The sequence below is a fragment of the Heptranchias perlo genome, chromosome 39 (genome assembly GCF_035084215.1).
Source record: "Heptranchias perlo isolate sHepPer1 chromosome 39, sHepPer1.hap1, whole genome shotgun sequence".
NCBI lineage: Eukaryota > Metazoa > Chordata > Chondrichthyes > Hexanchiformes > Hexanchidae > Heptranchias > Heptranchias perlo.
The window spans coordinates 5,653,080-5,724,186 of record NC_090363.1 but is presented as its reverse complement, the minus strand read 5'-3'; the positions used below and the strand labels follow the sequence as shown (position 1 = coordinate 5,724,186).

The window sequence follows — 71,107 nt, the reverse complement described above, 5'->3', positions numbered from 1 at the left end:
ATATCATTGGGACTGACCAGCTGGGAAATCCCTCCGACCTGCTCCCACTTTGCCGGCGTTGCTTTGCCGGAGGTGCGGCAGAAACCTCCCCTTACACAAAGTAATACCAGCAGAACCTAACCCTAACCCTAATGCAGGTCGGAGGGATTTCACGGCCACTACGACGGTGCAAGTAGCTCCACCGCAAAGAAAGACCGGGCGCCTCTGCTTTCTGAGGGTCATGGATGGCCCCCCCCCAATAACCTCCTCGCGTCCCCAAATAACCTCCTCCTGCCCCCCAATAATCTCCTCCTGCCCCCAATAACCTTGTGCCTCCAAAAACCTCCTCGTGCCCCGAATAACCTCTTCCTGCCTCCAATAACCTCCTCGTTCCCCCCTAATAACCTTGTGCCCCCAATAACCTCCTCGCGCCCCTCAATAACCTCCTCGCGCCCCTCAATAACCTCCTCGCGCCCCTCAATAACCTCCTCGCGCCCCTCAATAACCTCCTCGCGCCCCTCAATAACCTCCTTGCGCCCCTCAATAACCTCCTCGCACCCCCTAATAACCTCCTTGCGCCCCCCAATAACCACCTCCTGCCCCCCAATAACCTCCTCCTGCTGCCCAATAACCTCCTCCTGCCCCCCAATAATTTCTTTGTGCCCCCAATAACCTCCTCCTGCTCCCCAATAACCTCCTTGTGCCCCCAATAAGCTCCTCATGCCCCCAATAACCTCCTCGTGCCCCCCAATAACCTCCTTGCGCCCCCCAACAGCATCGTGCCCCCGATAACCTCGTCACGCCCCTCAATAATCTCGTGCCCCCCAATAACCTCGTGCCCCCCAATAATCTCCTCGCGCCCGCAATAACATTCTTGCTCTCCCCAATAACCTCCTCGGCCCCCAATAACCTCCTCGCACCCCTCAATAACCTCCTCGCGCCCCTCAATAACCTCCTCGCGCCCCTCAATAACCTCCTCGCGCCCCTCAATAACCTCCTCGCGCCCCTCAATAACCTCCTCGGCCCCCAATAACCTCCTCGCGCCCCTCAATAACCTCCTCGCGCCCCTCAATAACCTCCTCGCGCCCCTCAATAACCTCCTCGCGCCCCTCAATAACCTCCTCACGTCCCTCAATAACCTCCTCATGCCCCCAATAACATTTTCACTCTCCCCAATAACCTCCTCATGCCCCCCATACCTCGTGCCCCCAATAACCTCCTCCGCCCCCCCCAATAACCTCCTCGCGCCCCCAATAACCTCCTTGCGCCCCTCAATAACCTAATTGCGCCCCTCAATAACCTCTTCGCGCCCCCAATAACCTCCTTGCGCCCCTCAATAACCTAATTGCGCCCCTCAATAACCTCTTCGCGCCCCCAATAACCTCCTTGCGCCCCTCAATAACCTAATTGCGCCCCTCAATAACCTCTTCGCGCCCCCAATAACCTCCTCGTGCCCCTCAATAACCTCCTCGCACCCCCAATAACCTCCTCGCGCCCCTCAATAACCTCATTGCGCCACTCAATAACCTCCTCGCGTGTCCCCCAATTAGCTCCTTGCGCCCACAATAACCTCATCGTATGCCCCCCCCCACCCCTCCGCCCCCCCCCCCCCCCAGTTTGGGGACCTCTGTTCTAATCTAAATGTCTGACACGTTGAAAAGTTGCACCCGCTACAACAGACACTACACCAACATGACCTTTCACCTCACATGCCCGCCATCTGCCATCCCCTGAGGACACTAACTGAGGTCACCAATTAAGCCCCGCTGTTATTCAGCAGGGTTTGCCACCTCGTGCCAAATCCAGAACAGGTGTGGGGCGGGCGAGGTCATGGCGGGGTCGTGTTTCTGCTCATGCTGAAATTAAATTGAGCGTCTCAGTGTGTCCACGTCACAAAGCACGGAGCCGTCTCGGAAAATACATTTCTCCTTTTGTTATCGGGTGGAGTCCAGTTTACATTTTAGAAACCTCCGCTCAGCTTGCTCAAAGTCTAGGCCTGATCAACAACTGGGCAGGTGATGGGCCTAAGACTCAAACCATAACGATTAATATTTAACATAATTATGGATACGCTGAAAGGGTGAGATGAAGTCGGGCGGGAGGAGTCTCTTTTGGACCAGTTGGGCTGAATTTCTGTGCTGTAAAATTCTATGTAACCCTTATGTAATCACTTGGATCCAGTCCACTGCCTTTGCCCAGAAGGGAATCTTTATGAAACCTCACTCTGCGTAAAACAAGCTTCTGAGCTTAGCGGTCTTTCCTGGATAAAACAGGTTTTACTGCACAGGTCTCAATGTTGTCTCTTGATCTTCACACAAAGGGTAGTGGAAATCTGGAACTCTCTTCCCCCAAAAAGCCGTCGAGGCTGGGGGGGGGGATCAATTGTATAAATTTTAAAACTAAGATTGATAGATTTTTGTTAAGCAAGGCTATTAAGGGTTACTGAATCAAGGTGGGTTAAGGTACAGATCGGCCGTGATCTAACCGAATGACGGGCTGAATAGCCTCCTCCTGTTCCTGCTGTGCCTCTCCAACATTTTCTGCTGTTTACAGTATATCAGACTTCCAGTGCGTCTGCTCGCCAAGCAGAACAAACAGATTAATCTCTCGTTTGTTTGACGTGAGTTGATATTAGGATAAGAGGGAGGGCCACTTTAAAATGTTCCATCGGAGCACAGGGGAGGGGAAAAGAAGGATGCTGCTGGGTCACCTGAAGAATGGGGTGGGCGATCCGTGTGAAGTCGCTGCACTGAACGAGTAATTCACGATGCGAAATGCTGTTGAGATCTTTTGACGAGTCGAGGCTCGATCCAAATGAGTGAGCACGGTGTCACTTCACAAACAGGCCACATGGTGGCAGCAGCTCCCTCTGGAAACAGAACAGTGCAATGAAGAAAAAGGCTTGCATTTATATAGCGACTGTCACAACCCCAGGACGTCCCAAAGCGCTTTACAGCCAATGAAGTACTTTTTGAAGTGTAGTCGCTGCCGTGAGGTAGGCAATGCAACAGCCAATTAGTGCACAGCGAGATCCCACAAGCAGCAATGTGATAATGACCAGATAAGCTGGGTTTGTTTTAGTCAGATTGGTTGAGGGATAAATATCGGTCAGGACACCCGGGAGAACGCCCCCCTGCTCTTTGTCGAAATAGTGGCCTTGGGATCTTTTACATCCACCTGAGAGGGCAGATGAGGCCTCGGTTTAACATCTCAACCGAAAGACGGCACCTCCGACAGTGCAGCGCCCCCCGGGTACTGCACCGGGAACGTAAGCCTGGATTATGCACTCAAGTCTCTGGAGTGGGACTTGAACCCATTGGCCTTCTGACTCAGAGGCCACTGGGTTTGAGACAAGTGTGGCTGCAGGATCAGGGCCTTTCGGTCTTTCAGTCCGACTTCTTCACCGTTTTTGTAATAACTCTTCGACTGTGGGGGGCATCACCAATGCTCTGTGATTCAAACCTGGGGACCTGTCTAATTTTTTTTTATATGGCTAAACTTCACTATCAACTGAGCCGGCGTGAGGGGACAACAGCAAAGAATGGATGGGGTATCAGAGGTCAGGTCGCCATCCCTCCCGGATTGCCCTGGAGTCTCCAGGAATTAAAGAGTTAATCTCCTGCCCACTGCTGGGAGCAAAAAAAGGCTGTTCGACAGGAGGTCAGGCGACGAAACCTCCAGGAATACGTCCCGATAGGTTGGCGGCCCCCATCGGAGGATGTTGCTGACGCGACTGCAGCTGGACAGCCAGCACCTTCAGGACAGGAAGATTTCCGTTGGGCGGGGGGGAGGGGGGTAAAGAAGCCATCCCGGAAATATCGGAGCAAAAAAATAAATAAACCTGCTTTCCTATATAAAAAAAAAGCGAGTAGCTTTGGGTCCACGTCTGACCTTTGACCCATTGGGAGACACTTCCCACGGCGGAGGATGAGGCCTGGTGGCTGTTGCTGGGACACAGCCTGCCTCATTGTGCAGGGAGCAGAGTAGACCCTTTCATCAGTTGATCACGAGTCCCTCACTCTCCGCCAGCCGGTGATTTTAAATCAGCCAATTACCTCTTTCGACAGAGCGTGAGGCTCAGCAGGGGGCCCACACTGGAGACTTCAGCGAGTGACTCCAGGCTGGCGCCTCAGTGCAGTGCCGAGGGGGCGCAGAGGTCCCCTCTTTCGGGTGCGACGTTAAAACGAGGGCCCCCCCCCCCCCCCCCACCTCCCCGTCTGTCCCCCCCCCCACCCCCCTCAGGCGGAATGTTAAGGAGCAGGAAAAGGCCATCCGGCCCAGCACGTCCTGACCAATCGACCCCACTTGACCTGCCTTCTCACCGTGTCCAAAAACAATCCCTTTGGCTCTTCGGAAAGGCGTCCAATTCTCACTTGAAACCGATTTGTTCGCCGAGAGACTCCTGTCGGCGTCCGGAGCAGCAGCGTCGACAATCGGAGACCTGAAGACTCATAACATTATGGCAGCCGCTGGATTTGGCCCTGTCCAATGCTCCTCAGAGCCAGCTCCACAGGCAGGGCCTTAGCACAAGGCTCACCTGCCATTACTTGCATTTATATAGCACCTTTCACGACCTCAGGACGTCCCAAAGCACTTTACAGCCAATGAAGTACTTTATGAGGTGTGGTCACTATGGTAATTTAGGAAAGGTGGCAGCCAATTTGCGCACAGCAAGATCCCACAAACGGCAATGAGATAAATGACCAGATAATCTGTTTTTTTTTTAGTGATGTTGGTTGAGGGATAAATATTGGCCCCAGGACACCGGGGCAGAACTCCCCCCTGGCTCTCCTTCGAAAAGTGCCGTGGGATCGTCTACGTCCACCTGAGAGTTGGGGGGGCGGGGGCAGACGTCTCATCAGAAAGCCGGAACCTAAGTGCTCCCTCATTACTGCGCTGGGACTGTCGGCCTAGAGTTTATGATCTCAAGTCTCCAGAGCGGGGCCTTCTGATTCAGAGTCAAGAGTGCTACCACTGAGTCACGGCTGACACGGGACAATAAGCGGGCTGTGGACCTCTGAAGAAGCTGGAGACCAGCGTGGAGAGTGCAGGTGGAGTTACACCTGTAGGTGACAGAGGCGTGAATGAGGGAAGCAGAGTAACGGGCAGGCTAATGGTGGCTGGGGGAGTTGAACGGATAGATCCAATTCTCCTGTATTTGACAGAGGTCTCGCGCTCCCAATATCGCAATATGCCGCCTCACATACGTAAGATCGGGCTGGAAGATAATGCCATTTCTCTCGCTTTGCCTCGCGCAACATGGTGGTTGGTTCTCCCAGAATTCATAGCAGTTGTGAAAGCCCTCTATTAGAATTATAGGGACAGTAAAACATTAGCAATGCGGTGTGAGGAGAGAGAGGGGGGAAAACAATATGAAAGAAACAGGGATTAAGGGAGAGATCGGGCTGTATTGATGCCCCTTGGTCATCCCCTGTAGCCCACGTGACAGATGTAGTCCCCTCCGCCGCCCCTCCCCCTCCTGATTTTACTCTCCATTGAAGTCAACGGAGAGCGATATTGGGTGGGGTGCATTCCACCCGATCCCATGGGATCCCAGCCCGGCGGGTTAGGTTAAAATGCCCCCCCCCACCCCCACCCCCCCCCCGCAACAAAATCTCACCCGGGATGCTGACAAGAGTGTAGCGTGTTGCCCTGCCAGTCGCCAGTCGGTGAGAGTCGATCCCCTGGACTGATGCTGAAGGCAGTGATTGGGCCTGCGCCAATTTACCGCGGGCAATAATTTCTCCGAGCCAGGCCGTCGCAGGCGGCGGGAAGCTTACGGGAAAAGTCACGGGCGTTGGCGGCCACGGCGCTCCGCCGGAGGTGGGGGGGGGAGGGGCAAACGCGCCCGCAATTTTGCCGCCAAGCCGTCCTCGGAAAAATGAGGCCCCGTGTACCCTGGTTACTGAGCTGTCAGTCGGGCAGAATGGCGATTGGAGTCTGTGAACATACTGGGCCGTCTCTCTCCTTCCCTCTGAGTGGACGGCTGGAGGCCTAACTGCAGCCTGGCACTAATCCAGTTTCTCTCACATGACAAGTCAGCCTAGAACCAGGAAATCTGATTTTTTTTTTTTTTTAAATCACCTTGTGACTGCTAACCCTGCCTCACAGAGGGCTCTTCACAGTTGGAATTTAAGCAGTAAAAGTTACTTTGAGGACATATGGCTCAGGGTCCTGAAATCCTCAGCCACTACCTCCCTTTTTTTAACGGGCTCACTTCAAAGATTCGGCTGGGGATCAGGTATAACAGTCCTCCAGGTAACCCCCCACCACCCCTGCCACTGATTATTCTTCAGCGGGGAAGCCTGGTCAGTGTCAGCAACTCAGTCCCGCTGAGAGTTTTCTTACAACCGATGTCAGGCGCCACAGGCGAGCGATCGGGAGAGCAAATCCAGGCTGATTTTCCCCATTTCCAGCTGAAGACGCCAATAGTTCCCCAAACATCACCCAGCATAGAACATTCAACGCAGTTTGGGAATCAAAAACAACAACAATTTGCATTTATATAGCGCCTTTAACGTAGTAAAACGTCCCAAGGCGCTTCACAGGAGCGATTATCGAACAAAATTGATTTTAACAAATCTCAAAAATGAGAGGGGATCTCATTGAAACATGTAAAATTCTGACAGGGCCAGACAGATTAGATGTAGGAAGGCTGTTTCCCCTGGCTGGGGGGTCCAGAATGAGGGGTCACAGTCTCAGGATACGGGGTAGGACATTTAGGACTGAGATGAGGAGAAATTTCTTCACTCAGAGGGTGGTGAACCTGTGGAATTCTCTACCACAGAAGGCTGTGGAGGCCAAGTCACTGAATATATTTAAGAAGGAGCTAGATAGGTTTCTAAACACAAAAAGGCATCAGGAGGTATGGGGAGAGAGCGGGAATATGGTGCTGAGATAGAGGATCAGCCATGATCATATTGAATGGCGGATCAGGCTCGAAGGGCCGAATGGCCTACTCCTATTTTCTATGTTTCTAAAATTTGATACCGAGCCACAGAAAATTTTAGGACAGGCGACCAAAAGCTTGGTCGAAGAAGTAGGTTTTAAGGAGGGTCTTAAAGGAGGGAGGTGGAGGGGGAGACGTTTAGGGAGGGAATTCCAGTGCTTAGTTCTGGTCAGTATGGCTCAGTATCACACCCGGGCAACGCATTTACCCACTGGGATTACCTGAGGGTTAAAAAAAAAGAAAAATTCAGGGGGCAATTTTAACCTAACCCGCCCCCGGGGAAGCTGTCTTCAACAGGGGGTAGAATCAGGGCCGGTGAGGGGAGGGCGGGGGGATGTAAAACCAGCCTCGCACCCAATCCCGTCAGCTTCCCGACTGGGGGGGGGGGTTTAGGTGAAAATTGCCCCCACCATATGTGCGGAGCTCGTGCGAGGAGAGGATTGGGCTCCGCCGCGATGCCCCCCAGGGTTGAATAGCTCACCGGCACCGCATGTCTAGGTTCACACGTGACGACTAGTCCCGGGTTAGGCGGGAAAAGGAAATGGCCCAGCCCGGGCGTCAGTCCGAAGCGACCAGCCCTTCCAAGCTGGCTGAGTTCCATCCAGGCATTGGCTTAATTTGATTGCCCGTGGTAATTGCTGCCAGCGCTGGCTGTATAAATGAGGGGAGGGGGGTTTAATCACTCGCATGGTGCTGTGAGTTAGCTGTGCAGGAGCTGGAAGAGGGAGGCTGCTCCTCGATTTCTCCATGATGCTGAAGCCCGGGCTGGTTTTATCCCTCTTGGTCCTGCTCTTCTCCATCGGTAAGTGAGGAAAACCTTTCCCGGAGACAGATTGTAGCAGAAGTCTCTCCCTCCTTCTCTCTCTGTCCCTCTCTCCAAAAGGCTGCGGGTGCTGGGGGGACAATCGGAGCTTGCCAAGACTGAAATCGATATGATTTTTGTCGGATAACGGTATCAAGGGGTTTGGGAGCGAATGGCGGGTAAATGGGATCGAGGTGCAGGTCAGCCGTGATCTAATTGAATGGCGGGAGCAGGCTCGAGGGGCTGAATGGCCTCCTCCTGTTCCAGTGACATTAGCTGCGAGGATAGATTCACTGCAAACAGCAAGGTTTGTGGCTTCACCTCAGAGCTATTATGGGATGGCCCAGCCCCAGGAAACCACGCTACAAGCAGAACTCCAGACAGACAGATAGCAGACCTCCAGACAGACAGCAGACCTCCAGACAGACAGCAGACCTCCAGACAGTCAGCAGACCACCAGACAGAGCAGACCTTCGGTCAGACAGCAGACCTCTGGTCAGACAACAGACCTCCCGTCAGACAGCAGACCACCAGACAGACAGCAGACCGCCAGGCAGACAGACAGCAGACCTCCCGTCAAACCTCCCGTCAGACAACAGACCTCCCGTCAGACAGACAACAGACCTCCCGTCAGACAGACAACAGACCTCCCGTCAGACAGACAACAGACCTCCCGTCAGACAACGGACCTCCCGTCAGACAGACAACAGACCTCCCGTCAGACAGCAGACCTCCCGTCAGACAGCAGACCTCCCGTCAGACAGACAACAGACCTCCCATCAGACAACAGACCTCCCGTCAGACAGACAGCAGACCTCCCGTCAGACAGCAGACCTCCCATCAGACAGACAGCAGACCTCCCGTCAGACAGACAGCAGACCTCCCGTCAGACAGCAGACCTCCCGTCAGACAGCAGACCTCCCGTCAGACAGCAGACCTTCCGTCAGACAGAAGTTTCACTTCACTGGTGTTTTGTTGCTTGTTTTCTGTCAACAGTGGACTTGTTGTTGACAAGTCTCAGAAGATCCGCCTCATTCTGGAATGTTCCGACATTCACTGGAGAAGTGAAGCTGAAAACCTGACAATGAGGAAGTTACTTTAGGGTCTGATTTCTTTGACTTGTCAGAAAAATATTCCCAGGGTGTACAGAGCCACACGGCGTACGGGGCAGGCAGGACCCGTGTCGTCTATCCCAAAACTGCTGATCTCAGACTGGGCAGTGATAGGGGCCCAATAATGACCCCCCAGGGTGGGGAGGAGAGAGAAAAGATCAGCAGGGCGTTCGGCTACTGATCGCTCTCTTGGAAATTGCATGTGTGTGGATCTTGGGGGGGTACAATGGGGATCAGCAGTGATGCTTTCATCAGTCAAATAGCCTGCCGACACTCACTGTCCTGGCTCACATGTGAAGAATAGCCACAATAGTGAGGGGTGTGTTATTTCACACAGTGATAGTGAGAGGTGTGTTGTTTCACAGTGATAGTGAGGGGTGTGTTATTTCACACAGTGATAGTGAGGAGTGTGTTATTTCACACAGTGATAGTGAGGGGTGTGTTATTTCACACAGTGATAGTGAGGAGTGTGTTATTTCACACAGTGATAGTGAGGGTTGTGTTATTTCACAGTGATAGTGAGGGGTGTGTTATTTCACACAGTGTTAGTGAGGGGTGTGTTATTTCACAGTGATAGCGAGGGGTGTGTTATTTCACTCAGTGATAGTGAGGGGTGTGTTATTTCACAGTGATAGTGAGGGGTGTGTTATTTCACAGTGATAGTGAGGAGTGTGTTATTTCACTCAGTGATGGTGAGGGGTGTGTTATTTCACAGTGATAGTGAGGGGTGTGTTATTTCACACAGTGTTAGTGAGGGGTGTGTTATTTCACACAGTGATAGTGAGGAGTGTGTTATTTCACACAGTGATAGTGAGGAGTGTGTTATTTCACTCAGTGATAGTGAGGGGTGTGTTATTTCACACAGTGATAGTGAGGGGTGTGTTATTTCACTCAGTGATAGTGAGGGGTGTGTTATTTCACAGTGATAGTGAGGGAAGTGTTATTTCACACAGTGTTCGTGAGGGGCGTGTTATTTCACAGTGATAGTGAGGGGTGTGTTATTTCACACAGTGATAGTGAGGAGTGTGTTATTTCACTCAGTGATAGTGAGGGGCGTGTTATTTCACAGTGATAGTGAGGGGTGTGTTATTTCACACAGTGATAGTGAGGGGCGTGTTATTTCACGGTGATAGTGAGGGGTGTGTTATTTCACGGTGATAGTGAGGGGTGTGTTATTTCACACAGTGATAGTAAGGGGCGTGTTATTTCACAGTGATAGTGAGGGGTTTGTTATTTCACACAGTGATAGTGAGGGGTGTGTTATTTCACACAGTGTTAGTGAGGGGTGTGTTATTTCACACAGTGATAGTGAGGGGTGTGTTATTTCACACAGTGTTAGTGAGGGGTGTGTTATTTCACTCAGTGATAATGAGGGGTGTGTTATTTCACACAGTGTTAGTGAGGGGTGTGTTATTTCACACAGTGTTAGTGAGGGGTGTGTTATTTCACACAGTGTTAGTGAGTGGTGTGTTATTTCACACAGTGTTAGTGAGGGGTGTGTTATTTCACACAGTGTTAGTGAGGGGTGTGTTATTTCACACAGTGTTAGTGAGGGGTGTGTTATTTCACACAGTGTTAGTGAGGGGTGTGTTATTTCACACAGTGTTAGTGAGGGGTGTGTTATTTCACACAGTGTTAGTGAGGGGTGTGTTATTTCACACAGTGTTAGTGAGGGGTGTGTTATTTCACAGTGTTAGTGAGGGGTGTGTTATTTCACACCGTGTTAGTGAGGGGTGTGTTATTTCACACAGTGATAGTGAGGAGTGTGTTATTTCACAGTGTTAGTGAGGGGTGTGTTATTTCACACAGTGATAGTGAGGGGTGTGTTATTTCACACAGTGATAGTGAGGGGTGTGTTATTTCACTCAGTGATAGTGAGGGGTGTGTTATTTCACAGTCAAAGAAGCCTTGGCGAGTTGCTGCAGTGCATCCTGTGGACGGTACACACTGCGCTGGTGATGAAGGGAGTGAATGTTTCGGGTAATGGATGGTGTGCCAATCAAGCGGGTTGCTTTGTCCTGGAAGCCTTGGCGAGTTGCTGTAGTGGATCCTGTAGATGAGGAGCATGTTGTTTCACAGTGATAGTGAGGGGTGTGTTATTTCACAGTGATAGTGAGGAGCGTGTTATTTTACAGTGATAGTGAGGGTCGTAGCGGATCAGAAATTTTGGAAAGAACAAACTTGTGGCTTTCACAACCCCAGGATGTCCCAAAGTGCTTTAGAACCAATGAAGTGCTTTTGAAGAGTAGTCACTGTTATAATGTAGGGAACTCAGTGATGCACTGGGAGTGTCAGCCGGGCTTTTGTGCTTAAGTCTCGGGAGTGGGACTCGAACCCATAACCTTCTGACTGAGTTGGCGAGAGTGCTACCCACTGAGCCAAGGCTGACACCTAAAAGCGATGTGCTACAAGTGTGGTATTTCAGGGAGTGTTACGATGAGGTCTCTATCGTTGACCTCATGGGCTGAACGCAGACTGGTAATTAACTCAAGTTTCACAGTAAGGCGGCAGTGATTTCACTGTAACTGGAAACTCTGCTGAGCTGTGTGGCTCGCAGGCCTGGTTATTGTTATTAACATGCTCCCTATCCTGCCTGCATTCAATCAGGACGAGGCCAATCGAGTCCAGCAGTAATCCCTCTGTGTTTCCCTTTTAGGTGGAACCCTGAAATGCTACACATGCATCTTCCCAGCAATGACGACAAGCAGCTGCCTGAAGTTCCCACGGATGTGCCGTCCCACGGAGACCTGCTTAACGAGTAAAGCTGTCGGCAAGAAAGGTCATTTCAAAAATCTAATCGCTAAAACGAAATTAAGGATCACAGGGTCAAGCAGAGTCCCAGAGGGGGAAAGGACAGTGTCTGACCCGCTGTACCGCCCAGTCCCAGAGGGGCAAAGGACAGCGTCTGACCCGCTGTACCGCCCAGTCCCAGAGGGGCAAAGGACAGCGTCTGACCCGCTGTACCGCCCAGTCCCAGAGGGGCAAAGGACAGCGTCTGACCCGCTGTACCGCCCAGTCCCAGAGGGGCAAAGGACAGCGTCTGACCCGCTGTACCGCCCAGTCCCAGAGGGGCAAAGGACAGCGTCTGACCCGCTGTACCGCCCAGTCCCAGAGGGGCAAAGGACAGCGTCTGACCCGCTGTACCGCCCAGTCCCAGAGGGGCAAAGGACAGCGTCTGACCCGCTGTACCGCCCAGTCCCAGAGGGGCAAAGGACAGCGTCTGACCCGCTGTACCGCCCAGTCCCAGAGGGGCAAAGGACAGCGTCTGACCCGCTGTACCGCCCAGTCCCAGAGGGGCAAAGGACAGCGTCTGACCCGCTGTACCGCCCAGTCCCAGAGGGGCAAAGGACAGCGTCTGACCCGCTGTACCGCCCAGTCCCAGAGGGGCAAAGGACAGCGTCTGACCCGCTGTACCGCCCAGTCCCAGAGGGGCAAAGGACAGCGTCTGACCCGCTGTACCGCCCAGTCCCAGAGGGGCAAAGGACAGCGTCTGACCCGCTGTACCGCCCAGTCCCAGAGGGGCAAAGGACAGCGTCTGACCCGCTGTACCGCCCAGTCCCAGAGGGGCAAAGGACAGCGTCTGACCCACTGTACCACCCAGTCCCAGAGGGGGAAAGGACAGCGTCTGACCCACTACACCACCCAGTCCCAGAGGGGGAAAGGACAGTGTTTGACCCACTGTACCACCCAGTCCCAGAGGGGGAAAGGACAGTGTCTGACCCACTGTACCACCCAGTCCTCATCTAGCAATTACATGGACTGTGAAGTGAGATCTTTGTAACTGCTGAGTGTTTCTGTTCAGGGATTGACTGAAGGGGAAGGAACAAAACCAAGCCATCTACCACACCAGGCAGTGCACTCACTCACTGAGGCATCATGAGAGGGGAAGAGGGAAGGGAGGAAAGAGTCACTTGAAAGTTGAGGAACCTACAGGGGTATTACCATCAGCTTTGCAGCAGGAGACAGCCCTGAAGAGTTGTGTTATTTTGAAGGAGCCTCCTGATATAAATAATGCACCACAGAGTCCCTGGGGCTGTTAAGTCAAAAAACAAATGATAACATTTGAAGCTTAAGTGACTTCCCGGACCTTCTCTCATCCTTGTTTTCAAATCCCTCCGTGTCCTTGCCCCTCCCTATCTCTGTAACCCTCCTCCGGCCCTACAACCCTCCGAGATCTCTGCGTTCCTCCAATTCCGGCCTCTTGCCCATCCCCGATTTTCTTCGCTCCACCATTGGGCGGCCGTGCCTTCAGCTGCCTGGGCCCTAAGCTCTGGAATTCCCTCCCCAAATCTCTCTCTCCTCCTTTAAGACGCTCCTTAAAACCTACCTCTTTGACCAAGCTTTTGGTCACCTGTCCTAATATCTCCTTATGTGGCTCGGTGTCAAATTTAATCTTGATAATCACTCCTGTGAAGTGCCTTGGGGATGTTCTACTACATTAAAGGCTCTGTATTAAGGCAAGTTATCCTTATTTTCAAGCTCCTGTTCCCAGGTTTCATGTTGTTTTGTTTTTTAAACAGGAAAGCAACGGATCGTTCTTTATGAAAAGGGCTGCATGGTGAAGTCGCTGTGTGGGATCTGCGGCACCAAAACCGCAATGGGCATCGTGTTCGCCTACAACAACTCCTGCTGCAACACTGATCTCTGCAACGGGGCCCCGGGAGCGAAGGGGTCACTGGCCGCGGGCGTCGGCAGGGTCCTGGTATCGGCCCTGGCCTCGGCACTGGGCCTTTCCCTCTTGTAAAAATACCAAGGCCCTGCGTCAACTCTGTAATACCTTCGGACCCCCAGTTGGGGGGTTGGGGAGAGGAGAGGGGTAGGGTCGCCAACTCTGGTTGGACGTATCATCACATGACCTCCTGCCTCCAGCCCCCGCCATTGGTTGTCCGATACGTCCATCCTCGTGACCCGCCGCCTTCCCCACGGCCAATCGGAAAGCAAACAGACTCTTCATTACCTGATTGACCATTGGTCAAGAAACACCCAAACAGCCCTTTTCCCTCCCCGATCGCCAATATTTTTATAATTAATAAGTGTTCAAAGAATTTTTTTTTTTAAAAAGCACAATTTTGTTTAATACCCCCCCCACCCCCTCTCTAATTTTTCTCTCGGGTCTTTTGCTCGCAGCAGTGTCCTGGAGACTCCAGGGCCAAACCTGGAGACTCCAGGGCCAAACCTGGAGACTCCAGGGCCAAACCTGGAGACTCCAGGGCCAAACCTGGAGACTCCAGGGCCAAACCTGGAGACTCCAGGGCCAAACCTGGAGACTCCAGGGCCAAACCTGGAGACTCCAGGGCCAAACCTGGAGACTCCAGGGCCAAACCTGGAGACTCCAGGGCCAAACCTGGAGACTCCAGGGCCAAACCTGGAGACTCCAGGGCCAAACCTGGAGACTCCAGGGCCAAACCTGGAGACTCCAGGGCCAAACCTGGAGACTCCAGGGCCAAACCTGGAGACTCCAGGGCCAAACCTGGAGACTCCAGGGCCAAACCTGGAGACTCCAGGGCCAAACCTGGAGGATTGGCAACCCCTAGAGGCAGAGGAAAAGGGCAAGTGAGGAACAGCATTGCTGGAAAACAGCCCCAGAGCAGGGCAGAGTTCCAGTCACAGTTCTTGCTAATCTCTTTCCCCCATTGGTAGGTGTAGAGCCCAGATCCTGTACCCCCCCCCCCCCGTCTCACCCGGCGAGAACCTTTCTTTATTGTCCCATTGGGTGCCATTTTACCCCCCTCCTCTATCCCCTCCTCTCAGGGCTGCCTTAGGTCACACCAAGGCCAGACAGCCTACGCTAGCTTGCCCCAGTGTATCTGTTCCCCACCTGTGACCTCTTGGCATCAGCCTAACTTATGAGGGCAGGGATGGAAACTAAGGGGCTCTTGCTCTGAATGGTTAGTGCTACACACCCCCCCTCAGTGGAGTGACGTCCCCCCCCCCAACCAAGAACAACCCGCACCCCAGGTCTGGATTGATATTCAGTGGCCCCAGTAGATGTCCATGTATGGATGGGCTCCGCCCGACTTCAGGACCCCCCCCCACCCACACTCAAAAAGAACTCACTTCTTATTACGTCTCGTGAAGTTTGTGGGCGATGGTGGGCTCAGCACAGCTTGCTCACAAGCCTGCGTTTCCACGGCAACTAACCTCGTTAAAACTGACTAACACCGCGTGTGGCACTCCCAACTCGAAGTTATACTGTTAAATAAAGCCTAGCTGTAAATGGGTGTGTTTTTTTTAATCTTGCGCGCCTTGTATGCAAGGAAGAGACAGCAGGAGAATTACTCCCCTTCCCCGCAGTGACACGACCCCCGCCCCCCGATCCCCCTCTCTTTCCTCCCCCCCCACCCCCCAACCCATTTTTCCTCCCAACGTTTGTGCTGACTGAATTCTCAGGAATGCTAGGTAGCCGCGATATATTCCCCATCATCGCGCGCGTCAAGGCAAAGGACAGGGGGTTGGGGCTGGGGAATGTAACTGTTCTCCACCTTGGATAGCCCAGCAATACCTTCCGACCAGCCCTGGGTAACCAAGTGAAGGCCCCAAAGCCTGCCTGAGAGTTTGATGGTTCCAGGGGGAAGAAAAAAAGAATAAAGAGAGAAAGAATAAAGAGAGAAAGAATAAAGAGAGAGAGAATAAAGAGAGAAAGAATAAAGAGAGAAAGAATAAAGAGAGAGAGAGAGAAAAAGAATAAAGAGAGAGAGAGAGAGAAAGAGAATAAAGAGAGAGAGAGAGAAAGAGAATAAAGAGAGAGAGAGAGAAAGAGAATAAAGAGAGAGAGAGAGAAAGAGAATAAAGAGAGAGAGAGAGAAAGAATAAAGAGAGAGAGAGAGAAAGAATAAAGAGAGAGAGAGAAAGAATAAAGAGAGAGAGAGAAAGAATAAAGAGAGAGAGAGAAAGAATAAAGAGAGAGAGAGAGAAAGAATAAAGAGAGAGAGAGAAAGAATAAAGAGAGAGAGAGAAAGAATAAAGAGAGAAAGAATAAAGAAAGAAAGAAAGAAAGAAAGAAAGAAAAAGAAAGAAAGAAAGAAAGAAAGAAAGAAAGAAAGAAAAAGAAAGAAAGAAAGAAAGAAAGAAAGAAAGAAAGAAAGAAAGAAAGAAAGGAAAGAAAGAAAGAAAGAAAGAAAGAAAGAAAGAAAGAAAGAGAAAGAAAGAATAAAGGAGAAAGAGAGAAAGAATAAAGAAAGCAAGAGAGAAAGAATAAAGAAAGAGAGAACGAAAGAAAGAAAAAAAAGTTAGCAATGGAAAATTGTTCTGTTTCCCCTCGCGCGCCCCCCACACCAGACCTCTGCCCACTGCAACCCCAAACCAGCACCTTGCCAATTAAATCCAAATCCAAGTAGACCAAAATTCTATATTGTCTCATTTCCAAAAGCAACCACACAGGCTTCGGCTAAACATAAATATATATTTTGAGGAAATTCTCCAGGAAAGCATAGAGGAGAGCTAGACAACTGAACATTGGGCAAGTAATACTTTTTTTTTGAAAAAAAAAAGAATTTAATCTATTGGAATGGCCTTTTGGCTTTCTATAGAGAATTTATGTGCCTGCATGCTTCTAATCCAGCAGATCTGAGTTACTCTCTTTTTCTTTAATATAAAGTTGTGCCCCGTTGGTCGCGCTCGTTATTTGAGAGGTTTGGCCACCAAAGCGTAAGCAAGCTCGATCTCTTCGTCCTTCGGGCAGGTGTGAGCGAACTCTTCACAGTCGTACGCGTTTTTCAGGTACCGCCAGATACCCGTGAACTGCTGGGGGATCTCGAAGGCTCGGTACTTCCTGCAGACCACCTGAGAGGAGAGAGAGAGAGAGAGAGAGAGAGGAGAGAAAAAAGATAATTATCAAGAAAACGAAAAATCAGTCATCTATCCCTAAACACAATCGGCCAACGATAGAATCTCAACAGGGCAGAAGGAGGCCATTCAGCCCATCGTGCCTGTGCCGGCTCTTTGAAAGAGCTATCCAATTAGTCCCACTTCCAACCCCCCCCCGCCCTTGCCCTCTCCCCATAGCCCTGCAAAATTTTTCCATTAAGTATTTATTCAATTCCCTTTTTGAAAGTTACTATTGATTCTGCTTCCACCGCCCTTTCAGGCAGCGCATTCCAGATCATAACAACTCGCTGCGTTAAAAAAAATTCTCATCTCCCCCTCTGATTCATTTGCCAGTTATCTTAAATCTGTAGCCCTCCGATTATCGACCCTTCTGCCAGTGGAAACAGTTTCTCCCTATTTACTCTATCGAAACGTCTCATTATTTTTGAACACACCTCTATTAAATCTCCCCTTAACCTTCTCTGCTCTAAAAGAGAACAGCCCCATCCAAAAGAATTAGAAGGGAGAAGAGAAGAATTTTTTTTTACGCAGCGAGTTATGATCGGGAATGCGCTGCCTGAAAGGGCGGTGGAAGCAGATTCAATAGTAACTTTCAAAAGGGAATTGAATAAATACTTGAAGGGGAGAAAATTTGCAGGGCTACGGGGAAAGAGCAGGGGAGTGGGACTAATGGGAGTTACACATGATGGGCTGAAAGGCCTCCTTCTGTGCTGTAAGATTCTATGAGAGGAAAAGCTCACCTACTTCAAATCATAAGATTCCAGGCCGTATTAACAGGAACAGGAGGCGGCCATTCTGCCCCTCGAGCCTGTCCCCGCCATTCAATGAGATCATGGCTGATCTGTATCCCAACTCCATATCCCTGAATACCCATGGGCTAGCAAAAATCTATCGATCTCAGATTTAAAATTATTAATTGAGCTCACATCTACTGTGGGAGGGAGTTCCCCACTTCTACCACCCTTTGCGTGAAAAAGTGTTTCCAAACTTCTCTCCTGAATAGCCTGGCTCTGATTTTAAGGTTAAGTCCCCTTTGTCCTAAATTCCCCCCCCACCAGCGGAAAAAGTTCTCCATCGACCCTAATCAATTCCTTTCAAAAATCCTAAAAGTTTCTATATTCCAGGGAATACAAGCCTGGAATAAAAATAAAACACTTTTTTTTTTTACCTGGACAATGTGGAGTTTTGGTAGCAGATTGCAGTCAGCCAGTGTCAGCTCATTCCCATCGAGGAACTTTCTGCTGGAGACAGTGACGTCCTCGGTGCTGTTCTCATCAATCTCCTCCGGTACTGGTGTGTTGAGATACTCATCCAGCTTCAACAAGGATTTGACTAGTCCTTTCTCCAACACTAGAGAGAGAGAGAAAGAGAGAGAGTCAGAAGGTCGTAGGTTCGAGTCCCCACTCCAGAGACTCGAGCACAAAATCCAAGCGGACACTCCCCCAGTGCAGTACCGAGGGAGTGCTGCGCTGTCGGAGGTGCCGCCCTTCGGATGAGACATTCAGCCCGAGAGGGCAGACGGGGTCTCGGTTTATGTAAAAGATCCCACGGCTGCTATTTCGAAGAAGAGCATGGGACGTTCTCCCCGGTGTCCTGGGCCAATATTTATCCCTCAACCAACATCACTAAAAAAAAGAGATTATCTGGTCATTATCACCTTGCTGTTTGTGGGACCTCAAATCTGGCTGTCGCCATTCCTACGTTACAACAGTGACTACACTTAAATAAATCATTGGCCTAATTTTCGGAGTGGGGGAAGCAGTTAAGAAAAATGCACGGTCACCGATTTTAAAAAGGGAGCCAAAAATTCTGAACAGCCTTCAGAGAGGCTACGAATGTTAAAGGCTGAAGGAGGCTGAAGGAGGCAGGTGGGGGAAGCCAGGAACAAATAATGTGAACGGAAACCTAATGTACAAGCTCAAAACAGAGCTGTACTGAGTGAGAAGGTGGGGAAGGGCCCTGGCTCAGTCCCAGCTCTGGAGTTAGTTCATTTCAGAGGTTGGTGCCACACTTTGGCAGGGGTGGGGGGGGGGGGGGGGTGCAATTTTAACCCAGTCCGCTCGTCGGGGAACGAACTGGTTTGGGTGTGATGCTGGTTTTATACCCCCACCCCGATTTTACTCACCATTGAAATCAACGGAGAGCGATATCGGGGTGGGTGGGGGAGAGAGACAGAGACGGGACGCAAACCCGATGTTCCACCCGATCCCATGGGATTCACATCCGGCGAGTTTGGTTAAAATCACCCCCTTTATCTCAGGGGTGGTCAGGCTGGAAAGGCAAAAGTTTAAAAAGGAAACACCAGACCGTTCACACACTCATTTTGCACATTTGCACGAACACAGCAGGCACATGGGAACAACACTACCTGCACGTTCCCCTCCAAGTCACACACCATCCCGACTTGGAAATATATCGGCCGTTCCTTCATCGTCGCTGGGTCAAAATCCTGGAACTCCCTTCCTAACAGCACTGTGGGAGAACCTTCACCACACGGACTGCAGCGGTTCAAGAAGGCGGCTCACCACCACCTTCTCCAGGGCAATTAGGGATGGGCAATAAATGCCAGCCTCGCCAGCGACGCCCACATCCCATGAACGAATAATTTAAAAAAAACACTTGTGCGAACACATACAGGGTTCCCGGCCTCTTTAAAAAAAAAATTGCGGAGAATTTGGTTCCTCGGGGAGGATAGAATGGAACGCAATCAACACAGACATTGTCTCTCTTTCCCTCCCACCGGTTGTCAGTCTGACCGGCAACAGTTAATCATGCTCAGGAAAAAGTCGCTTGGGCAAAAAAGGTACCAGAATGCTGTCAGAACCAATTGAATCAGCATTTTCAGAAGAGAAGGGAGTTGGGGAAGGATGGAAACAGAACTCCTCCCAAAATCAGAAAAGAGTTTCTACTCCGCTCAGTAATCCATCTCCTCTTTGCGTCCATCCGGTGACAAGTCTGAAGGCCAAATAGCAGTAGAAGAATGGACTTCACCTCAACTCTCACTCAGAGTGAGCTGCACCCAGCTCTCTTTAAAAAAAAAACACACACAAGGAACACAAGGCTGGTTCATTTCTCAAGAATTCAATACGTCACATCGCACATGCGCCAACTATTAATCTCATCTTCTTCACACCCGCCTCCAGGTCATCGTCCCACCCAACTTCACCCAGAATTCAAGTTGACGTGGTTGTTTGAAAAAAAAAAAAAGCCTCTTGAAGCACAGAGTACAAAAACAAGGAAGTTGTTGCTAAACTTTTATAAAATCGCTGGTTAGGCCTCAGCTGGAGTATTGTGTTCAATTCTGGCCACCGCACTTCAGGAAAGACGTCAGGGCCTTCGAGAGGGTGCAGAGGAGATTTGCTCGAATCGTATCAGGGATGACGGACTGCAGTTATGCGGGGAGACTGGAGAGGCTGGGATTGTTCTCCTCGGAGCAGAGAAGGTTAAGGGGAGTTTTGATAAGAGGTGTTCGAAATCATGAAGGGTTTTGAGAGAGTAAATAAGGAGAAATTGATTCCAGTGGCAGGAGGGTCAGTAACCAGAAGACACAGATTTAAGGTGATTGGCAAAAGAATCAGAGAGGAGATGGAGAAATGTTTTTATTTTAAAAATGCAGCGAGCTGTTCGGATCTTGAATGCGCTGCCTGAAAGGGGGTTGGAAGCAGATTCAACAGTGACTTTTAAAAGGGAATTGGATAATTACTTGAAGGGGAAAAATCTGCAGGGCTATGGGGAAAGAGCAGGGAAGTGGGACTAATTGGATAGCTTTTTCAAAGAGCTGGCAAAGGCACGATGGGCCGAATGGCCTCCTTCTGTGCTGTATGAATAAATAAACCCCATCACCACCACCCAGTGTGAATTCCAGGAGGAAGGCCGGCCTCAGGTTCAATTCCTTTATGCTGACTTAACTGACCTTAGCCGGGACACAGTAAGGGATGGTCCTGATGGCTATCTAGTGACCCTTACCAGAAAGATTTCCCCTTATGGATATTGGGCCAGGACAGCTCTGCTACCAGCCCTTCCCTCCCCCACCCATCTGCCCCAATGAGCTACTAGTCTACCAATGGTCACCAGCTAAGCTGATGGATAAAGCACGTTCACTTGAGCAAGCAGTGCGCGTGTGGAGCCTCGTCAAAGCTCAGCGACACCTTCATAGGGGCGGGGCGGGGGGGAGGGGAGAGCTGGTCAGGGGTAACCCACAAAACCAAAAACAACGGCCATGCATCCTTTTGGGACGAATTGAGCAACAGGTACAGTTCTGATCACTACTTCACAATCCCTGTCTGTTGGGGCTGTACCCTTGGATTATTTTGGGGTCAATCTTCACCCAAAAGAAAGAATTTTCATTTATATTAGCACCTTTACAAGCCAATTAAGTACTTTTTGACGTGTAGTCACTGTTGTGACGTAGGAAACGCGGCAGCCAATTTGCGCACAGCAAGATCCCACAAACAGCAACGACCAGATTATCTGTTTTAGTGATCTTGGTTGAGGGATAAATATTGGCCAGGAGACCGGGGAGAACTCCCCTGCTCTTCTTTGAAATACTGCCATGGGATCTTTTACATCAAACAAACAGAGAGGGCAGACGGGGCCTCAGTTTAACGTCTCAACCGAAAGACGGCACCCCTGGCAGTGCAGCTCTCCTTCAGTAATGCTCTGGGAGCGTCGGCCTGAATTTTGTGCTCGAGTCTCCGGAGTGGGACTCGAACCCACAACCTTCTGCTGCCAACGGAGCCACGGCTGACACCCAAAAAAGGTAGGGAGGTTCCCCCTCGCCAATTGGAAGGCCTGATTTACAGACTCAATGACCCGACCCTCCCCTATCCTTGCCGAGCTTCAACACCAACTAAAACAGTTCCACTTACAGTCATTGGAGCTGGGATTGGAATTCTTGATGTAGGCCGAGAACTTGGAGAAGACGTTACTCCCGGCAGTGTTGGATTCTGGGTTCCTCGCAGCAAGTCTTGGGTATCTTTAAATAAAAAAAAACACATTAAAAAACAGATCGGGGGGGGTGGGTGGGGTGGGGAGGAGAAGGAAGAAAATAGATCAGAATGGAACAGCGTCAAAATTGTTTTAGGATGGTTTAACCATTTCAAAACTGCCCTTCCCTATTTGCAGCCAGGAGACCAGAAAAAGCAAAATGATTCAGCGCTCTCCTGTAGAATGCAGACATTCCCCACGCCCGCACAACACAGCCTCGTCCACAGCTCCGTGAGTTGCACAGACTAGGCTTGTATTCCCCTCAAGTATAGAAGATTAAGGGCTGATCTAATTGATCAGTCTGCCAACTGATCAGATAAGGCAGATCGAGAGAGACTATTTCCTCTGGTGTGGGGGGAGTCCAGAACAAGGTGGGGCAGAACCTTAAAATTAGAGCCAGGCCGTTCAGGGGTGATGTCAGGAAGCATTTCTTCACACAAAGGGTGGTGGAAATCTGGAACTCTCTCCCCCAAAAAGCTGCAGAGGCTGGGGGTCAATTGAAAATTTCAAAACTGAGATTGATGAATTTTTCCAGACGTTTTCAGCGTTTCCTATTCCTTGAACTTGTATTAGAGTGAAGGCTGTATAACAATATCCTATAACACCTCCACATAAGGGCAGTAGGAACATGTGATATATTGTACATACATACACACACAGGGAAGGCCCAACTGACAGAGGAACGCTGGCATCTATAGGCCAGTCACCAAAGAGTCAGCGACTTAATGAGAGAAGGGGAGAAAAATCACAACGACACATGGATACGCGTGACTTTACTGTGAAGGGAGGTCCACCAACCCCCTGCCCCAACCCCGCACCACCAGAGCAAGAGATCAAACACAAGTCAGTCAATCAGCGAGCGTGGGTTCAGCCCCCTCGCACCATGCAGCAACACGTACTTGGGAGGGCAGAGGTTTTCCTCCAGAAACTCCTCGATTTTGTTGGTGTCCGTCTTCACTTCAGTCTCGTAGAGCAGAAACGGTGGCTGAGCTCCTGGAGCCAAATCCTCCAGGACTTTGTTCTCGAATTTCCTAAATCCGGGAGGGATGGAGGGAAGGAAAAGAAAATAAATGGATCAAGATAACACCACCGAGCGATCTTGGGTTAAATAGAGACGACGTAATTTCAGCGGACCAGTGCCCTGGTCAGTTCAACCCCCGAGACATGTCTTCTAACCCAGCAGAGGCGGATGGGCTGAATGTCTTCCCTGTTGGAATTCCCTTCCTAAAACTCTTTACCTCTCTCACCTCCTTTAAGACGTTCCTTAAAACACACCTCTTTGGCCAAGTTTTTGCTCATGTGGCTCGGGTGTAAGATTTTGTTCAATAATGCTCCCCTTTTACTATGTTATAAGGCGCTATATAAATGCAAGTTGTTGTTGTTGCTGCTGGCTGCCAGTGTGAAACGAGTTTGGGAGAATTTCAACCTAGATCCTAATACGCAAAAAAATAAACTTCCCAATACATTTCCCTACAACTCAAAAGTACTTAATTGGCTGTGAAGCACTTTGGGATGTCCCCCACGTTGTAAAAAGGTGTCAGCCATGGCTCAGTGGGTAGCAAACGCACTGAGTCAGAACATCGTGGGTTCATGTCCCACTCCAGAGACTTGGGCACAAATTCCAGGCGGACACCCCCAATGCAGTGCTGAGGGAGCGCTGCGCCGTCGGTGCCGTCTTTCGGGTGAGACGTTAACCCGTCTGCCCTCGCGGGCGGGACCCAATAGATCCCAGGGCACCATTTCGAAGGAGAGCAGGGGGAGTTCTCCCCGGTGTCCTGGCGATCTCTCAATCAACATCACTAAAACAGATGATCTGGTCATTATCTCATTGCTGTTTGTGGGACCATGCTGCACGCAAATTGGCTGCTGCATTTCCTACATTACAACAGTGACGACACTTCCTACTTCATTGGCTGTGACGCATTATGGGGTGTCCTGAAAGGCGCTGTGTGAATGCAATTTATTCTTTTCTACATATGAGAGTTCCTTTCTAATAAGCCACCAAATTAGCAGTCCCATTCAAGAGGTCACTGAAATGGCAGGGGTAGGAAATGAAAAAACGTTACACGGGTGCAGGAGGGAGAATTTTTTGGGCATAGTTAGGTGTTGCCAACTCTCCAGGAATTAAAGATTAAATCAGCAAGACATTGCTGCGAGCAACACCAGAGAGAAAAATTATAGGGGCATTGAAAAAAAAGGGTGTGTTTTTGACATCATTTTCTTTGAACATTTTTGTCAAAAGGCTGTTTGACTGACAGTCAAGAATCATCCAATCGAGTAATAAAGAGTCAGTTCGCTTTCTGATTGGCCGCGGGAAGGCCGTGCCTTGTGTCGGGCGACCAATTGGGGGGGAAATGTGGGGGGGTGGGACGGTCAGAGGCAGGAGGGTCATGTGATGAAATCTCCAGGAATACGTCCAACCAGAGTTGGCAACCCTAGGCATCGCAGCGGGAGCTTCACTCTGCATCAAACACCTCTTGGTCTGGTACAGCACAGGTTAGGATCCAACACTCCCAGATCACGGACAGCACAGGCTGGATGCATGCCTGAAATGAAAAGTTTCCCCAATTCCCCTGCACTAACGGTCCTCACCTTCAAAAGCACAAAGTAAACAGCCATTTAAGGAGAGATGAAGTAAGGTGGAAGGAGGCTCGTGTGGAGCATAAACACCGGCACAGACCAGTTTCTACGCTGTAAAATTCGATGTAAAAGGAAGTGTTTTTTTCCACAAATCGACACCAGTCTTCTAGTCCTAATAACCTAGGGTGGTTTAACCTGACTCCCTCTGGTCTGAAGCCACACCTCCAGTCAGACCCCGCTTTGCTCCCCTGGCTGGTTTCCCCTCCACGCTGAGGGACGCTACCTCTAATTTTATCCACCTCCTCAAAAGGGAGCAACTAAGCAATGACTTGAAAAGGGCGGGCCAATTTAGCAGCTCGATATCACAGTGTTCCTAGACGACCCACAGGACAGTAGCTGGCACCGGAATGAATGATGGTTTTGTTACATCAGGAAAGTAGCCTGCATCCACTGACATTCATTAGCTATAATTGCAGGCTGGCTGACCTCCCAGGAGAGAGAGTGGATGAACGGGACCATGTGATGTGGTGCACAGCCACCCAGACTAGGAATGTCTCGGGCTCAGTCTTCAGTCTGTGCCGACCGATTGATCTCACTCAGGGTGCTGACGGAAGCTGGATGGACTCCAATGGACAGTGGACGACGAAAAGACAACTCCTAGGTTCCTACGAACATACGAATTAAGAGGAGTAGGCCATTCGGCCCCTCGAGCCTGCTGTGCCATTTGATAAGATCATGGCTGATCTGATTGTGACCTCAACCCTACTTTCCCTGTCTACCTACTATAACCTTTGACTTCCCTGCTAATCAGGAATCTATCTAGCTCAGCCTTAAAAATATTCGATGACCCTGCCTCCACCGCTCTCTGGGGAAGGGAGTTCCACAGACTCACGACCCTCAGAAAAAAATTTCTCCTCATCTCCGTCTTAAATGGGAGACCCCTTATTTTTGAACTGTGGCCCCTAGTTCTAGTCTCTCCCACCAGGGGAAACATCCCCTCAGCATCTACCCCTTCAAGTCCCCTCGGGATCTTATATGTTTCAATAAGATCACCTCTCATTCTTCTAAACTCCAGTGTATACAGGCCCAACTTGTCCAACCTTTCCTCATAAGTTAACCCCCTCATCCCAGGAATCAGTCGAGTGAACCTTCTCTGAACCTTCTCTAAAGGCAATTATGTCCTTTCTAAAATAAGGAGACCAAAACTGCACACAGTATTGTAGATGTGGTCTCACCAATGCCCTGTACAATTGTAGCAAAACATCTCCACTTGTATATTCCATTCCTCTTGCAATAAATGACAATATTCCATTTTTAATATTTTAAATACTGTTTTTAGAAAAATGATAAGCACAGGCCGAATCAGGGGGCTTTAGGTACTTCAAATTTCTTCTCCTTTCAAAAAGATTTCAGAATCCCTTTCCCTCCCTCAGGGTCACCTCGAATAATCAGGAGGTTACAGAACGCGGTCAGATCAGGTGTCTTTAAATACTTTTATTGTGCTATCATGTGATTCCAGAAGGTCCCGCCACAAGGATATCGCTCCCACCCCTCGCCCCCTGCATTGTACCGTTCGAGCGTCCGCATGCTGCCTTTTCACGCTCGGGCACAAGGCCCCCCCCCCCTCACCCGCCCAGGGCACCACTGACCTCTTCATGTCGACTGTGGTGACGTTGAAGGTGACCCCTTTCAGCCAGAGGACCATGAAAAGCCGCTGCGAGAAGGGGCAGTTGCCGATGCTCTGCCCATCGCTGCCAGCCTGTTCGGAGAAGAAGAGAGGACAACATCACACTGAGGTCAAAGAGCAAGGTTCAATACCTGACCTGCCCAAAATTAAAAAAAAGCTACTAGTTCCCCCCAGTGGGATACAGTTCCACAGACCCCCATTCAGCCTTTGGCACCCCACCCAAATGAACAGTCTCCAAGTGTGAGCCGTGGCAGTACACCGACATGCTATTCGACCACGGAAAGAATCATGGTCATAGCCTGTATCTATTAATAGACACACAACACTTTCCAGCAGGGTCACTGGATAACAACAAAAGCTTGGTCACAGAGGTAGGTTTTAAGGAGCGTCTTAAAAAGGAGGAGAGGGGTAGAGAGGCTTAGGGCCTAGGCAGCTGCAGGCACGGCTGCCAATGGAAATCGGGGATGCACAGGATGCCAGACATAGAGGACTGCGGAGAGCACAGGGCACACCCAACACACACACACCCACAAAATCACAACCTACCATCCGCTCCCAATCACTGTCCACTGACTCCTGCTGGAAAGGTCTCTGCACAAGATCAGGCTTGGCTGTGATGCCGACAACAAACAAAGACAAAAAGAAGGAACTTGCACCTTTCATGATCTCAGGCCGTCCCAAAGCGCTATACAGCCAATGAAGGATGAGGGGCTTTAGTTATGTGGAGAGATTGGAGAAGCTGGGGTTATTCTCCTTAGAACAGAGAACATTAAGGGGAGATTTGATAGAGGAGTTCAAGATCATGAACGGTTTTGATGGAGTAAATAAGGAGAAACTGTTCCCAATGGCAGATGGGTCGGTAACCAGAGGACACAGATTTAAGGTGATTGGCAACATGCGGAAACTTTTTTTTTTAAAAATGCAGCGAGTTGTTATGATCTGGAATGCACTGCCTGAAAGAGTGGTGGAAGCAGATTCAATAATAACTTTCAAAAGGGAACTGGATAAATACATGAAGGGAAAAAATTTACAGGACTGCAGGGAAAAAGCAGGAGAATGGGACTAATTGGATTGCTCTTTCAAAGACCCAGCACAGGCACAATGGTCTCCTCCAGTGCTGTACCTACTATGATACTATGAAGTAGTTTTTGAAGTGTAGTCACTGTTGCAATGCAGCAGCCAATTTGCATACAGCAAGATCTTTTGCATATCCCTCAGTACGGCACTGAAATGTCAGCCTAGATTTTGTGCTCAAGTCTCAGGTGGATGTAAAAGGTCCCATGACACTATTTTGAAGACGAGCAGGGGACTTCCCTCCGGTGTCCTGGCCAATATTTATCCCTCAACCAACATCATTAAAAACAGATTAGCTGGTCATTTACTTCATGGATGTTTGCGGGATCTTGCTGTGCACAAATTGGCTGCCGCATTTCTCTATATTACACTTCAAGAAGCACTTCATTGGCTGTAATGCGCTTTGGGACGTCCTGAAAGGTGCTGTAGAAATGCAAACACTTTCTTTTTGACTCAGAGGCGAGAGAGCTACCACTGAGCCAGGGATGACACACAAAGGATTGCCAGGTCAGGTGAGGTATCAGGAGGCGGTTAGCAGCAGTGAAGCCGCAGTCCAGCGCAGGTCGATGCCTTGGAGAGCGAGTGAGCGAGAGAGAAGCAAGCATCTGCTGAGACCCGAGCCCAAACTCTTCAGTGCCGTACTGAGGGATATGCAAAAGATCTTGTTTGCAAATTAGCTGCTGCGTTTCCAACATTGCAACAGTGGCTACACTTCAAAAAGTACTTCAGAGTATTATAGACGTTCCTTTAGCTGGTAGGATGGGCAGATGAATGGGGCAATGCCCTCTGTTTCGAGTTTCATCACCCACCTGGAAGAGATGAGTGCAGGGGTCAATCCCTTCCACCCAGTGACTAACCATCAATAGAGACAGAGGTGAGGGAGTATGTTGATTAAAATGATCCAGTGACTCATATCGGGTTACACCCCTTGATCTAACAGCTTGACTCAAATCAGTCATCAGCGGGCGGGGTGGTGAAGAGAGAGGCAGGGCTTCTGCAGCTGGTGCAGATTGTGTCACTTTTACAGTCGACAGCAGAAGTGGGATGGGCCTGCCGCCGATTAGCGCAAGAGCCCGCCGAGATCTCTACGTTCCTCCAATTCTTGCACATCCCCCGATTTCCATCGCCCCACCATTGGCGGCCGTGCTTTCAGCTGCCTAAGCCCCAAGTCCTGGAATTCCCTCATTCCCTCCCTCTTCGACCAAGCTTTTGGTCACCTGTCCTAATATCTCCTACATGGCTCGGTGTCAAATTTTTGCTTGATAATGGCTCCCGTGAAGCGTCCTGGCATGTTAAAGGCGCTATATAAATGCAAGTTGTTGTAATGGGCCTAACAGAATCAGACATCTAGATTTTTGTTAAACTACCTTGAAGTCCCTGCTTAAGAAAATTTCAGTGTGCATTCCTGCATTCCCTGCGGGACTCATGGTTCCCTGGCCTCTAATATGCCGCAAACGAGATGTGGAGTAGGAAGCAAGGCGGGAATAGCATATGGGTCTCCATTTCCTCTTAAGTAACCTATGCCGACTCCTGAGAATTAGACTTTGTTCCACCTAGTGGGACCATGGACTGATTTAATTAATCAAACAGAGCTGAAGGAGGCCATTCTGCCCATCGTGCTACTGTTGAATCTGCTTCCACCACCCAGATCATAACTTGCTGCTTACAAAAAAAAAATTCTCATCGGCCCTCTGGTTCTTTTGCCTATTATCTTAAATCTGTGTCCTCTAATTAGTTAGTTCTGAAAACCCCCAAGTCCATTTGTTACATGTAGTTTCTTTTGAGCCTTTTAAAAACATGGATGTCCAATCTTCAAAAGAAGCAATGTACTTTTAAACCAGCATTGGTGTTCAGAAGCACCAATATGATGAGTTAGTCACCAGTCGAGTTAACGACTAAAAGCATATTGGGTAGAAATGGCATGAGTGGGATTCTGCTAATTTTTTTTAAAACCAGGATGGCCACCTATCAGGTGCACAAAGCTTTACAAGGATTCCAGTGCTGAACACTGTGCCTGGGATAAGTCATTCATGAGGTTATTGGATTTTCGTTTCCAAAGGTAAAACAAACACTGATAAAAATCCTGACATCCAAATGTAACAAAGAAATATTTAACTTATTCAGTCACCTTGACACCAGTAATCTTGGGTCTTAGTTTCTGAGTTGTGAGTTATTGTTCTGAGCTGTTGGCCGAACACTTTATTGCCCATCCCTAGTTGGCCTTTAGATCGAACATAAAGGAAAAGAACATATTAATTTGCATTTCTACAGCATCTTTCATGGCTCAGGACGTCCCAAAGTGCTTGACAGCCAATGAAGCACTTTTTGACGTGTTGTCACTATTGTAATGTAGAAATCGCAGCAGCCAATCTGCACACAGCAAAATCCCACAGTGATGTGATAATGACCAGATAATCCGTTTTTCTCGTGATGTTGGTTGAGGGATAAATATTGGCCCAGGACGCCGATGGGATCTCCTCTTTCAAAATAGTGCCGTGGGATCTTTTACGGCCGCCCGAGAGGGCAGATGGGGCCTCGGTTTAAAGTCTCATCTGAAAAACGGCACCTCGGGCAGTGCAGCGCTCCCTCAGTACTGCACTTGAGAATTTGTGCTCAAGTCTCTGGAGCGGGACTTGAACCCGCAACCTACTGACTCAGAGGAGAGTGTGTGCTACCCACTGAGCCACAGCTGATGCGGTAGCCACAATGCACTGGTATTAACTCCAATGGCAAGGGCACCGATCAAGCAAACTGCTCTGCCCTGATTGGTGTGGAGCTTCGAGTGTTGGTGGGGCTGCACCCATCCAGGTGAACAGTGAGTCCTCCATCAGACTCTTGACTCGAGCCTTGTAGATGGCAGAAAGACTCGGAGGGGTCATGAAGTGAGCAGCTCATCACGGGATATGCAGCCTCTGCCCTGCTCTTGTAGTCACTATTATTGTGGTTGGTCCAGTTGAGTGTCTGGTTAATGGTGACTATCCCTCCACATTCCATTCTCCCCTCCTGTGCTTTTATCTTGTTCAAGCTTGTCATTACAACAGTAACTACACTTCAAAAAGTACTTCACTGGCTGTGAAGAGCTTTGGGACGTCCTGAGGTCGTGAAAGGCGCTATATAAATGCAAGTTCTTTCTGCACTGAACATTGTAGCGATTTGTTTACAATTGAATGGCCTGCCGAATCACTACAGAGGGCGTCAAGAGTCAAACTCGTCGTGTTGGACTGGAGTCACATGTGGCCCAGACCAGGTGGGGGAAGGGGCAGGCCCCCTCTTCCCTGAAGGACGTTAGTGAACCAGTTGGTATTCATGATGATCTGCAACTTTCATTCTTCCTGCCCCACCACCCATGGCTGGTCCACACCCGAGCACATCTACTGAACTTCATTTCACAACTTGCCTTTGGGTGGGAATTGAACTCATGACCCCATGGGTGGCCCATCCAGTAACAGAACCACTAGGATACCGTGCGTGCCCATCGGCCAGCAGCTGATGGTCAGCTTTTGCGAGGAACGGGCACCTGGCCATCACCTTCCCATTCTAAATGTGTGGCAGCATCTTCAGCCTCATTTCCAAAAGGGGCAAAACCTATTGCTTGATGGAACCTCACTCATGACACATTAATTCTCGATTCCCATGTGAAACACCCCAGTCAGTTCCCCTGAATCTACTCTGGCTGGCCCACCTCCTTCCACCCATTGAAATCATAGAAGTTTACAGCACAGAAGGCCGCCATTCAGCCCATCGTGCCTGTGCTAGCTCTTTGAAAGAGCTATCCAATTAGTCCCACATTCCCCCACCCTTCATATGCAGCACCCCAAATTGTGGCAGCGGTGGGATTCGAACTCCCCGCCCCCACCGCCGCCAAACCCCGCAGATGACTGCAACCTAAATCCAGGGCCTCAGATTGTCTCACAATCCTCAGCTTATCACCTCCACAAAAACTCTTCACACAGGGAGGAGAGAAAGAAAAGAATAAATCAAGGACCTGTAGCCCAGCACGAGTCCCGGTCCTCAGGGAAGCAAACGGGTAGGAACCTGTTCACCGTTGCTCAGCGCCCCAACTCCCCCACCCACGTCGAGACGCTGTGACACCCGTCAGCAATGGGGTTGGAGTATAAAGATTAAGGAGGTCTTGCTGAAATTATACTGGGCTCTGGTGAGAACACACCTGGAGCACTGTGTACAGTTTTGGTCTCCTTACCTAAGGAAGGATATATTTGCCTTAGAGGTGGTGCATTGAAGGTTCACTTGATTGATTCCTGGGATGAGAGGGTTGTCCTATGAGCAGAGACTGAGTAGAATGGGCCTGGAGTGAGCAGAATGGATCTGGAGTTTAGAAGGATGAGAGGTGATCTCATCGAAACGTATAAAATTCGAAGGGGGCTCGACAGTGTAGATGCTGAGAGGTTGTTTTCCCCTGACTGCAGAGTCTAGAACTAGGGGTCATGGGCTCAAGAGAAGGGGTCGGCCATTTAGGACCAAGATGAGGAAAAATTTCTTCAGAGGGTTGTGAATCTTTGGAATTCTCTACCCCAGAGGGCTGTGGATGCTCAGTCGTTGAATATATTCAAGACTGAGATCGATGGATATTTGGACAATAAGGGAATCAAGGGATATGGGGATAGGGCGGGAAAGTGGAGATGAGGTAGATGATCTTATTGAATGGCGGAGCAGGCTCGAGGGGCTGGATGACCTACTCCTGCTCCTATTTCTTATGTTCTTAGCACTGGGGTTGGTCGTTGCTGCATCGTAAACTTCCTAAACCTCGCTCTCCCTTCACTGGTTTCTCTGCATTCCTTTCGCAAACCAAATATTTACAGGAGTGCAATGACTCAGCAGCAGGACCAGAGTGACAGTCACATGATGGACGCCCTGCCTCAAGCCCAGCCCCCTCCCAGACGCCCTGCCTCAAGCCCAGCCCCCTCCCAGACGCCCTGCCTCAAGCCCAGCCCCCTCCCAGACGCCCTGCCTCAAGCCCAGCCCCCTCCCAGACGCCCTGCCTCAACCCCAGCCCCCTCCCAGACGCCCTGCCTCAAGCCCAGCCCCCTCCCAGACGCCCTGCCTCAAGCCCAGCCCCCTCCCAGACGCCCTGCCTCAAGCCCAGCCCCCTCCCAGACGCCCTGCCTCAAGCCCAGCCCCCTCCCAGACGCCCTGCCTCAAGCCCAGCCCCCTCCCAGACGCCCTGCCTCAAGCCCAGCTCCCTCCCAGACGCCCTGCCTCAAGCCCAGCCCCCTCCCAGACGCCGAGATAATCAATACCAACCTCCGGGGGTCTGCAATACCCTTTTTTGAGATTAGGTTCCTCCCCTCCATTCCAGGATCATCCTGGAATGTAAAGATAACTCCCGACTTCTCTTCTCTCCACTACAACCTGTCTCCTTAAACCCCTCTCCTGTGCCCGTTCCACCCTCACCTCCAACAAGCGCGAGCAGCTCATGGAATACCTTGTCACAAAGATTGAGAGCATTCGTTCGGCTGCCTCTGCCGTTTCCTTCCCTCCCCTTAGCCCACCAAACTTCCCCTAAGGTTCCCCTCCCTCCTCTGCCCTAACCCTGAACTTGCTTCTGCCTCTAGTTTCTCTCCTATCTTCCCCTCATGCTCTCTGAGCTCATCACTCCCATGCGTGCCCAATGGCAACGAGAATTTCGAAAATGATCCAGGAGCAGATCTGGGAACATTGAGCACTCCGGTTTACATCGAGGTTGTAGTCGCATCAACACAGCAACCACTCTCTGGAATCAGCCACCATAAGCCCAACCACCAAACAGTGAAGCTCCAGTATGGCCAACATTGGGATTCCAATTACATCAAAATACTGCAACCAAAGACTTGCATTTCTACAGCGCCTTTCATGACCTCAGGATGTCCCAAAGCGCTTTACAGCCAATTAATACCTTTAAAGTGTACCTCACTGTTGTAATGTAGGGAAACGCAGCAGCCAATTTGCTCACAGCAAGATCCCACAAACAGCAATGAGTTAACGACCAGATAATCCGTTTTTAGGTGTTGATTGAGGGATGAATATTGGGCAGAACTCGCCTGGTTTTTCTTCGAAATAGCGGCTGTGCAATCTTTTACGTCCACCTGAGGGGGCAGACGGGGCCTCGGTTTAATGCCTCATCCGAAAGACCGTCATCCGACAGTGCAGCGCTCCCCTCAGTACTGCACTGGGAGCGTCGGCCTAGGTTGTGTGCTCATGTCTCTGGAGTGGGACCTGAACCCAGGACCTTCTGACTCAGGAGGTGAGCAGGCTACTCACTGAGCCAAGGCCGACGCCAGTAGAAGAGGAGATGACCAGAAGCACGGTGTGGGAAATAATGTTGACAAGGCCCTGGGAGGGTAGTGATAGGAGGAGTGTGCTAAAGAACACAGCCAGGCAACTGGGGAAGGCGGTGGGGGAAGAGAATGGGGAGAGAAGAGACTGCACACTCCCTCCAATAAAGTCACGGACCCATTTACGCAGGTAAACACTTCCTCCCTCCACCCACCCTCCTTCCTCCCTCCCTCAGCCAGATATAGAGGGGCAGTAACTTAAGAGGGGAAGTGGTTAACAGTTAGACACTCAGCTAAAAAGGGAAATGCTATCTCTATTTTCGCGCCTCATGTATTCAGCGAGCATTTTCTCTCCATCAGTAGCTGCCAGGCAACCGTTCAACAGCAGTGGCAACCGTTTCCTGCTCTCTGTGCAGCATTTCACAAGAACGACGCAGAGCCAGCCCCAGCATCAGTCCAGCCTCCTCCTCGGAGTTGCCAACCCTTCAGGATTGTCCTGGAGCCTCCAGGGATTAAAGATTAATCTCCCGGACAACCAAAATCGCAGGGAGGAGATTAATAAAAAAATTTTAAATCGTTTTCTTTCAGCTCTTTCGTTCGTTAGTTGGTCATAAAAAATATTGGAACTAGGGGGGGGGGAAATTAGCTTTTTTGACTGACTGTCAAGGATCATCCAATTGGGGGGAATTAAGAATCTGTTCGCTTTCTAATTGGCTGTGGGAAGGTGGAGCGCTGTAAGGATGGACAGGGTCGAGCGACCAATGGCGGAGGCAGGGCGTTTGGAGGACTTACGATCAAACTCTCTCTCACGCACACTGTGGTTTCACTTCAACTCAAAAAGCTCTGTGACAGACCTCAGACTAAAAAAAAAAGTAGTGAGTGAGAGAGAGGAGGGGGCAACACAAAAAGAAACCTGGACTCTTCACATTCATAAACAAAAAAGAAAGAGTGATTTAAAAGTAGAGTGTATAAAAGGAAGACGATTAGAAATTAATACCGAGGGTCCGAAGGCATGGAATCGTAGGTTACAGCACGGAAAGCCATTCGGCCCATCGAGTCCGTGCTGGCTCTACGCAGGAAGCCTCTTTACAATGGCTATGTTTTCATGCGTGGGAAAGCATCAGAAAGAACAAACGCATTTATATATGGCGCCTTTCATGACCTCAGGACGTCCCAAAGCGCTTTACAACAAACGAAGTACCTTTGAAGTGTAGTCACTGTTGTAATGTAGGAAACGCAGCGGCCAATTTGCACGGAGCAAGATCCCACAAACAGCAAAGTGATAATGACCAGATAATCTGCTCTCTTTTTAAAAAAAAAGATGTTGGTTGAGGGATAAATATTGACCCAGGGCCCCGGGGAGATCTCCCCTCCTCCTCTTTGAAATAGTGGCTGTGGGATCGTTTATGTCCACCCGAAAGGGCAGACGGGGCCTCGGTTTTAACGTCTCATCCGAAAGACGACACCTCCGACAGTGCAGCACTCCCTCAGTGCTGCACTGGGAGTGTCAGCCTAGATCTTGTGCTGAAGTCTCTGGAGTGGGACTTGAACCCATGGCTGTCTCACTGAGCGAGAGCGTTTCATTAAACTGAGGCCTCGCCTGCCCTCTCAGGGTGAGCATAAAAGATCATGGCCAATATTTATCCCTCAACGAAAACGGATTATCTAGTCATTATCACAGGGCTGTTCGTGGGATCTTGCTGTGTGTAATTTGGCTGCCACTTTGCCTACATTACAACAGTGACTACAGTTCAGCCCAAAGCACGTGACGTCCAGCCCACCTTTGCCAACACCACTCACTGCCACTAGGAGGCAGCTCAGCTAGGATTCTCTGAATCGCACAGGACGTTGGCCGAGGGCTTGCTATTCCATCTCATCGTGGAGCATCCTGGCCTCTCAGCTCCTCCCCACAACAACGGGCTCATTAGGAAGACAGCTCGGTGTGCGGCATTACGTGGAGCAACAGGCTCAGTGCAAACACAGCCAGTGGGAAATAGGCACGCATCTGTATCCCATTGCTGCTCCCCACCACCCACTCAATCCTCCAGCCAACTGCCTTTCCCAACTGCAAAGTTACCAGTCATTCACTCCAGTGGTATACAGCTCAAAATGCTGCCGACACAGCCCTGGTAAGGAGAGGCAGAATCTATAACTGTGTAACTGGTATTTTACACTGTTCAAATGGACACAGTTTGTAAATTTCTCAAACCCACCACTACATTTTACCGAAATCTTGGTGACAACACCGTACGTTTGCTTTGGGCAGGGGGGGGGGGGGGTCGCCAACCCTCCAGGGATTGTCCTGGAGTCTCCAGGGATTGTCCTGGAGTCTCCAGGGATTGAAGATTAATCTCCAGGACATTGCTGCGAGCAAAACACCCGGGAGAAAAAAAAAAAATCATAGGAGCATTAAACAAACTTGTATTTTTTTTTTTTATTTGCTCATATAAAAATATCGAAGATGGAGGGAGGGGGAAAAAAAGGCAGTTTGACTGACAATCGGGTAGCGAAGAGTCTATTCACTTTCCGACTGGCCGTGGGAAGGCGGGGCCACACGAATGTGGAAGTGTCGGGGGACCAATGGCGGGAGCGTGGGGGGGCGGGGGGGCAGGAGGTCATAAGGTAACACCTCCAGGAATACATCCGTCCAGAGTTGGCAACTCTAGTTTGCGCACAAACTATCCTTTCTCTTCTGCCAAATGCCCCGCCCCCTCCTATCAGAGCAGCCCTAAGCCTATAAATTTTCTCTCCTGCCTACAGACCCGTACTCCCGCTTAACCTGGACAAGTTCCCGTATTGGCAGCTTGAGCAACTCTCTAACGGAAGGAGACACAAACGTACGCAGAGCTGGGTTAAAATTAAGATTTAAAACCCGTTACAATATTCAAAACACAAAAAAAAAAAAAAGAGAGGTCAAATTAATTTACGCTGGAACAGGTTTAACACAGCACTCTCGGCTCTGGGTCTCCATGGTGACGTCATGGCAACGGGCCTGCTTGGCCTGCAGCCTCGGCCCACAAGCAGGCTCTTTGCAATCCCAAAGATCGCAGGGACGAGGCAAAAATGGTGTGAACGTCAAACAAACGTCACAGGTTCCAGCAGTTTTGTTCCGAAAAATGACTAAATCTTCAGTTGCCAGGCGCGGCTATGTTTAGGCCACTGCCCATCGGAGACACGGAGCTGGGATGGGTACTGGAAGATCTCAGGCACTCGGTTATACCAGCGCAGGGAAGCTCAGCTCGGTGCTGGAATTAAGCAACGATCCAAATTCGGAACTTGAAGCCACCCAAACCAATGCCAGTGTAGAAAATTTACTTCTCAGCTGCAAGTATTGTTGCCAACCCTCCAGGTTTGTCCTGGAGTCTCCAGTGTTTGAAAATTAATCTCCAGGACACTGCTGCGAGCAAAAAAAAAAAAAAAATCCAGGAGAAAAACCACAGGAGCATTAAAACAAAATAATTTTCTTTCGACGCTGTTTTGTTCATTAGTTATAAAAATGTTGGAGACGGGAAAGAAAAGGCTGTTTGATCGAGAGTCAGCCACCTTCTTGAACCGCTGCAGTCCGTGTGGTGAGCGGGATTGTACAATTGAGTGGCTTGCTAGGCCATTTCAGAGGGCGGTTAAGAATCAACCACATTGCTGTGGGCCTGGAGTCACACATAGGCCAGACTGGGTAAGGACGGCAGGTTTCCTTCCCTAAAGGATATTAGTGAGCCAGATGGGTCTTTACGACAATCCAGTAGTTTCATGGTCACCATTACTGATACTAGCTTTTCATTCCAGATTTTGTTTAATTAACTGAATTTAAATTCTCCAGCTGCCGTGGCGGGATTTGAACTCGTGACTCCGGATTATTAGTCCAGGCCTCTGGATTACTAGTCCAGTAACATAAGCACAATGCTACCGTACCTCGCTTTCCAATTGGCTGCGGGGAAGGCGGGGTGCTGTGAGGCTGGATGTGTCGGGCGACCAATGGGGAGAGCGCGGGCGTGGGGGCAGGGCAGTTGGAGGAAGTCATGTGATGCAACCTCCAGGAATACGTCCAGCCAGAGTTGGCAACCCCGAGCTAAAAGTTTTGAGTTTAGAGTACAGGTCTGCAGGCTGAAGCGGCCCATTCTTCAGGTGACCCTAGGGAGGAATCAACTGTTTGATCGTTGCATCACAGTCAAGCCCAACCTGCTCCTTGCTCGTACCAGACATGTAAAAGATAGAAAAAAAAACCTGCATTTGGCACTGGATTGCTCTTACAAAGAGCTGGCATGGGCTCGATAGGCCGAATGGTTACAGCACAGGAGGCGGCCATTCTATGATTTATAAAGCTTACAGCCAATGAAGTGCTTTCCAAGGGTGTTGTAATGTAGGAAACGTGGCAGCCAATTTGCAGCAACGTCCCACAAACAGCAATGAGATAAATGACCAGACAAGCAGTGTGTACCATCCACAGGATGCACTGCAGCAACTCGCCAAGGCTTCTTCGACAGCACCTCCCAAACCCGCGACCTCGACCACCCAGAAGGACAAGGGCAGCAGGTGCATGGGAATAACACCACCTGCACGTTCCCCTCCAAGTCACACACCATCCCGACTTGGAAATATATCGCTGTTCCTTCATCGTCACTGGGTCAAAATCCTGGAACTCCCTACCTAACAGCACTGTGGGAGAACCTTCACCACACGGACTGCAGCGATTCAAGGCGGCTCACCACCACCTTCTCAAGGGCAATTAGGGATGGGTAATAAATGCTGGCCTTGTCAGTGATGCCCATGAATGAGTAAAAGAAAATTGTTTTAGTGATGTTGGTTGTAATGTAAGGATACTATCCACCGGTATGTTCCCCTCCGTTATGGGGTCCCAGTGAAAGACAGATGCTTACACTCACTTTCCATTATGTTAATTTGGGTTTGCCACTTCTTCCCAATCGACATATTGTACAATGCAAATGGGATGGATTTTCCAGTTTGTATATCAATAAGCTGTCAATACCGACATAGAATTTACAGCAAACAGGCCATTCGGCCCAACAGCTCTATGCTCCACACGAGCCTCCTCCCACCCTTCTTCATCTAACCCTACCAGCATAACAATACCTATAACCAGCTTTGATGTCCATGAATCACTGGTGCAGCAACAGTGGGGTCAACTCAATCAAAACTTAGTTCACAAAGAAACATAACATAAGAAATAGGAGCAGGAGTAGGCCGTACGGCCCCTTGAGCCTGCTCCGCCATGCAATAAGATAGTGGCTGATCTTCTACCTCAACTCCACTTTCCAGTCCTATCCCTTGGAGTCCAAAAATCTATCGATCTCACTCTTGAACATACTCAATGGCTGAGCACCCACAGCCCTCTGGGGTAGAGAATTCCAAAGACTCAACCCTTTGAGTGAAGAAAGTTTTCCTCATCCTCAGTCCTAAATGGCCGATCCCTTATCTTGAGACTATGACCCCTAGCTCTAGACTCTCGAGCCAGGGGAAATAACCTCTCAGCAAAACTGTACAGAGTACTCCAGGTGTGGTCTCACCAGAGCCCTATATAATTGCAGCAAGACCTCCAACCCCCTTGCAATAAAGGCTAACATACCATTTGCCTTCCTAATTGCTTGCTGTACCTGCATGTTAACTTTCTGTGATTCGTGTACAAGGACACCAAATCCCTTTGACTACCAACATTTCTTAGCCTCTCACTTTTAAAAAAAATATTGTGCTTTTCTATTCTAAACAGGTCAGCTTTGTGTAATTATTACTTCCTCACCTCACCACTCAACTCAACTCACACATCTTGATTTTTTTTTAAAAAGTCACTTGCTTTCAGTCACTCGTTAATCACAGCTCTGTAAGTTTGCATTGTGTCAATTCTATCCAATTACAAGATGATTAGAGATGAGGCAAGACCATTCGGTCCATCTTAATCCATCCATCCAGGAAACGCCCTTCAGCCCCACCCCATTGCAGCATCCAATTGGTTCTGAAATGATTCTAGGGTTTTCACCTCTATCCTATCTTGGAATCCACTCCATCGTTTGGTCATCAGAACAGGATACAGTACTCAAGGTGCAGCTGACCAAAGCACTGCACAATTTGATCACAACCTCCTCTCACTTATACTCTACCCGGTTACGTAGTTCAACACAGGTTAAACACCCACCCCCTTCACCACCGGCACACCGTGGCTGCAGCGTGTCCTATATACACAAGAGGCATGGCAGCAACTCCAAAATCCACGACCCTCACCACCTAGAAGGACATGGGCAGCAGACGCATGGGAACCACCACCACCGTCTCTAAGTTCCCCTCCAAGTCACACGCTATCCCGACCTGGAAATATAATCGCCCGTTCGTTCATCGTCGCTGGGTCAAAATCCTGGAACTCCCTCCCTAACAGCACTGTGGGAGAACCTTCACCACACGGACTGCAACGGTTCAAGGCAGCGGCTCACCACCACCTTCTCAAGGGGCAACAAGGGAGGGACAATGAATGCCGGCTTTGCCAGCGATGCCCATGTCCGGAGGTTGAATAAAAAAAGATTCTAATGGCTTTGTTGATTGGTACCCTGCATTGGTTGTAGATGTTTAGTGTTGATTCTACCAGGATTCCGAGGTTTCCCAAATTTAATCCTCAGCCATTTCATCACCATTCATGGAGTACGTGTTTCTTATTCTGCCCACATCCTTATTTTGGTCAACTCACTAATTCCAGATTCCTCTGCCCCTCCCATACCATCAGCATATAAAACTACTCTGTATTGCGTTTCCAAATCACTCTCTCTGAAAATGGCCACTTGTTCGCCCGTTTCTAAACTACCTTCTTCCCCTTTCCCGCCCCCTCCCCCCTGCTGTCTAGCGACTCCCTTACAATGGACGTCCGCACCCCACATATCTCCTCCCTAGTCTTAGTAATCGGGGATAAATACCATCCATCCCTGGAGCTTTGTTTGTCTCATGCCCTTTTAGCCTCCCGTCTCACTTGTATCGTAGACGTCAGTTCAATTATCTCGGTTTGGAGAGGGCGTAGTATTCACGTCTTCCCCTCGTGAATACTTTAGGAGGAAGCAATCACTCGGAATATCAGCTTGCTTGTGCTCAGGTGTAGAAGTCTCACTAACATTTTCTCATTGTTGGGAGCTCTGCCTTTTTGACGGTTGCAGACACCGATCCTGCCGTGATTCGATGCCAATGTAAACAGCACCAAAACGGGCACACCTCTTAGAGGCAGCTTTGGTTTTAAACTGTGGCGCCTGGTGACCATCAGTTGGAATAATTTAAGCTTTTCTTTTGCCGGTGGGGGGGGGGGGGCAATAAATAGGAGAAATGGAATGCAAAACATCAGGATAAACCCAATTCCATCACATCAGTATTGCCAACATAATCCAGTGTTTCTCTTAACCTGATGCAAACTTGCTCGTGCTGCTTAAGTGACGAGCTCCTGATTTCAAATGAGTCACCCTGGGGAGCTGCTGAGTGAAGGACAGGTGTTTCCCTGTAGGAAGCAGGAGAGAAGGAAATAAAAACCAAAACAGAGCCGATAATTGTTTTAAAACTGAACAACTGCCATACTCTTAAAAAAAGGGGGCCCCTCTCACTCGCTCTATGCATCTTCCAAGAGAGTTCCTTTGCTTTTTTCTCTCAACGATCAGCAAAAAAGGAAAGGGAACAGCCGTGACTCAGTTGATCACACTCCTGTCTGAGTCAGAAGGTCATGGGTTCAAGTCCCACTCCCGGCACATAGCGCAGGCCGACACTCCCAGTGCCAGTACTGAGGGAGTGCCGCATTGTTGGAGATGCCATCCTTCAGATGAGATGATAAACCAAGCTCTGCCCTCTCAGGTGGACGTAAGACAGCCCATGGCCACTATTTCGAAGAAAAGCAGGGGAGTTCTCCCCGGTGTCCTGGGCCAATATTTATCCCTCAAACCAACACCGAATAAACAGATGGGCTGGTCATTATCACACTGGTGTTTGTGGGAGCTTGCTGTATGCAAATCGGCTGCAGCATCTACCCACATTACAACAGTAACTGTACGTCATTGGCTGTAAAACGCTTTGGGTCGTCCTGTGGTTGTGCAAGGCACTATATAAATGCAAATCTTTCTGTTTCTTTCCACTGAATCCCAGCCCTAGAGACATCGCACAGCTGCAAAGGCACACAGGAGCGCCTGATGAGTTCTGCCAAAAGGCCAATGCGAGGGAGGTATGGTTTCTAAGTACACACCAGGTATATTATATCATAAGGAACGCTGATGTAATCTAACACATCTCATTGTCTGATTTCATCTAACATGCATCACTACATTACTGCTTCACCCTATTGCTAGTCATCTGCCACCAATACAAACTACCAGACATACAGGGGGCTCATTCGCACCTAACTCGCCGGGCGGGATTCCCACGGGATCGGGTGGAGCATTGGTTTTACACCCCGTCTGATATCGCTCTCCGTCAACTTTAACGGAGTGTAAAACCAGCGTCAATCCCATCAGTTTCCCGAGGGGCGGGTTAGGTTAAAATTGCCCCACCCCAAAACCGTCCGTTACGATCAGCTCGGCTCAGTAGATTTCTCACTCGAGCGAGAAGGTCATGGGTCACGGCCGACTCCCAGAGGGGAGATGAGATTTTTTTTAAAAAACGCAGTAAGTCATTACGATCTGGAATGCGCTGCCTGAAAGGGCGGTGGAAGCAGATTCAATAGTAACTTTCAAAAGGGAACTGGACATATACCTGAAAAGGAAAAAATTTGCAGGGCTATGGGGAACGGGCAGGGGAGTGGGACTAATTGGATAGTTCTTTCAAAGAGCCGGCACAGGCACGACGGGCCGAACAGCCTCCTTCTGTGCTGTACAATTCTATGATATCACTTCAAAAGTAATCCATTAAGTTGTAAAGCGCTTTGGGTCGTCCCGAGGATGTGATAAGCCTTTATATAAATGGGATTGCTGTCTATATAAAATCGTTACACAACACTGTATTCACACCTAGCACTATCTGAAGACATCATTTATGGTTCCTTCAGTAATGAAACATGCTCCCTCCCTGGCACTGTCTCAAATACAGCGCACACGTCGTTTATGGGCCACATGCACAAAACTTCCCTGTGACACCGCTCACCAGAATATATATTAGCAGGCTAGATAGGACTAGGGTTGCCAACGTAAGCAAGTAAACAGTATTGGAAAAAATAACGGCACTAAAAACTGACAAATCCCCAGGACCTAATGGCTTTCAACCGAGGGTTTTGAAGGAAGTAGGTGAGGAAATTTCTGATGCTTTAGCTATAATCTTCCAAAGCTCTCTTGATTCAGGAATTGTCCCTTTAGATTGGAAAATTGTAAATGTAACTCCATTATTTAAGAAAGGTGAGAAAGAGAAACCAGGAAATTATAGACCTGTTAGTCTAACATCTTTTATGGGGAAGTTATTGGAATCTATAATTAAAAGGACAATGTGACTGAGCACTTAGAGAAATTTGAGCTGATGAGAGAGAGAGAGAGCCAACATGGATTTGTAAAGGGTAGGTCATGTCTAACAAATCTAATTGAATTTTTTGAGGCAGTAACTAAAGTAGTAGACGGGAATGTCTATGGATGTAGTTTATATGGACTTCCAGAAGGCATTTGATAAGGTTCCACATAAGAGACTGTTAGCCAAAATTAAGGCTCATTAATTTGCCTTCAATTCATTGACCTGGTTAGGTGGTAGAAGACAGAGAGTAGGGATAATGGGTATGTCCTCGAATTGGAAGGACGTGACTAGTGGTGTCCCACAAGGATCTGTGCTAGGGCCTCAACTCTTCATTATATTTATTAATGACTTAGATAGCACAATAGAGAGCCAAATATCCAAATTTGTCGATGACACAAAGATTGGTGGCATAAGTGTAGACGAGAGCATAAAATTACAAAGAGACATTGATAGATTAAGTGAGTGGGCAAAACTGTGGCAGGTGAATTTCAAAGCAAGTGTGAGGTCATGCATTTTGGACCAAAAAAGGATCGATCGGAGTATTTTATAAATGGTGAAAAGCTCGGAACAATGGAGGTCCAAGAGATTTAGGGGTCCATGTACACAGATCATTAAAATGTAGTGGTCAGGTACAAAAAAAAAATCAAAAAGGTAAATGGAATGTTAGCCTTTATAACTGGAGGGCTAGAATATAAAAGGAGGGGCAGTTTTGCAACAGTTATTCAAAGTCCTGGTTAGACCACATCTGGAGTACTGTGCACAGTTCTAAGAACATAAGAAATAGGAGCAGGAGTAGACCATACGGCCCCTCGAGCCTGCTCCGCCATTCAATCAGATCATGGCTGATCTTTGACCTCAACTCCACTTTCCTGCCCGATCCCCATAGAGTCCAAAAATCTATCAATCTCAGCCTTGAATATACTCAACGACTCAGCATTTGGAGTAGAGAATTCCAAAGATTTACAACCCTGGGCACCACACCTTAGAAAAGATATATTGGCCCTGGAAGGAGTGCAGCGCAGATCCACCAGAATGTTACCCAGGCTCCAAGGGTTAGATTATGAGGGTAGATTACATAAACTAGGCTTGTATTCCCTGGAATATAGAAGGTTAAAGATTGAGGTTTTTGGGATTTGATAGGATAGATAGAGAGAATTTTTTTCTGGTGGTGAAGGAGTCTAGGACTAGGGACATAACCTTAAAATCAGAGCCAGGCCATTTAGGAGAGAAGTTAGAAAATACTTCATGTAAAGGGAGGTAGAAGTGTGGAACTCTCTCCCACAAAAAGCAGTAGATTCTAGTTCAATTAATAATATTTATCTGAGATCAATAGACTTTTGCTAGCCATATTAAGGGATATGGAGCCTAGGCAGGTGGATGGAGTTAAGACACAGATCAGCCATGATCACACTGAATGGCAGAATAAGCTCAAGGGGCTGAATGGCCTGCTCCTTTTCATATGTTCTCGCTGTTCAACCTCTTCTTGCCTTTCGCTTTACTGACTTGCGTGGACTTTGTCCAGCCATTTGAGACAGAAGCCCAGAGTAAAGTCACAAATTTACCAATGCTGTTCGTTCCAGCCCGCATCACCGCAGCCCTAGTTCAGGAAAAAGGGAACAGGAGTGGGTCATTCGGCCCCTCGAGCCTGTTCTGCCATTCATTTAGATCACGGCTGTTGACTCCATTGGTTCCGTAAACCATTAAAACCCCTTGCCTAACAAAAATCTCAGCTTTGACATTTTCAATTGACCCCCAGCCTCAATGGCTTTTTTTTTGGGGGGGGGGGGGGGGGGGGGAATTCCAGATTTCCACTTTTTGTGTGACATCACCCCTGAACGGCCCAGCTCTAATTTTAAAGGTTATGCCTTAAGATCAGTCAGCATCTAAAAAAGGGAGGCAGGGTGTCCAGAGATCAGATGGAATGCTCACTCCCAGAGCCATACTGGACTCCTCCTTCAGAACCCAACCAACATATTGTGCCTCTCCAGCATTTCCCGATGTTTTTATTAAAAAGAAATTCCAGCAGTTTCTATTTTTAAAAAAAATGTCTATTAAAGTCTTTTAGGAGTACCGTACGTGGGATGGATATCACATGATTTTAAAACCTTTGAACTGCTTGTAATTTATCCTCCCTGTTTTACCACAGTCCGCAGGAGCCTGACTTGCTTGTAATCTCTCCTCCCATGCTTGTGCCACAGTCTCTCTGAACTGTATTACAAGGCATGGCCCTACAGTAAAACTCCACACTCCCCAAAATCTGACCAAGTGTCCCACATCTCATTTTTAAAGAGAATTTTGTTTAAGCTCATCTCGGTCAGTACAGCAGGAGGGGGGAGGAGTGCAACCACACTTGCAGTACTGCGTACAGATCTGGTCTCCATATTACAAATGGGATACAGAGGCACTGGAGAAGGTGCACAAAAGATTTACAAGGATGAAAGCAGAACTGAGAGGTTATACCTATCAGAAAAGACTGAACAGGCTGGGGCTCTTTTATCCAGAAAAGACTGAGGGGGTGACCTGATAGAGGTTTTTAAAATTATGAACGGGTTTGATTGGAAACATCTCTGTCTACCCTATCATCAGGAGACCAAAACTAGAATTCATAAATATAAGATACTCATTAATAAATTCAATGAGGAATTCAGGAACAACTTCTTTACCCAGAGAGTAGTGAGAATGTGGAACTTGCTACCACATGGAGTCGTTGAGGCAAATAGCATAGGTTCCTTTAAGGGGAAGCTGGATGTGCACATGAGGGAGAAAGGAATGGAAGGATATGCTGATTGGGAGAGATGGAGAAGGCTTGAGTACAGCATAAACATTGGCATGGATCAGTTGGGCCAAATGGCCTGTTCCTGTGCTGTAGATTCAAAGTAATTCTACAGTCAGCACCCCCCAGGGTAGAGGGTAGAAGCCCAACCAGGGTTGTATCTAGCAACCCTTTCTGGAAGGGGTATACACACGTGTGAACAGCACATAAGGAAGGGATCGATTTGCATTATTCCCTGCTCCAAATAGCCTGGTGACAGTCACCCTGGGCTCACATATGTAACATAGTCACTCAGGGTGAACACAGAGGAAGAAAGTCATTGCAACTTATCCAAAACCTACAGTTTCCCTCCACCTCTTCAAATCACAGCATCCTATTGGGTTTCACCTTCCCCCCACTCCACCCAAGAGTCCAGTACTGGATGCTGCCCAGCTCTCATTGAGCCATATCCCAGGACAGAGGAAGGGTATGAGTGAATGAGTAAGAAAGAAACATAGGGGAAAGAGACAGACAAAGAGATAAAGAGCAGGAGGGACAGAGAGAGAGAGAGAGAGAGACACACACAGACAGAAACACCCATTTCCTGGACCCAACTGACTTGTACACTCTCCTCTAATTATAAAAAAAAAACCTCCATTCATGCAAGGCAGTCACATTTTACATACATCCTCACACAAACTGACACAAGAGAGTGAAGAAACTATCCCTGTAACAAGCCCTTTATAACAAGGGGGATAGACTGCACGTCACAGGAAACTTAAAATGAATCACAAGTCACTTCTGCTGCCAAAACGAAAGCACAGATTTTTTTTAAAGGAAAAAGGAAGTGAAGCCAACGTGTAACTTAAAATTTTAAACGAAAGGTTTTGTTGTAACGGAGACAGCCTTCGGAAAGTAAAGCAGGTAGCCTTTTCTTCCCTTGGCGCTCTGTTCATTAACTTTTCATAATGACCAGTCTGTCTGCCACTGGGGGCCTAGAGCCCTGCACCTTGTACACTCCACACTCAGAATTATTAATCTGACACACGTGGTTTTTAAAAATATATATATATATTGGTTGAAGATTTTTAAAAACGGATTGGGGGAAAAACATTGGGGCAAAAAAAAAGTTTTTTTTTTCAACAAAAAAAAGTTTTAAAGTTTAATCAGAAGTAGTTGGGAGGTGAAACAGACGTCTGTGAACCTGATACAGCTCGAAACTGACCAGCAGCAGCAAATGGCCCGGTTGAAACTGACCAAAGAAGGTCTGAAACTGACCAAAAGAGGAGATAAATCGCGCCAAGTAGTTAGAATAACATTTTTTTTGCTCCTCCTTTGCTGGATGGGGAGTCTCGAATGAATCAGCCTTACCTTCACAAAGAGTTCCACTCGTTTTTCGTCAGCCATTGCTCAGAGAGGAATTGCACAAGTTGAGTGCGTGTCTTTTGTTGTTCTTCTCGCCCACACACGTTTACAAAAGTCGAGCGGTTCCTCCCCTGATCGCGGTGCCGTCGCCCCCTCCCGTGGTTTATATACAGCCGATCGTTCACCTTTCTTGGTCGCGCCTGGCACTGGCGGCTCGCTGCTCACACCGTGTAAGTCTCAGTGCTGCGGACCACACCCAGGAAACAGGAGAGCTGAGCTGAACTGAGCTGTGCCGTGTCGTTCTGAGACAGGGGGAAACCCAGAAAACCAATCAGAAAGAGAGAGAGGGGAGCACAGAGTGAGGGAGACAGACATACCGAATGTACTGCAGAGTCAAGCAGAGATATACAGAACAAAATGGATAGTGATGGAGAGAGACGTAACAGAGATTGGCATACAGAGAAAGAGAGGGAGATGGAGAGAGGCAAAAAGAGAGAGAGAGATAGGCACACACAGAGAGAGAGAGAGATAGGCACACAGAGAGAGAGAGAGAGATAGGCACACAGAGTGAGAGAGAGAGAGAGATAGGCGTACACAGAGAGAGAGAGTTAGGCATACAGAGAGAGAGAGAGAGATAGGCATACAGAGAGAGAGAGAGATAGGCATACAGAGAGAGAGAGAGATAGGCATCCAGAGAGAGAGAGATAGGCATCCAGAGAGAGAGAGAGAGAGATAGGCATCCAGAGAGAGAGAGAGAGAGATAGGCATCCAGAGAGAGAGAGAGAGAGATAGGCATCCAGAGAGAGAGAGAGAGAGATAGGCATCCAGAGAGAGAGAGAGAGATAGGCATCCAGAGAGAGAGAGAGAGATAGGCATCCAGAGAGAGAGAGAGAGAGATAGGCATCCAGAGAGAGAGAGAGAGAGAGATAGGCATCCAGAGAGAGAGAGAGAGAGAGATAGGCATCCAGAGAGAGAGAGAGAGAGAGATAGGCATCCAGAGAGAGAGAGAGAGAGAGATAGGCATCCAGAGAGAGAGAGAGAGAGATAGGCATCCAGAGAGAGAGAGAGAGAGATAGGCATCCAGAGAGAGAGAGAGAGAGATAGGCATCCAGAGAGAGAGAGAGAGATAGGCATCCAGAGAGAGAGAGAGAGATAGGCATCCAGAGAGAGAGAGAGAGATAGGCATCCAGAGAGAGAGAGAGAGATAGGCATCCAGAGAGAGAGAGAGAGATAGGCATCCAGAGAGAGAGAGAGAGATAGGCATCCAGAGAGAGAGAGAGAGATAGGCATCCAGAGAGAGAGAGAGAGATAGGCATCCAGAGAGAGAGAGAGATAGGCATCCAGAGAGAGAGAGAGAGATAGGCATCCAGAGAGAGAGAGAGAGAGATAGGCATCCAGAGAGAGAGAGAGAGATAGGCATCCAGAGAGAGAGAGAGAGATAGGCATCCAGAGAGAGAGAGAGAGATAGGCATCCAGAGAGAGAGAGAGAGATAGGCATCCAGAGAGAGAGAGAGAGATAGGCATCCAGAGAGAGAGAGAGAGATAGGCATCCAGAGAGAGAGAGAGAGATAGGCATCCAGAGAGAGAGAGAGAGATAGGCATCCAGAGAGAGAGAGAGAGATAGGCATCCAGAGAGAGAGAGAGAGATAGGCATCCAGAGAGAGAGAGAGAGATAGGCATCCAGAGAGAGAGAGAGAGATAGGCATCCAGAGAGAGAGAGAGAGATAGGCATCCAGAGAGAGAGAGAGAGATAGGCATCCAGAGAGAGAGAGAGAGATAGGCATCCAGAGAGAGAGAGAGAGATAGGCATCCAGAGAGAGAGAGAGAGATAGGCATCCAGAGAGAGAGAGAGAGATAGGCATCCAGAGAGAGAGAGAGAGATAGGCATCCAGAGAGAGAGAGAGAGATAGGCATCCAGAGAGAGAGAGAGAGATAGGCATCCAGAGAGAGAGAGAGAGATAGGCATCCAGAGAGAGAGAGAGAGATAGGCATCCAGAGAGAGAGAGAGAGATAGGCATCCAGAGAGAGAGAGAGAGATAGGCATCCAGAGAGAGAGAGAGAGATAGGCATCCAGAGAGAGAGAGAGAGATAGGCATCCAGAGAGAGAGAGAGAGATAGGCATCCAGAGAGAGAGAGAGAGATAGGCATCCAGAGAGAGAGAGAGAGATAGGCATCCAGAGAGAGAGAGATAGGCATCCAGAGAGAGAGAGAGAGATAGGCATCCAGAGAGAGAGAGAGAGATAGGCATCCAGAGAGAGAGAGAGAGATAGGCATCCAGAGAGAGAGAGAGAGATAGGCATCCAGAGAGAGAGAGAGAGATAGGCATCCAGAGAGAGAGAGAGAGATAGGCATCCAGAGAGAGAGAGAGAGATAGGCATCCAGAGAGAGAGAGAGAGAGATAGGCATCCAGAGAGAGAGAGAGATAGGTATCCAGAGAGAGAGAGAGAGAGATAGGCATCCAGAGAGAGAGAGAGAGATAGGCATCCAGAGAGAGAGAGAGAGATAGGCATCCAGAGAGAGAGAGAGAGATAGGCATCCAGAGAGAGAGCGAGAGATCGGCATCCAGAGAGAGAGCGAGAGATCGGCATCCAGAGAGAGAGCGAGAGATCGGCATCCAGAGAGAGAGCGAGAGATCGGCATCCAGAGAGAGAGCGAGAGATCGGCATCCAGAGAGAGAGCGAGAGATCGGCATCCAGAGAGAGAGCGAGAGATCGGCATCCAGAGAGAGAGCGAGAGATCGGCATCCAGAGAGAGAGCGAGAGATCGGCATCCAGAGAGAGAGCGAGAGATCGGCATCCAGAGAGAGAGCGAGAGATCGGCATCCAGAGAGAGAGCGAGAGATCGGCATCCAGAGAGAGAGCGAGAGATCGGCATCCAGAGAGAGAGCGAGAGATCGGCATCCAGAGAGAGAGCGAGAGATCGGCATCCAGAGAGAGAGCGAGAGATCGGCATCCAGAGAGAGAGCGAGAGATCGGCATCCAGAGAGAGAGCGAGAGATCGGCATCCAGAGAGAGAGCGAGAGATCGGCATCCAGAGAGAGAGCGAGAGATCGGCATCCAGAGAGAGAGCGAGAGATCGGCATCCAGGGAGAGAGAGAGATCGGCATACAGAGAGAGAGAGAGATCGGCATACAGAGAGAAAGAGGGATAGAGGCAGAGAGAGAGACAGTAATGTCATCTTGGATAGATTAGGAAAGTTCAAAATTGATTGGGCTTGGGGTCCAGATAATAAGCATCCAAGGGTGATTAAAGAGAAGTGCCAGGTGTTGTGTGAGCCCCTTGCCCGTATCTTCAATAGTTCGATAGAGTCAGGGATAGTTCCCTTAGACTGGAAGCTCGCTCGTGTAGTTCCTATTTTTAAAAATAGGACAAATCAGAGCCAGGGAACTGCAGGCCTATCAGCCTGACATCCATTATTGGGAAGAGACTAGAAGGGTTCGTAAGAGATGTCCTTTACGATCTCTGAGAAAGGGAAGGGGCCATTAGGAATTCTCAACACGGCTTCTGAAAAAATAGGTCGTGCCTAACAAATTTGATAGAGTTTTTTGAGGAAGTGATGATGGTAGTGGATGAGGTAAATCCGATAGACATTGTCTAGCAGAAAGCCCTCGATAAGGTATCTCACACTCGGTTACTTCACAAGATAGAATCAAGTGATATCATGAGACATTTGAAACACTGGATTAGGAATTGGTTCCAATCCTGCAGCCAAAAGGTTGTTGTGAACAGAGAGTGATTCAGCCTGGAGACATGTTACTAGTGGTGTCCCCCAGGGATCGGCCCTGGGCCCGCTACTCTTCACGGTCTTTATTAATGACCTGGACAGTGGTGTTGGGAGTATGGTTAGTAACTTTGCAGATGACACCAAAACCTGTGCAAGGGAGAAGATGGTAGAGGAGTGCAATCAGATCCAAAAAGATTGAAATGTGCTGGGGGAGTGGGCCACACATTGGCAAATGGCGTTTAATTTAGCTAAACGTAGCGTCATGCATGTTGGTAGGGCCAACACCGAATACACGTATCATTTGCAGGGAACAATACTGAAAGAGGTTGAGAGAGGAAAAGATCTTGGTGTTATTGTCCACAGCCCACTAAAGGTTCATGACCAACGTAGGGAAACTGTAGCTAAAGCGAACAAGGTATTGGGTTGTATTAATAGAATCCTTCAGTATCAATCAAAGAATACCACTTTGACATTATACAGGTCACTGGTCAGACCGCTACTAGAGTATTGTGTCCAGTTTTGGTCCCCCCCCAACGTGGTAAATGATACTGTGGCCTTGGAAAAGGTCCAAAGGAGAACTACAATGGTGATTCCCAGCTTAAAGAACCTTAGCTACTCAGATAAGCTCAAGGACCTTGGTCTATTGACTTTAGAGCAGCGTAGGCTTAGAGGCTGCCTTATCAAGGTCTATAAAATAATTAAAGGGCTGGATAGCATCGCTATTGACAGTGAGAGGCTTGGGGAGAGAGAGAGGCAGGTATACAGGGAGAGAGAACGAAGCATACAGAGAAAGGTACACAGAGGGTTTTTCAGGTTGGGGAGGACCAGGGGATGCGAGTTTAAACTATATTGTTGTAGGAATAGACTCGCTGTGATGCGGTTCTGCTATTCCCAGGAAGTAGTGAGCCTCTGGAATGGATTGCCGGCCAGTGTGGTGTGCGCTGACTCTCTGCATGATTTCAGGAGGGAGCTGGACCGCTTCCTGACTGGGACAGAGATCACATCCTATAGAAGTTAAGTTTCTTTATAGATGACGCTTGGTCCGTGTGATCTCCTGGAATGGTTTCGATCGCCTGAGGGAGTCGGAGAGGAATTTTACAGAGTACTTTTTCCCTTATTGGCCCTGGGTTCTTTCTTGTTTTTTTTTTTGCCTCTCCCAGGAGATTACATAACTGTAATGGCGAGGGGACAGGGAGGGGAGCGTTAGCCATGATGGTCCAGCCATCATGGTGTGATGGGGGCACAGAGATAGAAAGCCATGCATTCAGAGAGAGAGAGAGAAATAGATGGGTTTACAGAGAGAGATTGGCAGGTAATCATAAAAAGAGAGAGGCAGGTATACAGGGAGAGAGAACAAAGCATACGGAGATAGGTACACAAAGGTTGTGAGATATAGAGAGAGAGATAAGAATACAGTAAGAGACTTAAAGAGAGAGACATACTCTCAGAGAAAGAGATTTTTAAAAAAACTTGCATTTATATAGCACCTTACATGACCTCAGGACGTCCCAAAGCACTTTGCAGCCAATGAAGTACTTTTTTGAAGTGTAATCACTGTTGTAATGTAGGTAACATGGCAGCCAATTTGCACATAGCAAGGTCCCACAAACAGCAATGTGATAATGATCAGATAATCTGTTTTAGTGATGTTGGTTGAGGGATAAATATTAGCCAGAACACTGGGGAGAACTCCCCTGCTCTTCTTCAATTAGTGCCACAGGATCTTTTACATCTTCCTGAGAAGGCAGATAGAGCCTCAGTTCAACATCTTATTAGAAATACGGTACCTCGGACAGTGCAGCACTCCCTCAGTACTGCACTGGAAGTTTCAGCCTGGATTACGTGCTCAAGTGTTTGCAGTGGGGCTTGAACCCACAACCTCCTGGCTCAGAGGTAAGACGTGCTACCCACTGAGCCATGGCCAACACCTGAGAGGTAGGGAGAGTGGGATACTCCTAGACAATCAGAGAGAGCGCGAGACTAATATTGGATTACAACGAAAGAGGGAGAGGTGTGGGGAATGAAAGAGGCACATAGGAACTTTCAAAGGGCAATTGGACATGTACTTGAAGAGGACTAATTTGTAGGGTTAAAGGGGTGTGGGACTAAATTGGACAGCACTTTCAAAGATCTGGCACAGATACGACGGGCCGAATGGCCTCCTTCCGTGCTGTAAGATTCTATGATTCTACCATACAGAGAGACATATAGAAAAAGTGATTGACGTACAGAGAGAGAAGAGATATGGGGGGGGGGAGGAAGAGCGAAGAGATATGGGGGGGGGAGGAAGAGAGAGAGAAAAAGTCAGAAACAGGAAAGAAAAGGAGTCAGAGAAGGAAAGTCTGAGGGAAAGACAAATGGATTCAGGAGAGGAAGTGAGAGTAACTGAGTGCAACATCGGAGGGAGGGAGAGAGGGAGAAGCCACTTTTACTCTGATACTCATTGAAGGTTGAACCCCAGGAGAGCGGTGACAGTGAGCCGATTCCAGATCTTTACACGACTAGATTCACCTTCCTTTTCCTGGCGGCAGCAATGTCGACCTGTCTAACACCGGGATGTAGGAGGGAGCATCGGCTCACCGGTTGCCAGCTTCCCAGAGTCCTAACTAAGCCAGCGCTGGTGTGCAGGGGCACAAGAGCAAGAGAGCAGGCGGGCTCAGAACCAGGCGACCGAAGAGGGTACACGTGTTGTGGCCACCACACTGATCGACTGTCTCTTTATCGTCAATGTACAGCAGACAGATCACCAAGTGTGGCTGCAGGCGATTTCTTCCTTCAATTTATTCCATATGTTTGTTTCACGTGGAGAACTTGTTCAGCTGCCTTGTGCAATTATGTTTCATTGAAACGCAGTATATTGTGCTATAATTTGTCTCATTTTAATGTAGTATATTGTGATATGATTTAAATGTAGTATATTGTGATACGATTCAAGTCTCATATACTCATAATATATTGTGATATGATTTAAGTCTCATATACTCATAATATATTGTGATATGATTTAAATGTATATTGTGATATGATTTAAATGCAGTATATTTTGATATGATTTAAGTCTCATATACTCATAATATATTGTGATATGATTTAAATGCAGTATATTGTGATATGATTTAAATCTCATATACTCATATTATATTGTGATATGATTTAAATGTAGTATATTGTGATATGATTTAAATGTATATTGTGATATGATTTAAGTCTCATTTAAAAGTAGTATATTGTTCTATAATTTGTCTCATTTAAATGTAGTATATTGTGATATGATTTAAGTCTCATATACTCAATATATTGTGATTTAAGTCTCATATACTCATATATTGTGATATGATTTAAATGTAGTATATTGTGATATGATTTAAATGTAGTATATTGTAATATGATTTAAATCTCATATACTCATAATATGTTGTGATATGATTTAAATGTAGTATATTGTGATATGATTTAAATGTAGTATATTGTATATGCTTTAAGTCTCATTTAATTATAGTATATTGTGATATGATTTAAGTCTCATTTAAAAGTAATTTATTGTGATATGATTTAAGTCTCATTTAAGTGTAGAATATTGTGATATGATTTAAGTCTTATTTAAGCATAATATGTTGTGTTATGATTTAAGTTCCATTTAAGCCTGGTATACTGAGCTATAATTTAAGTCTCATTTAAGCGTAATATGTTGTGATATGGGCCCAGAATTTGCTGTAGCAGGGCAGCGATCGATGCCCATGCCCGTTTAATCTCAATGATATTTTGCACTGCAAGTTGCTGGAAGTGGGAGCTGGAAACGTCACAGTGCCATCTACAGGGCATCTGGGACCTGAGTGAACAGGGCAAGCAACTGGGTATCTCCTTAACCAATCAGTTTGAGGGATTGTGAAATTAACAGCGCAAGGACTGAGAAGGAGGGTGTAAGTTAGAGTGGGTGAATTCAATGTCAAATCAGGTACAGAAAGAGAAATAAAGAGAGGGAAAGAAAGATTGGATTAAGAGAGAGAGAAAAAAGAGACAGAAAGGAAAAGTTTTTTTAAAAATTAATTTTAAATAAAAAAAACAATTAAATCCTGAAGGAATGAGACTCCACACTTGTAATAATTAATTTTCAGAGCCAGAGAGGTTGACTGGCAGTAATTAACACTTATCACATGGTTAAAGGGACATTTAGACTTGAAATGTCTTGATTTAACTTTCTCTGGCGAGTTTAGTTCGTATCTACTGCACAAATACAGCAACTTCACACTGCTCAATGTATCTCTGACAGCAACTTTCCAATTCTTGTGTTTAATCACGCATCTGCCCTTTCCTGAGGTTGCTGTAGAATTTGTGCATAAATAACAGCGAGCACCATTCGCCTCACCGTTATTTTGAGAGCAAATTTTGCGCCATGATTTAAGCGCACTGCCTGAAAGGGCAGTGGCAGCAGATTCAATAATAACTTTCAAATGGGAATTGGATTAATACTTGAAAAGGAAAAACGTGCAGGGATGTGGGAAAGCCTAGGAGGGTGTGGGACTTATTGGATAGCTCTTTCAAAGAGCCAGCACCGGCACAATGGGCCAAATGGTCTCATTCTATGCTGTAAGATTATATGATCCTAAGTCTTATTCAAACGAAATAGATTGTACTATGATTTAAGTCTCATTTAAGCATAATATATTGTGATATGATTTAAGTCTCATTTAAGCGTAGGATTTTGTGATATGTTTTACTTTATTATTAAAATTGCAGGGCTACGGGGATAGGGCGGGGGAGTGGGACTAGCTGCATTGCTCTCGCATAGAGCCGGCGCGGACTCGATGGGCCAAATGGCCTCCTTCCGTGCTGTACTTTTTCTATGATTCTATAATGTAGTGTGCAAACATACTACGGGTCTCTCTCTTCAGACATTTTGCTGCAAGGTTGCGTTTTAATGGATCGTAGGGCGGTTGTGCAGCGAGGGGAGTGGAGGGGGCCTCAAGTGTACTTGGCGCTCAGGGCTGAAGAATTCTTAACCCGGCCCTGTGTGGGGGGAAAAGACTCCAATCTGGAGGTGATGTAACGGTGCTGCTCCCGTCTCAGGGCACAGCACTACACCAGCCTCGTTTTTCTTTCCCCTGTCGACCACACCCCATCAGGCAGCAGTTGGGAACACAAGAGACCTGCTTTCTGCGCGCACCCACAGTTATCATACCCGGCTGAGGCCCATGGGCACAGGCCCCTCCGTAGGTCCGTACATTAATCTACCCCTGTTTTCACCGCAGACTAATAGAGTTATGGATCAAGTTAGCGGGCTAGGTGATTGAAGTGGACAATGTAAACAGCGTCAAGGCACAATCAGATGTGTTTTTGGGAGTAGGTAGGAGTGGTGAGAATGTGGAACTCGCTACCCCATGGAGTGGTTGAGGTGAACAGCGTAGATGCATTTCAGGAGAAGCTCGATAAAAAGAAAGACTTGCATTTATATAGCGCCTTTCATGACATCAGGACATCCCGAAGCACTTTACAGCCAATGAAGTACTTTTGAAGCGTAGTCATTGTTGTAATGTAGGAAATGGGTCAGCCAATTGTCGCACAGCAAGCTCCCACAACCAACAATGAGATAATGGCCAGGTAATCTGTTTTAGTGATGTTTGTTGAGGGATAAATATTGGCCAAGACATCAGGGAGAACTCCCCTGGCTCCTCTTCGAAATAGTGACCATGGGATCTTTTACATCCAGCTGAGAGGGCAGACGGGGCCTCGGTTTAACGTCTCATCCAAAAGACGGCAGCTCCGACAGTGCAGCGCTCCCTCAATACTGCCCTGGGGGTGCCAGCATGGATTATATGAGGGAGAAAAGACTAGAAGGATACGATGATAGGGTGAGATGAAGTAAGGTGGGAGGAGGCTCATGTGGAGCATAAATATCGGCACAGACCAGTTGTGCCGAATGGCCTGTTTCTGTGCTGTAAAATTCTATGTAATTATCACAACGTTAGACACAGTTAGTTCTGTGCGTTTGGAGGGCCAGAAGCTGAGGTGGTGAATCTGCCGGGATAATTCATGAGGGTCACGGAAGTAAAGTGGATGTCTGCTGTCATCCAGAGCAAGGTGAGTCGGGGCCGTTAATAGTTCTAAGTTGTAGTCCAGGGACAGGTGACTGGGTGTCGCCTGTCACCTGCACTTCCAGCAACATCAAAACAGCTTTGATTGGCGAAATGGTCTTTGCCTTCTCCAGCCCTATAACCCTCTGAGAACTCTGCGTTCCTCCAGCTCCGGCCTCATGCGCATCTCCCACTCCCTTTGCCCCACCATTGGCGGCCGTGCCTTCAGCCGCCTAGGCCCTGAGCTCTGTAATTCCCTCCCTAAACCCCTCCGCCTCTCCGCCTCACTCTCTCCTAACTTAAAAACCTTCTTCTTTGGCCAAGCTTTTGGTCACTTGTCCTAACGTCACCTTCTTTGGCTTGGTGTCAATTTTTGTCTGATTACACTCCTGTTTTATTACATTAAAGCCGCTATGTGCGTGTAAGTCAATGTTGTTTTATTGGCCGGGTTTATCGCCTCTGCAGTGCTGCCACTGACTTCCCTCTTCTGATAAAGAGGCAGCGTGACAATGCTATTTGCAAAAATGTTTCTGCATTGCAAAGTAGCTTGGCCTGACGCATGAGGAAAGTTCCTGGCTTTTTTTTCCCCAACCTAAAAGCATTGCAAGCACGCTTCCCGATATTTTCCTTACTTTACCCCAGCCGGAGCAGCAGTAGCCCCTGCTGGAAACTCCACGTGCATGGACACCGGGTGAGAGGACATATAATATTGGGGACGGGTTAAAAAAAATAGTGCTGTTTCACTGACAGTCAAGAATCATCCAATTGAGTAATGAAGAGTCTGTTTGTTTTCCAATTGGTGCAGGAAGGCGGAGCCCTGTGAGGATGGACGTGTCTGGCGACCAATGGCGGGAGCGTGAGGGGGCGGGGCAGTTGGAGGCAGGAGGCTCATGTGATGAAACCTCCAGGAATTTTATCCAATCAGAGTTGGCAACCCTACCTCCAAGCATGTCCAGATTTAATCTGGACCCCACTGGCTGCCGATATCCATCAGCAGCAGAAGGCCCTGATTTCCGAGGCCTGACGCACCTCACTTTCCTGCAGTCTTCCACCAGTGCCAGGCCCTTCCCAAGGACAGACCTGTACTGGGGGGTGGAGGGGGACAGCAGGCTGCAGGCAAATGGCCTGAGACAGGAAATCCCGGTGTTCCAGGGCCTGGAAAGGCAAAACCCACTTCGAGCGAACTGCTCGTGTATTGGGGAGGGTTGGGGGGAGAAAAGGGAAGACCAGGAAAATTTGCCCTACTAACCAGAAAAGCCATTTCTTGTGTTCGCATCCTTTTTTTTGATCAATGCTGTAACATTCAAAGCAACATGTTAAAATACACTGTGGAGGCGTTGCTGCAAAGATCATAGAATATTAGAATCATACAGCGCAGAAGGAGGCCGTTCGGCCCATCGTGCCTGTGTCGGCTCTTTGAAAGAGCTATCCAATTAGCCCCACCCCGCTCTCTCCCCATAGCCCTGCAAATTTTTCCTTTTCAAGTATATATCAAATTCCCTTTTAAAAGTTATTATTGCATCTGCTTCCACCACCCTTTCCAGCAGTGGATTCCAGAACGTAAAAAAATTCTCCTCCTCTTCCCTCTGTTTCATTTGCCAATTCTCTTAAATCTGTGTCCTCTGGTCACTGACCCTCCTGCCAGTGGAAACAGTTTCTCCCTATTTATTCTATCAAAACCCTTCATAGTTTTGAACACCTCTATTAAATCTTCCCTTAACCTTCCTGCTCTAAGATGGTCCTTTGCCTTGAACTCTCACTTTCTGGAGGTTACTGACAAATACACCACTCACTTATCTTTCGCGTCCTTAATGAGTTGGTGGACAGAGAAATCGTTCTCTCTCCTTCCCTGATACTGGGCCTAAAAGGGTTAAATTAAGAGGACAGATTGCATAAATTTGGCTTGAATTCCCTCGAGTGTAGAAGATTAAGAGGGTGATCTAATTGAGATGTTTAAGATGATTAAAGGATTTGATGTGGTAGATAGAGAGAAACTATGTCCTCCGGCGAGAGAGTCCAGAACAAGGGGGCATAACCTTAAAATTAGAGCTCGGCCGTTCAGGGGTGATGTCAGGAAGCACTTCTTCGCACAAAGGGGAGTGGAAATCTGGAACTCTCTCCCCCCCCCAAAAAAGCTCTTGAGGCTGAGGGTCAATTGAAAATTTCAAAACTGAGATTGGTAGATTTTTGTTAGGTAACGGTATTAAGGGATTATGAAACCAAGGCAGGTAGATGGAGATGGTCCAATGATTCTTGGGCTGGGAGATGGGTTAGAGTAAGAGATGGTCCAATGACTCTTGGACCAGGAATTACCTCAGGCTGTACCTTTGCTGGAAGTGCAGTGGAAACACCGTTTATGTGCCCATTCCCCAAGACAACTGTTAATTTTGTTGCTTTCGACAGTTGTGTCGGGCCTCTGTACGCCCAATAACGAGTTCAGTGCTCGGGCCCATTTTATATGTTGACAATACTTAGTGTTTGTTAAGTGGAAAATGATGCCGTTTGAATGATGGAATGAAGAAGGCGAAGTGATTGAATGTCATTCACAGTGAGTCCTGATCTACTGTCGAGCTGCACTTACAATGTTTAATGTCAGGGAGGAGGTCTTTGTTTGGGTGGGCCTGCTAAAGTCAAGCAAGTGTTGCTCCGTCCAGCCTGGGCTATTTTTTTGCTGTGATGGATGCAGGATGTTTTAATTCAGAAAGAGAGAGAGAAAGAAAATAAATTTATATAGTGCCATTCACGACGTCCCAATGGAGGGCTGTTGTAATGTAGGAAACGTGGCAGACAATTTGTGCACAGCAAGCACCCACAAACAGCAATGTGACAATCACCAGATAATCTCTTTCAGTGAATGTTGGTTGAGGGATAAATAATGGCCAGAGTACCGGGGAGAACTCCCCTGCCTTTCTTCAGAATAGTGCAATGGGATCTTTCACGTCCATCTGAGAGGGGGGGGTCTCGGTTTAGCGTCTCATCCGAAAGACGGCACCTCCAACAGTGCAGCACTCCCTCACTACTGGCACTGGGAGTGTCAGCCTAGATTTTGTGCTCAAGTCTCTGGAGTGGGACTTGAACCCGTGACCTTTTAGCTCAGAGGCGAGAGTGGCTACCCACCGAGCCAAGGCTCAGTGTCATGTTCTCTGCTCAGCCACTCCTCGAATACTGCGTTCAGTTCTGATACCGTGTCCCCATGGCTCTGAGGCCCAGTGGCACTAATCCTTGCCTGACTTTAGCTGAGCAATGACTTTATAGAGCTGGGAAGGGACTAACAAAGCCCAAGTAGGGTTTTTTCATGGAACAGCGGAAAGAATTGTGGAACGTGATCCGCAATCCACCAGTGAAATACCTGGAATCCCTTACAATAAAGATGGAATTTGACTTATTCAGTTAGCAGAAAGCAGGATCCATAAGAACGGTGTAGCAGCTCCCTCTGTTGGCTGAACAATTTTTAATTGTAAACAATTTTACAACACCAAGTTACAGTCCAGCAATTTTATTTTAAATTCACAAGCTTTCGGAGGCTACCTCCTTCCTCAGGTGAACACCTGAGGAAGGAGGTAGCCTCCGAAAGCTTGTGAATTTAAAATAAAATTGCTGGACCATAACTTGGTGTTGTAAAATTGTTTACAATTGTCAACCCCAGTCCATCACCGGCATCTCCACATCATGAACAATTTTTAGTAGACGGATAAAGACAGATTTGTATTTATATAGCACCTTTCACAACCTCAGGACGTCCCAAAGTGCTTTACAGTCAATGAAGTACTTTTGAAGTGTAGTCACTGTTGCAATGTAGGAAACGTGGCAGCCAATTTGCGCACAGCAAGCTCCCACAAACAGCATTGAGATAATGACCAGATAATCTGTTTTTTTGGCGATGTTGGTTGAGGGATAAATATTGGCCAGGACATCGGGGAGAACTACCCTGCTCTTTTTTGAAATAGTGTCATCGGATCTTTTATGTCCACATGAGAGGGTAGATAGAGCCTCAGTTTAATGTCTCATCCGAAAGAAGGCACCTCCGACAGTGCAGCACTCCCTCAGTACTGCACTGGAATGTCAGCTTGTGATCGAGTCTCTGGAGTGGGACTTGAACCTATAACCTGCTGACTCAGAGGCGAGAGTGCTGCCGCTGACATGGATGAGTGTTAACCAGGAGAACTTCCTGCTCCTCTTGAAATGGTATCACAGGATCTTTAACATTCTCATTGATAGTATCTCCAGACAATGCAGCACTCCCTCAGCACTGCCCTGAAGCCTCAGCTTACATTATGAGTTTAGTCCTGGTTCAGGGCTTGGACCTCCAACTTTGTGACTCAGAGCCAAGAGTGCTACTAAGCTACCTGTATCCTAACCAACCCCTAATCCCGATCACCCCTCCTGTGCTCGCTGATCGACATTGGCTCCCCGTCCGGCAACGCCTCAAATCTAAAATTCTCATCCTCGTGTTCAAATCACTTCATGGTCCCGCCCCTCCCTTTCTTTGTAACCTCCCCTCCCTTTCTCTGTAACCTCCCCCAGACCTACAACCCTCTGAGAACACTGCGTTCCTCCAAACCTGGCCTCTTGTCCATCCTCCATTCCCTTCGCCCCACCAATGGAGGCTGTGCCTTCAGCAGTCTAGGCCCTAAGCTCTAGAATTCGCTCCCCCAAATCTCTCTACCCATCTCCTCATTTAAGACCCTCCTTAAAACCTACCTCTTTGACCAAGCTTTTGGTCACCTGTCCCAATATCTCCTTCTTTGGCTCAGTGTTAATTTTTGTCCTGTGAAGTGCCTTGGGGGCTTAAAGGCGCTGTATAAATGAAAGTTGTTATGTCGAGCCTTTAACGACGAATCATGGTGGCAATTAGATCAGGTGACTGGAAGCTTGGTCAGAAAGATGAGTTTTGAGAAAGTTTGTAAAGGAAGAGAGAGAGGTGGAGAAGTTTCGGACTTTGGGGAGGCAGTTCCAGAGAGCTGGGCCCAGGGTGTTGAAGGGATGCATAAATAGCCAGAGTGAGAAGACCAGGGAGTGGATGTAAGGCTAGAGGAGGTCACAGAGGTAGGGTGGGGTGAGACTGTGGAGGGATTTGAAGACGAGGACGAGCATTTTAAATTTAATATGTTGGGGTACAGAGAGCCAATGTAGTTCAGTGAAGTTGGGGGGGGGGGGGGGGGGATAATGGACAAATGAGACTCAGCGCGGTGACAAGTTACGAGGAGCTGAGTTTTGGACAAGTTGCAGTTTTGGATCGTGGAGCATGGGAGGTCAGCAAGGGCGCGTAGGAGTAAATAATTCTGGGAATGACAAAAGCATAGATAAGGGTTTCAACAGCAGAGGGGCTGAAGTAGGAGAGAAGGTGAAATTAAATGATCTTAATGATAAATGATGTGGGATTTAAAGCTGAGTGGAACAGGATTGCCAAGGTTTTGTCTGTGATGGTTCAGCATGAACGAATGAGTAGACAGGGAGAGTGGAGTCAATGGTAAGGGAGGAGAGGTTATGTGGGAACTGAAAACAAAGACTCCTTCGACAGCACCTCCCAAACCCGTGACCTCTACCGCCTAGAAGGACAGGAGCAGCAGGCGCATGGGAACAACACCACCAGCACGTTCCCCTCCAAGTCACACACCATCCCGACTTGGAAATATATCGGCCGTTCCTTCATCGTCAAAATCCTGGAACTCCCGACCTAACAGCACTGCGGGAGAACATTCACCACATGGACTGCAGCGGTTCAAGGCGGCGGCTCACCACCACCTTCTCAAGAGCAATTAAGGATGGGCAATAAATGCTGGCCTTGCCAGCGACGCCCACATCCCATGAATGAATTTTTTAAATGGCTTTGGTCTTCCCGAAGGCAAGTGGGTGGAAGTTGTGACTCGTATGGGACCTAACCTCAGACAGCAATGTAACAGCACAGAAGTGGTTGAGGAGCGAAGAGAGTTGATGGGGAAGTGGAGCTAGATGTCATCAGTGTAAATATGGAAACTATGTCTATACTGTAACCTTCTGCCTGCAGATAATGTTGTCAAAGAGACCAATACAGACAAGGAAGAGGAAGGGCCCAGCACAGGGCATTGGGGAGTTCATGGGGTGGGAAGGCAGAGATGCCTTGACTGTGTTCAGATATAACAGCAGATTAACTTACACGAGACTTTGATGAGAAAGGCCAAAGTGCCCTTCGCCCCTCTAAGTGCAGTCCTATAGGACGGTACCCCAGCATCCAGATCTGGCTTGTCCTTCTGGATAATCCTGGCAAAGGGTAACTTAGGTATGATGAACAGGAGCAACCCAGTGGTCATGAGTTCAAATCCCACCGGGGCAAATTGTGAAATTGAATCCAGTTTGAGTTCAGACCATTTGTGGGCAGGCACCGGAACAAATGATCATGAAAGTTGCCAGATCGTCATGGAAACCCAACTGGTTTACTAATATCCTTCAGGGAAGGGGACATGCCACCTCTAGCTAGTCCGGCCTAGATGTGACTCCAGTCCCACGCTACATGGTTGCCTCTTAATGCCCTCAGGGCAACTAGGGACGGGCAATAATTGAGATCTTGCCAGCATCGTCCACATCCCAAGAAAAATAAGATAAAGAAAGAGGTGATTGTGCAGCCAGAGGAGGAAAACCCTTTGGAGGTGGGTATAATGTCTACATGATAATGTCTAAGCCCCACTACAGACTTGAGCACTTAATCTAGGCTGATACTTCAGTATAGTACTGAGAGAGTACTGCACTCTCAGAGGTGTCGTCTTCCAGAAGAGACGTTAAACCGAGGCCCCGTCTGCTCTCTCGGGTGGAGGTAAAAGATCCCATGACACTATTTCGAAGAAGAGCAGGGGAGTTCTCCCCGGTGTCCTGGGGCCAATATTTATCCCTTAACCAACATCACCAAACAGATTATCTGGCCATTATCACATTGCTGTTTGTGGGATCTTGCTGTGCGCAAATTGGCCGCCGTGTTTTCAAGTGACTACACTGCAAAAGTACTTCATCGGCTGTAAAGCGCTTTGGGACCTCCTGCGGTCGTGATAGGAGCTTTATAAATTAAAGTCCCTTCTTTCTGTAGTACACAGACCCTGTAAGCTATCAACGAAGCCCTGGATGGCACTCGGAGAAACTTTTTTGAAAGTAGCCTTCAGGAGGGTTCTGTGCTCTGGTCCGTCCAAGAGCTCCTGCGGGGAGGTGCGTGCGCACGTGTTTGTGAATGTGGATTGCGGGCACGACCAGGTGTGACCATAAAACACCACATCCCCCACAGTCAAACCGCCCGTCACACCACGCGCCATCTTGAGCGCACAGACGAGGAATGGCCACCTGGGTCAGGTGCTGGTCTGTACCGGGTGCCTGTAGAACCAGCGAGAGTCAGCGCCTTCGGGAGAGGAGCGCAGGGGACAAGATTAGAGGGGGAATCTATTTTAATACAGTATAATAGGCCAAGAAATTCTCACTGCAGTCTAAGTCAATCTACCAGCAGATGGTGCTGGTGTGCAGTCAATCGCTGGGCAGGGAAGAACTTGGGGGTAAATTTTTACCCCCAAGAACGGGTGGGTTGGGGGCGGGCGGGCGGGGAGTAAAAATACTCCGTTTTCAGAGCGGGGCCGCATCCCGGCTCCAACATGCCCACTTCTAGATTTAACCCAGGCAGGTTTGTTCTCATGTGGACATCAGACACCACAGGAAGTCCCGCCCCCACGCAAAGCCCGGGGGGGGGGGGGGGGAGGGGGGGAGGGGCGATGCTTAAAAGGACAATATACCTCATTGAGATACTAGCGGTACTTAATATTTTGTGTATTGGAATTATAAAATGAATTTAACCTTGCCTGTTCGGGCTTCCCATTGTTTCCAAATCATGTCAGGTGAAAGCAGACGGGAAGGGCTGGATCCATGAGGTGAGGGCCTTTAGTGCACTGCTTGTGGGCCCGGAGGAGCAGGAGTGCTTCATCCTTCATCCAGGCCCAACAAGCTCACCTGGTCAACAGGACCCCCGCGATCGGCCGACCACCCCTCCCCCCAACAATGATGCCCCCCGTCCCCGTCCCCATGGTGGACCCCCACTTACCTCCGACTCTTCCCCCTACCTCCAATCTTCTTCTCGGCCCCCCTGGTCTGTTCCTTGGCCCCCCCTGTCAATCAGGCTGGCTGATTGGCCCGAAACCCGGAAGCGCAATTGATTGGTCGCGACCCGGCCATTTACCTTCCAGGATTTGCGCCCGGAAATCACCACCCCTCCCACCCCCTGCTCCCTTTCCGGCTCGACATTAGAATTCGCCCCTTGGTAGTTCACCTGCTGTTGATCTAATCACATGCAGTCTGCTCAGCATGGTCTTTTGCTGACTGTGACTGTAACTATTAGGACGCTCTTGAATTCTGTCCGTGACGGGGCACTGTTTGACACTGGGGGAATTTACAGTGTAGCGTGCATCGCCTGGGAGGAAAAAATAGAGACTTGGGGCCCGCCACTGGGGGTTTCCCCTCTCTTATCGGTTGTAGACTAATTGGCTCCGATCCAGGAAGGTTATTTAAAAAAATTCTCTATGTAGGGAGGGGGCCTAGAGCACCAGGACCGAGAACTCCTGAGACCCCTCAGAGCCTGGCCTTGCCCCCACCCCTTGTAAAGGGCTGACTGAGTGCCGCCCCTTACAAGTCAATAAAGAAAGTCCCAGAAACAGTGGGCACTCATCGTAACAGAGTCCCTCCTGTCCCTACGGGCGATAAGCTGGTTTCTGGCCGTTAGGAGGACCTGTAAGACGCCATGCAACTTCAGGGCCGTAACACCACCGCTGTCCAAGTATCTGCCTTAATCTAAGGTGGACTTGACGCAGAAATCTAAACGCAGCTGAACACCTCGCTCCCTTCCTCGGCTATCAGTCGTGGCACCAAGGTTCCTCTCCCACCTTCTCCCGTGAGATCTAAGCCCCCCCCCAGCAAGGAAGCTCCATGGCCCTATCAAGTAGTGACCCTGCCCTAGTCTGAAGAACTGTATAGCTGGAAAGGACCTCGAAGCCCCAATTAGAATCGATTTAGCCCCCCCATAGTATCATTCAAGGCGGGTTAGGTTAAAACAGGGGCTTTAACATGTGTGTATCTGCACCGTCAGCACATACTGAAGATGCCAACAACTTGCATTTATATAGCGCCTTTAACATAGAAAAACATCCCAAGGTGCTTCACAGGAGCGATTATCAAACAAAATTTAACACCGAGCCAAATGAGGAGAAATTAGGACAGATGACCAAAAGCTTGGTCAAAGAGGTAGGTTTTAAGGAGCATCTTAAAGGAGGAGAGAGAGGTAGAGAGGCGGAGAGGTTTAGGGAGGGAATTCCAGAGCTTAGTGCCTAGGCAGCTGAAGGCACGGCCGCCAATGGTGGAGCGATGAAAATTGGGGATGCGCAAGAGGCCAGAATTGGAGGAGTGCAGAGATCTCGGAGGGTTGTAGGGCTGGAGCAGGTTACAGAGATAGAGAGGCGGGGGGGGGGGGGGGGAGGAGAGAGCGAGGCCATGGAGGGAATTGAAAACGAGGATGAGAATTTTAAAATCGAGGCCTTGCCAGAGCAGGGGCCAATGTAGGTCAGCGAGCACAGGGCTGATGGGTGCAGGGGGCTTGGTGCGAGTTAATGTGTGTGTATCTGCACTGTCAGTGCATACTGAGGATGCCAATTCATACAGAGTGTCAACCTGTGCTCAATGGCAGCTCTCTGAGTCAGAAGGCCATAGATTCAAACCCCAGGCCAGGACCTCAGCACCTAATCTAGGCTGGCTCAACACTGTGGGAGTGCTGCACTGCTGTGCAGATGTGACGTTAAACCAAGGGCTAGGCAGGTAGACACTGAAGATTTCCTGGTTCTCTCTTTGAAGAAGAACATAAAAATGGCCTGGCCAATATAATCTGCCAACCAGCAACACCAAAGGTGATTAACTGGTCATTTGTGAGTGCTACTTATGCACAAATACCCAAAACAATGGTGAACAACACTTCAGGAAGGAGGTCAAGGCCTTAGAGAGGGTGCAGATGAGATTTACTAGAATGGTACCAGGGATGAAGGACTTCAGTTATGTGGAGAGACTGGAGAAGCTGGGATTGTTCTCCTTAGAGCAGACACACAGCTCCTTAGAGCAGAGAAAGCTAACAGGAAACTTGTTAAGAGATTTTCAAAATCATGTATGGTTTTGATAGAGTAAATAAGGAGAAACTGTTTCCAGTGGCAGAAGGGTCGGTAACCAGAGGACACAGATTTAAGGTGATTGACAAAAGAACCAGAGGCGACTTGAGGAGAATTATTTTTTTACGCAGCGAGTTGTTATGATCTGGAATGCGCTGCCTGAAAGGGCGGTGGAAGCAGATTCAATAATAACTTTCAAAAGGGAATTGGATAAATACTTGAGGGGGGAAAATTTTACAGGGCTATGGGGAAAGAGCAGGGAAGTGATACTAATTGGATAGCTCTTTCAAAGAGCCGGCACAGGCATGATGGGCTGAATGGCCTCCTTCTGTGCTGTATCATTCAATGATTCTAATGTATTTCGAAACAATTTGTTGTGACACACTTTGGGATGTCCTAAGGAAGTGAAAGGTGCCAAATCAATGGAGGGTCTCTCTTTCTAACCTACCAAGCACGATGTACTTTGTCATTTGATTTTCTAAAACTGAGAAAGTGTGGAAACTCTAACAAAATATTACAGCTAGAATTATATATTATACAAGCTATTATAAAAAGAATTTGTGACTGAAAGCGTGTGGTTCTAAACCTCTTCCAGCTCACATGACACTGAGGTCAGTTCTGGGCCCATCCGATAATGGCTCAATGAGGAAGTCACAAGATTACATGTCCAACTGATGGGGTTTAATTTCCAATGGTGTTTCAGATCGACCTTCTCCATATTGTTTGCCATCTTACAGACCTCAATAAGATCAAGTCTCAGTCACCGCTATACGGTCACTCTCAGTCACCTCTATATTGTCACTCTCAGTCACCTCTATACTGTCACTCTCAGTCACCTCTTTACGGTCACCTCCCAGTCACCTCCATACGGTCACCTCTCAGTCACCTCTTTACAGTCACCTCTCAGTCACCTCTATACGATCACCTCTCAGTCACCTCTATACGGTCACCACCCAGTCACTTCTATACGGTCACCTCTCAGTCACTTCTATACAGTCACCTCTCAGTCACTTCCATATGGTGACCTCCCAGTCACCTCTATACAGTCACCTCTCAGTCACCTCTATACAGTCACCTCTCAGTCACTTCTATAAGGTCACCTCTCAGTAACTTCTATACAGTCACCTCTCAGTCACTTCTATAAGGTCACCTCTCAGTAACTTCTATACAGTCACCTCTCAGTCACCTCTATACAGTCACCTCTCAGTCACTTCTATAAGGTCACCTCTCAGTAACTTCTATACAGTCACCTCTCAGTCACTTCGATACGATCACCTCCCAGTCACTTCTATACGGTCACCTCTCCGTCACTTCCATACGGTCACCTCCCAATCACCTCTATACGGTCACCTCTCAGTGACCTCTATACGGTCAACTCTCAGTCACTTCTATACGGTCACCTCTCAGTCACCTCTACACGGTCACCTCTCAGTCACTTCTATATGGTCTCTCTCAGTCACTTCTATACAGTCACCTCTCAGTCACTTCTATACAGTCACCTCTCAGTCACTTCTATACGGTCACCTCTCAGTCACCTCTTTACGGTCATCTCTCCGTCACTTCCATACGGTCACCTCCCAATCACCTCTATATGGTCACCTCTCCGTGACTTCTATACGGTCACCTCTACAAGTTCACCTCACAGTGACTTCTATAAGGTCATCTCAGTCACCTCTATAAGATCACCTTTCAGTCACCTCTGTACAGTCACTTCTATAAGGTCACCTCTGTACGATCACCTCTTTAAGGTCACCTCTGTACGGTCACCTCTGTATGGTCACCTCTATAAGGTCACCTCTGTACGGTCACCTCTGTAAGGTCACTGCTCAATCATATCGATAAGGTCAGCCTTCTGAGCCACTGGTGCACAGAGAAATCAAAGTAAGACCTTCTTGGTCTCTAAGCTCTGGTGAGTGGGAATTTGCCTGTAGGGAAGAAACATCTTCTGTGACGCTTCACCCTAAGTGCCTCCAACCTAACCTCTTCCATATCCTCATCCTCCACCTCTTCATAACAAAAGAACAGAAGGATTGCCATTCGGAAATCCATGTTCCCAATCCACTGCTTTACTTTCTGCAGAACTGACTAAACGGGGCGGTAATGAGGGGGAGAGATGTCTGGTAATGGAGGGGAGAGAGGTTAGGAAATGGCTGGCAATAAAGGGGAGAGGGAAAGGGGGAAATGGCTGGCAATAAAGGGGAGAGGGAAAGGGGGAGATGACAAGCAATAGAGGGGAAAGACATTGGGAAATGGCCGGCAATGGAGGGGAGAGATGTTAATTGTATCCATGTGAATTATATCAATTAGTGTCAAATGTATTCAGGTGGTGTGTATCAATTGGGCACTCTCTTGTATCCATTTATAACAGAGCTAATAGAATCATAGAATCATAGAAATTTATGGCACAGAAGGAGGCCATTTGGCCCATCGTGTCTGTGCCAGCCAAAAAAAGAGCCAGCATACCTAATCCCTCTTTCCAGCTCTTGGTCCGTGGCCTTGTAGGTTACGGCACTTCAAGTGCATATCCAAGTACTTTTTAAATGTGATGAGGGTTTCTGCCTCTTTCAGGCAGTGAGTTCCAGACCCCCACCAACCTCTGAATGAAAAAACTCTCCTCAGCTCCTCTCTAATCCTTCCACCAATTACTTTAAATCTATGCCCCCTGGTTATTGACCTCTCTGCTAAGGGAAATAGGTCCTTCCTGTCCACTCTATCTAGGCCCCTCATAATTTTATACACCTCAATTAAATTTCCCCTCAGCCTCCCTTGTTCCAAAGAGAACAACCTCAGCTGATCCAATCTTTCCTCATAGCTAAAATTCTCCAGTCCGGGCAACATCCTCGTAAATCTAGGGTGTGCAATGTGGGAATGTGGATCTCTGTGAATAAAGGCTTGGAAGCAACTGAAGACCGGGCTCTAGTATTCTATCCTCCACCACCTGGCTATTCAATTTGTAACAAGAGAGATTGGGAGATGGCTGGCAGTGGAGGGGAGAGAGACTGGGAGATGGCTGGCAGTGGAGGGGAGAGAGATTGGGAGATGGCTTGCAATGGAGGGGAGAGAGATTGGGAGATGGTTGGCAATGAAGGGAGAGAGATTGGGAGATGGCTGGCAATGGAAAGGAGAGAGATTGGGAGATGGCTGGCAGTGGAGGGGAGAGAGATTGGGAGATGGCTGGCAGTGGAGGGGAGAGAGATTGGGAGATGGCTGGCAATGGAGGGGAGAGAGATTGGGAGATGGCTGGCAATGAAGGGGAGAGAGATTGGGAGATGGCTGGCAGTGGAGGGGAGAGAGATTGGGAGATGGCTGGCAATGGAAAGGAGAGAGATTGGGAGATGGCTGGCAATGGAGGGGAGAGAGATTGGGAGATGGCTGGCAGTGGAGGGGAGAGAGATTGGGAGATGGCTGGCAATGGAGGGGAGAGAGATTGGGAGATGGCTGGCAATGAAGGGGAGAGAGATTGGGAGATGGCTGGCAGTGGAGGGGAGAGAGATTGGGAGATGGCTGGCAGTGGAGGGGAGAGAGATTGGGAGATGGCTGGCAGTGGAGGGGAGAGAGATTGGGAGATGGCTGGCAATGGAGGGGAGAGAGATTGGGAGATGGCTGGCAATGAAGGGGAGAGAGATTGGGAGATGGCTGGCAATGAAGGGGAGAGAGATTGGGAGATGGCTGGCAATGAAGGGGAGAGAGATTGGGAGATGGCTGGCAGTGGAGGGGAGAGAGATTGGGAGATGGCTGGCAATGGAGGGGAGAGAGATTGGGAGATGGCTGGCAATGGAAAGGAGAGAGATTGGGAGATGGCTGGCAGTGGAAAGGAGAGAGATTGGGAGATGGCTGGCAGTGGAGGGGAGAGAGATTGGGAGATGGCTGGCAATGGAAAGGAGAGAGATTGGGAGATGGCTGGCAGCGGAGGGGAGAGAGATTGGGAGATGGCTGGCAATGAAGGGGTAAGATTACCTGGACCCTTCCTTAATCTCTATCCCAGCCTCTTAGACCTTCCCTTTCTGACGTGATGCAGTCTGGAGGGGTATCACTTTGGTTTAAATAGTTTATTTACCACTGCAATGGTTCAGGTTTTTCACTGGGTTCTTTACCTCTTCCTTTAGATAAAGAGCTGAAGACCTCTTGGATCCAGACTGTGGAACTGCTGGCTTGGGGTGCATGGTACAGTAAACGCTAAAGCCCCAATGTGCATGACTTCTTCTGTAAATAAAACAGTGACTCATATCATTCCTCAGGAGAAAGGAACTGCAGAACATGCCTTGGCCTCCTGTCTGGTTGCAGAGCACTCTGGACCAGAACTAAATGACAGCAGGTTAAG

The 71,107-nt window shown here is 48.5% G+C and overlaps 2 protein-coding genes across 3 annotated transcripts; one reads left to right on the top strand and one right to left on the bottom strand.

Moving 5' to 3' along the window:
- The first annotated feature begins 11,504 nt into the window (after window positions 1–11,504).
- Window positions 11,505–14,027, top strand: LOC137304909 (sperm acrosome membrane-associated protein 4-like). The gene is made up of 2 exons (XM_067973698.1): window positions 11,505–11,621; window positions 13,363–14,027. Exons 1-2 carry the CDS (start codon window positions 11,537–11,539, stop codon window positions 13,584–13,586), a joined length of 309 nt encoding a protein of 102 aa, XP_067829799.1. The 5' UTR covers window positions 11,505–11,536; the 3' UTR covers window positions 13,587–14,027.
- Window positions 14,028–16,224: 2,197 nt separating this feature from the next.
- Window positions 16,225–47,210, bottom strand: LOC137305154 (chloride intracellular channel protein 1-like). Of its 2 annotated transcripts, none has more exons than XM_067973958.1 (6): window positions 46,848–47,210; window positions 25,885–25,994; window positions 22,555–22,686; window positions 21,538–21,644; window positions 17,838–18,019; window positions 16,225–16,624 (listed from the first exon to the last, which is right to left on the bottom strand). In XM_067973958.1, exons 1-6 carry the CDS (start codon window positions 46,881–46,883, stop codon window positions 16,463–16,465), a joined length of 729 nt encoding a protein of 242 aa, XP_067830059.1. In that variant the 5' UTR covers window positions 46,884–47,210; the 3' UTR covers window positions 16,225–16,462. The 2 variants fall into 2 exon arrangements, with proteins under 2 accessions (XP_067830059.1, XP_067830058.1); XM_067973957.1 differs by lacking the exon at window positions 46,848–47,210 and adding an exon at window positions 27,806–27,865.
- Window positions 47,211–71,107: the final 23,897 nt, after the last annotated feature.

Excerpts from the sequence above, each read along its gene's own strand:
- LOC137304909 (XM_067973698.1), top strand. The coding sequence starts at position 11,537 with ATGACGACAAGCAGCTGCCTGAAGTTCCCACGGATGTGCCGTCCCACG. Across the intron at positions 11,622-13,362 it reads TAAAGCTGTCGGCAAGAAAG|GAAAGCAACGGATCGTTCTT; the intron begins GTCATTTCAAAA and ends TTTTTTAAACAG.
- LOC137305154 (XM_067973957.1), bottom strand. The coding sequence starts at position 27,856 with ATGGTTAGTCACTGGGTGGAAGGGATTGACCCCTGCACTCATCTCTTC. Across the intron at positions 25,995-27,805 it reads CCTGCACTCATCTCTTCCAG|GCTGGCAGCGATGGGCAGAG; the intron begins GTGGGTGATGAA and ends TTCTCCGAACAG. Across the intron at positions 21,645-22,554 it reads GAAAACCTCTGCCCTCCCAA|ATACCCAAGACTTGCTGCGA; the intron begins GTACGTGTTGCT and ends TTTTATTTAAAG.